A 71,126-nucleotide genomic window follows, 5' to 3' on the forward strand; every position below is an offset into this window, starting at 1 on the left:
TCTCTTTCACTGTCCTGATTTCCTCAGTTACAGTTTTTGCAAAGGCAGTTCAGTGGGACGAGGTCTCCCACCCCTAGAGGACCACACCACGAGGGAGATGGATTATCATTCAATTCAGTCTCCTCCACGGCTTGTAGGTTAGGTTGAGTCTCCCACGCCTACAGCACCCTGCAGCTCCTGGTGTCCTGGTCGTAACAGGAAGAGCCATCCCAGCTCAGCAGAGCCACTAACTCCCTCTGTTGAAACCCAGGGTGTCTGGGAGGTGATGTCGCTGATGCAAGTCCCATAGTTATTGATCTCAAAACTGCAGAAGGGTTCCCACTCAGCCCTCAGCTTTTCATTATGTGCCCCAAACTTGTTCCTGACCTTGATCCTACATGTCATGCCAGGTTTCAGCATAACAGAGACCTTTTCTGACCAGACAATAAAAACAAATGACTTTATTTTGGAGAGCTCAGAGCTGCTCTGTTAAAAATTAAACTTTTTTTTTTTTTTTGAGACAAAGTCTCACTCTGTCACTCAGTCTCGAGTACAGTGATGGAGTTTCGCTCTTGTTGCCCAGGCTGGAGTATGATGGCACGATCTTGGCTCATCACAACCTCCACCTCCCAGGTTCAAGTGATGCTCTTGCCTCAGCCTCCCAAGTAGCTGGGATTGCAGGCAGGCACCACCACACCTGGCTAATTTCATATTTTTAGTAGAAATGGGGTTTCACCATGTTGGTCAAGCTTGTCTCAAACTCCCCACCTTAGGTGATCCACCTGCCTCAGCCTCTCAAAGTGCTGGGATTACAGGTGTGAGCCACCATGCCCGGATCCCCCACCATTTTTTTTTTTTTTGAGACAGGGTCTCACTGTGTTGCCCAGGCTAGAGTGCTGTTAGATATAGTAAACTCTGTTTCTTGTCAAAGAATCAGTATGTTAGTACGTTCAGCTCTCTTATTCTTTAATTCTTCATTTTAAAGTTTAACCTCCTGGTTCTCTGCATCCCCTTGCCTCTAGTTTCAGTAAACAACTTTCCTGCCTGTTCTAATCAGTAGTTCACATCTGTTCCCCTTGTCACCTGCTTTGACCTGAGTCAACCCTGGTCACCTGTTCTGACCTGTTCCATAACTATCCTTCCTGCCAAACTACCCACCCCACCACTCCAGCTTGTACCCCTGCTCTCTTTAAAATAGCTCATCGGAATTAGCATAGACTGTGTGGTCTAACCCTAGCCAATAGGGGAATGACACAGCAGTAGGGGCAACCTACATCAGAAATAAGAACACCTTCCCCTCCCTTGTCCAGATATGTGTTTGCCGTTGCTCCGCCCATGAGATGCACCCTTCTATGGAAGTAAATTGCCTTGCCGAGAAAAATTATATTCAAGTGCTACTTCTTTTGTGGCACTGAAAATTTACATATAACAGTGCAGTGGTGTGATTTCAGCTCACAGGTATGCACCACCATGCCCATCTTAGTTTTGTATTTTTTTTTTAGTAGAGATGAGTTTTCCTCATGTTACCCAGGCTGCTCTTGAACTCCTGGGCTCTAGTGATCTGCCCACCTCAGCCTCCTAAAGTGCTGGATTAAAGCATTAACCGTCGAGCTTGGCCTGAAAAGCAGCTTCTTGCATGACTCGGCTTTTCTTTTTTTTTTTTTTTTTTTGAAACGGAGTTTTGCTCTCGTTACCCAGGCTGGAGTGCAATGGCGCGATCTCGGCTCACCACAACCTCTGCCTCCTGGGCTCAGGCAATTCTCCTGCCTCAGCCTCCTAAGTAGCTGGGATTACAGGCACGTGCCACCACGCCCAGCTAGTTTTTTGTATTTTTAGTAGAGACGGGGTTTCACTATGTTGACCAAGATGGTCTCGATCTCTCGACCTCGTGATCCACCCGCCTCGGCCTCCCAAAGTGCTGGGATTACAGGCTTGAGCCACCGCGCCCGGCCATGACTCAGCTTTTCACTTAATTTTTTTCTTCTAGCAAAGTGAATTGGGGTCCCAAGTGTTTACTTTCCTTTCACAATACTTTATTTTGTTTTATCCTTGTAACAAACTATGGGAGGTAGGAATTATTATCCCTGTTTTCCAGACATGGAAATTGAGGCTCAGGATATAGATTTAACAAGCAGCCTGATGATGATGCAATGATCTGTGTTGCTTTGCTTATTGGGAAATAATGCTCTGAGCAGTGAATACAAGTTTCCCATCTATTCTATATTATTCATTGAATATAAAGAAAGTAGTATTCTGAATTTTCATATAACAGATTCTTGAAAGACTGGTCTGAGAAAGTTTCTGGAGCTAGTTTCATCAATCCAGTTTACAAGGCAGGACATGGTAGCACCAAGGCCCCGATTCCAATTCTGTCCCACCTCTCCAGTCAAAGGGCAGCAGGCCTGGGAGAAGCACCTGAATACACATTGAAGCTGGACTGTGCTTGAGAGCATCAAGGGCACAGAATAGTGATCTTTGAGGGCCGGCAATGGCATTGATTACTCCCACTGCTTCTGTTAAATGATTCAGGATAACAAAATTCTGATAAGAGGCCTGGTTTTAAACTGAACAAGAAGAGCATCTTTTGATCATCCAGACAGCGTGGACGTCTCTCACTTCTCTGAGAACCTTACTCTTCCTTTCCTTAATTGCTTACCACAAAACTCCATTCCTCAGCCCATCATCTGTTTTTTTGATCCTGCTTCTTATGTCATCCAAATCGGAGCTCCAGCGTCATCTTTAACCCATCATATCTCTCACCTCCATCCACAAGTACTAGCATGTTTCCCTCCTCAAAACCTCCCACACCCAAAATGTGTTCGCTCCCACACATCCTTTGAGCGGGCCTTACGTTAGGCCATTCTTGCATTGCTATTAAAAAAACATACTTGGGCCGGGCGCGGTGGCTCAAGCCTGTAATCCCAGCACTTTGGGAGGCCGAGGCGGGTGGATCACGAGGTCGAGAGATCGAGACCATCCTGGTCAACATGGTGAAACCCCGTCTCTACTTAAAGTGCAAAACATTAGCTGGGCATGGTGGCGCGTGCCTGTAATCCCAGCTACTCAGGAGGCTGAGGCAGGAGAATTGCCTGAACCCAGGAGGCGGAGGTTGCGGTGAGCCGAGATCGCGCCATTGCACTCCAGCCTGGGTAACAAGGGCGAAACTCCGTCTCAAAAAAAAAAAAAAATAAAATAAAAAAACATACTTGGGCCAGGCACAGTGGCTCATACCTGCAATCCCAGCATTTTGGGAGGCCGAGGTGAGTGGATCATCTGAGATCAGAAGTTCAAGACAAGCCTGGCCAACGTGGAGAAACCCCATCTCTACTAAAAAAAACATAAAAAAGTAGCCAGGTGTGGTGGCTCACACCTGTAACAGCTACTCAGAAGGCTGAGGCAGGAGAATCACTTGAACCCAAGAGGTGGAGGTTGCAGTGAGCTGAGATCGTGCCACTGAACTTCAGCCTGGGCAACAGAGTGAAACTCTGTCTCATAAAAAAAACAAACAGCAAGGCGCAGTGGCTCAAGCCTGTAATCCCAGCACTTTGGGAGGCCGAGGCGGGTGGATCACGAGGTCGAGAGAGCGAGACCATCTTGGTCAACATGGTGAAACCCCGTCTCTACTAAAAATACAAAAAACTAGCTGGGCATGGTGGTGTGTGCCTATAATCCCAGCTACTTAGGAGGCTGAGGCAGGAGAATCGCCTGAGCCCAGGAGGCAGAGGTTGCGGTGAGCCGAGATCGCGCCATTGCACTCCAGCCTGGGTAACAAGAGCGAAACTCCGTCTCAAAAAAAAAAAAAAAAAACGCTGAGACTGGGAAATTTATTAAGAAAGAGATTTGTGGCCGGGCATGGTGGCTTACACCTGTAATCACAACACTATGGGAGGCCGAGGCAGCTAATCACTTAAGGTCAGGAGTTCAAGACTAGCCTGGCCAACATGGCGAAACTCTGTCTCTACTAAAATACAAAAATCAGCCGGGCATGCTGGTACATACTTGTAATCCCAGCTACTCAGGAGGCTGAGGCAGGAGAATTGCTTGAATTGGGGAGGTGGAGGTTGCAGTGAGCCAAAATCACACCACTGCACTACAGCCTAGGCAACAGAGCAAGACTCTGTCTCAAAGAAAAAAAAAAAAAAGAAAGAGGTTTGTTTGGCTCCTAGTTCTTCAGGCTGTACAAGGAGGGCTACCACATGTGTGTCTGGTGAGAGCCTCAGGAAGTTTACAATGATGGCGGAAGGCAAAGGGAGAGCAGGCAATCTGACCTGGCGAGAGTGGAAACAAGAGAGAGAGGTGGGAGGTGCCAGGCACCTTAAACAAAGTACACAGCTCTCCCATGAACTCACTCATCATCACCAAGAGGATGGTGCTGAGCTATTCATGAGGAGTTCATCCCCATGAGCCAACACCTCCCAGCAGGCCCCACCTCCAACACTGAGGATTACATTTCAACATGAGATATGGAGAGGACGAACATTCTGGTTAACTCCTTGCTAGACTGCTTGTAAAAATCGTCCCGATTATTCCCCTCTCTGTATCCAGGCTCCTTTGTGAGGTGCCTCTGCAGCTTCCGTCATCAAGAGATGGAGTCGATCATCACATCTGCCAAATCTGGACTGGGCTGGGATTTGCTTTTGACCAATAGAATGTGCTTGAAGTACGTTCTGAGCCTGCGCCTCAAGAGGCCCGCAGTGACTACGGGATCTCTTAGATCCTTATCCAATCACCGTGTCAACTAGAACTTCATTTTTAGATATAAATAAAATGACATAATATGAGATTTGGGATGTGATCTCCTGGGCAGCCTCTGAGGAGGGCCTGGATGGAATAAACCGGGGGTCCCAGGGCATTCACCACCCATTGTGAACCTTGACAGTCGGGAATGGGAAACAGGTGGGACCCAGACAGATACTTTCCCTCCTTGCTGGCTCCGTGGACTGCTCTGCTCCTCCTCGCAGCCCTCTCTGTGGGTGGACGCATGCATACCTGCTGAGCAACATGCTGCATCTTCTCATAGCTCACAGTAAAGCCACGGCCAGGAAGTATCCTTACAGCAAAGTTAGCCTCTTTCTCTGCTTCACTTCTTCTTTTCTCTCACCCTCTCCATCCCCGGCTTGCACCCCTAAATCCAGTTGTTCAGGTCCTGCTTCCCAGAAGACAAGGCCAGGGCAGCAGCCGACACGCATCGTGTCTAATTCAGATGCTTCGCTTCCCCCTCCTCAGAAGCCAAGAAATCCCGGAAAGGACATTCATGTTCTGTGGCCACTGTAACAAGTCGTCGCAAACTTAGTGGCTTAAAACAGCCCAAGTGGCCGGACCCAGTGCCTCATACCTGTAATCCCAGCACTTTGGGAGGCTGAGGCAGGCGGGTCATGAGGTCAAGAGTTCAAGACCAGCCTGGCCAATACGGTGAAATCCTGTTTCTACTAAAAATACAGAAATTAGCCAGGTGTGGTGGTGTGCACGTGTAGTTCCAGATACTCAGGACGCTGAGGCAGGAGAATCACTTGAACCCAGGAGCAGAGGTTGCAATGAGCCAAGATTGTGCCATTGCACTCCAGCCTGGGCAACAGACCGAGACTCCATCTCAAACAAACAAACTCCTCCAGCTCAGGAGGTCAGAAGTCTGAAATCAGTTTCTTTGATTCAAAATCAAGGTGCTGGCAGGGCCAGTTCCTTCCGGAGGCTCTGAGAGGAGAATCCATTTCTTTGCCTTTTTCAGCTTCTGGTGATGTCCCTATTCCTTGGCTGTGGGCTCCTTCCATTTTCAAAGTATGTCACTCTGATCTCTGCGTCCATTGTCACACTGTCATCTCCTCTTCTACAGGTAAACCTCCCCTGCCTGCCTCTCCTAAGGACTCCTGTGATGACATCTGCAGCCTACCCATGTAACCAGGATAACCTCCTCATCTCAAGATCCTTTACTTAATTTCATCTGCGAAGTGTCTTTCACTACATGGGTTAACACTCACAGGTTCCGGGCATTAGCACCTGGGCATCTCTGGAGCCGTTATCCAGCCTCCCACAGTCCATATAGTCTTCTTGCACCCATACATTCACACCCAAGTGTAACGATCCAGTTCTCTCTCAAGGAGTTCCCTGGAGTGGGTTTCTACCATAGGTAGTATCAGGCACTTATGTAAAAATGAAAGGCTGGGTTTACCACATAATTCACAGTTAATTTGAATAAACATTCTATCTCATGCTCTCATTGTTTAAATAAATGAAACCTCTGAGAATTAAGTTGTCTCTGGTCATCACAACATAAAACAAAGATCTGGCAATTACCTAGAGAATTCCATCAATGTGGACATCAGATCACCCGATTTTATCTGGCGAGGCTGTTTATTTTACCCAAGCTTTTTCTCCTTTACTGCTGGCGGGGGCCAACTGGCCCTGAGACAATAACTTTTCATGGTTTCTAATTAGAAATTAGAGCTTAATGCACTAAATTGATATCATACATAATCTCCTTTATGACCCAATTTTAAGACTTACAGGAAATTCACTAGGCACCAAAAAGAAATTGAATGCAGATCAGCAGATTACCCAGTTGTCTAGATCTCATTTTCTCGATTCTTTACTCTCAAAAAAATCTTATTCTTGATTTAGGCAATTTAAGTATGTAGAACACGGGGGGAGAATTGTGATGACAGCCTAGTTTTAGGGCATTGATTTGATTGTGTTATAAAAGATATATCTTTTCAGAATGCGTTTGTTCTTTCATTCAGTCAATATATATTTATTAATTTTATTGCTATGCCAGTGTAGTCCATTCCTGTTGCTATAAAGGAATACCTGAGGCCAGGGCAGTGCCACGTTGGCTAGAGTGGTGCCATATTTTCTGGGCTACCACCATGCTGGCTAGGGTGGTGCCATGTTGGCTGAGGTGGCGCCATTTGGCTGGAATGAGCAGAGAAAGGCATGTCTGAGAGGCGACTGAATGAATGAGAACACAAGCTTGTACCCATCTGGGATAAGACCAAAGAGACCTAAGGATAGAGCTGCGGGCACCAGGAAACACAACAGCCCTGAGGCAACTGTGCTTAGATTTGAGGAGCTGTAGGCTGGGTACAGTGGCTCATGCCTGTAATCTCAACACTTTCGGAGGCCGAGGTGAGTGGATAACTTGAGGTCAGGAGTTTGAGACCAGCCTGGCCAACATGGTGAAATCCTGTCTCTACTAAAAATACAAATATTAACTGGGTGTGGTGGTGCACACCTGTAGTCCCAGCTACTCAGAAGGCTGAGACACAAGAATCACTTGAACCTGGGAGGCAGAGGTTGCAGTCAGCTGAGATCAAGCCACCGCACTCCAGCCTGGGTGACAGAGTGAGAGTCGGCCTCAAAAAAAAAAAAAAGATTTGAGGAGCCACAAGGAGGCCAGTGTGTCTGGAACTGGAGTGATGGGAGAAGCTCATGTACCGTTTTTATATCCTTGCCTAATGCCATCCTATGCTCTCTCAGTTTAAAATTATTTTAGTGTGCCCAGATTTTTTTTTTTTTTTTTTTTTTTAGACAGAGTATCGCTCTGTCACCCAGGCTGTAGTGCAGTGGCATAATCTTGGCTCACTGCAACCTCTACCTCCAGAGGAGTTCAAGGAAGTCTCATGCCTCAGCCTCCCAATTAGCTCTGATAACAGGCACCTGCCACCACGCTTTGCTAACTTTTTGTATTTTTAGTAGGGCATCCCCATCACCTGGCACCAGGCCTGCCCAGGCTCAGCCTCCATGCAGTCGTTGGACTAGAAGGTGACATAGGGTACTCAATTCCTCCCAGTCACCTGTCTTCATGAACCAAATGGCAGTGCAGAAAGGGAATGTCTGCAGTTTCAGAGGGTCTTTCTGAGGGCACTGCAGGGCACACCTCCCCAGTCAGGCCCTTGGTGGATAGAGGAGTGGGAGGTGCAGAATGGGGTCTCTTCAGAAGCCACATCCAGCAGCCTGTACCACCAAGGGTGGTTCTGAAGGTCTGGTTTTCAATGAGTCCACTAGGGAAGTGCATGTATGACTGACTCGACAGTGATGTTTCTACGTTGGCAACTTTCCATCTGACTGTCTCAGACCGAATAGTAGGCTGCTCCATAAGCCAAATAAATTTTCTGCTCATTATAAATTACTCAGTCTGGCTGGGCATGGTGGCTCATGCCGTAATCCCAGCACTTTGGGAGGCCAAGGTGGGCAGATCATGAGATCAAGAGATCGAGACCACCCCGGCCAACATGGTGAAACCCTGTCTCTACTAAAAATACAAAAATTAGCTGGGTGTGGTGGCACATGCCTGTAGTCCCAGCTGCTTGGGAGGCTAAGGAAGAAAAATCACTTGAACTTGGGAGGTGGAGGTTGCAGTGAGCCAAGATCTCACCACTGCACTCCAGCCTGCCGAGAGAGGGAAACTGTCTCAAAAAAAATTAGTCTGCAGTCTTCTGTCAAAGTAGCATAAAACAGACTAAGACACCATTCCAGAATTCCCTGGGGAAGGAAATGTCTGGCAAACACCTGTATAGCCTATTTGATTCTGGAAAAAAGCCCAATGGCTACAAGTTAGAAAAAAAGAACTAGCCGGGCGCGGTGGCTCAAGCCTGTAATCCCAGCACTTTGGGAGGCCGAGGCAGGTGGATCACGAGATCGAGAGATCGAGACTATCCTGGTCAACATGGTGAAACCCCGTCTCTACTAAAAATACAAAAAACTAGTTGGGCATGGTGACACGTGCCTGTAATCTCAGCTACTCAGGAGGCTGAGGCAGGAGAATTGCCTGAACCCAGGAGGCGGAGGTTGCGGTGAGCCGAGATCGCGCCATTGCACTCCAGCCTGGGTAACAAGAGTGAAACTCCGTCTCAAAAAAAAAAAAAAAAAAAAGAAAGAAAGAAAAGAAAGAAAGAACTAGAGGCCAGGTGCGGTGGCTCACACCTGTAATCCCAGCACTTTGGCAGGCTGAGGTGGGCAGATCACGACATCAGGAGTTCAAGACTAGCCTGGCCAACATGATGAAACCCCATTTCTACAAAAAACACAAAAATTAGCTGGGCATGGTGGCATGCGCCTGTGATCCCAGCTACTCAGGATGTGGGAAAGTGAGTGGCATGGATGCAGGCAAGGGAGGAGCAGGGCTAGAAGGAAATGGAGATGGGGGCCACCATTCAGCCTGCCCTTGCTCAGTGCCTCCTGTGTGAAATGAGTTAAATGGCACCTACCTCTTAAAGTTATGCAGCTATTTTCTATATCACCCCATCTTCCAGTCCTCTCTGCCTCTGTGACATTTGTCCCAAGGACAGGGAAAGTAGCTCCCTGTGTTCAGTGAAGCCTAGGCAGGGCCTGACAGCAGCTTGACCAACCTATAGCTGCTGTCTCCAGATGCAGCCTTCCAGCTCTCCTTCCAGCTCTCTGAACACACCAAACTCACTCCTTGGGGCCGTTGATGGTTTGCTTTTTCCTCCGCCCAAGAAGCCTTCCTCCCAGATTTTGGTTCGGTCAGAGCTTTTTCACTGTCCAAATCACTGCTCAAATGTCACCACCCTGGAGAGGACGTCGGACCCACCAACCTCAGTTCCCTGTTCCCAGCCACTTTCTATCACATTCCTGCATTCTGGTTTCCCCAACGCTCTTATCTCTATGGGAAATTATCTTGTGTGTTTGTGATTGTCAGCACCTCTCCATCAGAAGGCATGTTTGCTCACTGCTATATCCCCTGTGCCTACACCCTAGGATCACAGATCACTGTAAAATAATAGTCATTCAATTAGCCAAAATGGTAATTCCAAATTTTCTTTCTTTCTTTCTTTCTTTTTTTGAGAGAGATGGGATTGGGCTCTGTTGCCCAGGCTGGAGTGCAGTGACTTGATCTCAGCTCACTGCAGCCTCTACCTCCCAAGCTCAAGTGTTTCTTGTGTCTCGGCTGCCTGAGTAGCTGGGATTACAGGTGCATCACACACATGGCCAATTTCTGTATTTTTAGTAGGGACACGGTTTCACCATGTTGGCCAGGCTGGTCTTGAACTCCTGGCCTCAGCTGATCCTCCTGCCTTGGCCTCCCAAAATGCTGGGACTACAAGCCTGAGCCACAGGGCCTGATCTAGCTCCATCTTTATTATTAGCTCCATTTTACAAGTTGTGGTGGGGGTAGTACACAGAAAGATCGCGCAGCTAAAAAGCAACAGGGTTAGGAGTGGATAGCAGGTTTGTGTCCTCCTCTCTCCTTCGGCTCCCCAGTCGCCTTGAGTTCCCACCAATGCACCCCAAGCCTCCTGGTCATCAAAATCAACGGGAAAACATCAAGAGGGTCCAGGGCTCGCCCAATTCCTATTGAACCAGAATATTTGAGAGTGCCGCCCAGAAATCCATGTTTCTCAAAAGCTCTCCAGATCCCCATACTCAGCGGGGACTTGGAAACCATGCACTTTACTGTGGGGAACACTCCCGTGTGAGACCCCTAAAAGGCGTGAGTCTCACTATACGGTGAGTTTGATCCCAAACAGTTTCCTACTGGAGGCAGTCGAGCTATCCGGAATATAGGAACTGAAAGATGAATGATCAGTTTCTAATATCAACCACAATATCGTTTGGGCCTAAAACTATGCGTTGCTGCTAGACCGAGTGACCCCCTGCCGGCAACCGGTTCCTGCTTTTAACCTTTTTATGACTTTAAGAATAATCCTTAAACCTTACTTTCCAGACTGCCTTGTACCTTAGATAATGGTTTAACTGTCGATATTTACAAAGCAAATACCACCATAAGGGATGGCTTTGATTCCTGACTCAGAGATTCCTGAATGAGGAAATTGAGTTGAGTTAGGAGTAGACAAAGGAGAATCCGGTTAAGAGATATTCTGATAAGCAAAACCAGAGACACCTGCAGCCAGGAGGAATAATGTCTGGATGCAAACAAGCTTTGTGATTACAGGAAATTCTGTTACCTTTTACAACCACTGATTGTGTATCTGTAAGGCCATGTAAGGTATACATTTACATTTCGTCTTGCAACCATTGTGTATCTGATTTCTCTATTGTATAGGCCATGTGAGGCATACATTTACATTCCTCTTACTATGACGTAAACCAGAGCCAAGAAAGTGTATTTATTCCTGGCCTTTGAAAAATAAAATTTGCTGTTTAGGCACAGCCTATCAGCCCTCCAGACGCCTCGCTTTCTCTCTCTCTGTCTTTATTATTTTCTCAGGCGCACTCCCTCTTCCAGGTATTGGGACCCTCTTGCAGGTCGAGAGACCCCCGGGCAGACGTGCCTACCCGTCCGGACGGTCCACGACACTTTACCAGGCCGTGAAGCCACCTAGCAGCTGGAAAGCGTCCTAGGAATGCGCTATGCCTCTGACTGCGGTCGTGGGAACGTCATTCGGCAATCCCCTGCCCGCCTGCTGTAGCAGCGTGTCCGCAGCACCCTCTGCCGGACACTCGGAGAAACTGCAACTGCAGCCAATCCCCTCTGCGGGGTGTGTAGGGGCATCAAGCCGTGCTCCCCAGGGCCCCTTGTCACTCGGGAGAATGCAATGCAGCTCTCCCACCGCCATGTGGAGGTGCGTACTAAATACCCGCTGACTGAGAAAGTGCAAGGCCATCCGATTCCATTAATGGGCCAGGCGCCGTGGCTCATGCTGGTAATCCCAACACTTTGGGAAGCCCATGCGGGAGGATCCCTGGAGCCCGAGTTTGAGACCAGCCTAGGCAAGTTAATGAGATCCCTGTCTCTATCTTATAGATAAACATTAAAAAAAAAAAAAAAAAATGCAGGGGAGGTGATAGCATTGCTTTCATGTAAATTATGTAATGCAACATTTTTAAATCTTCACCTGAATACTTTTTATTTTTGTTTTATTTTGAATGATCAGCCTTCGTGCCTCTCTCCCTTCCCCCCCCACCCCCAACTTGAGATGTATGAAGTCTTTTAGTCTCCCTGGGAGTGGGTGGAAGCAGCCAGGGCTTACCTGTACACTGACTTGAGACCAGTTGAATAAAAGTGCACACCTTAAAAAATAAATAATAATAGGCCAGGTGCGGTGGCTCATGTCTGTTAGACTAACACTTTGGGAGGCAGAGGTGGATGGATCACCTGAGGTCAGGAGTCCAAGACCAGCCCCAACATGATGAAACCCCATCTTTAAAAAATTAATTAACTGATTAATAATAAAAGGCCTGGCACAGTGGCATGCCTGTAATCCCAGCACTTTAGGAGGCCGAGATAGGTGGATCACTTGAGGTCAGAAGTTCAAGACCAGCCAGCCTGGGCAACAGGACGAAACTCTGTCTCTACTAAAAATACAAACAATTAGCTGGACATGGTGGCAGGTGCCTGTAATCCCAGCTATTCCAGAGGCTGAGGCAGGAGAATTGCTTGAACCTGGGAGGCAGAGGCTGCAATGAGCCTAGATTGTGCCACTGCACTCCAGCCTGGGCAACAGGCAGACTGGCTCAAAAAAATAAATAAATTATATTAATAACAAACAAGAATTTACTTCTAGTTAGAACACCGCATACTAGCAAAACACACATAGGGAAAAACCGATGGGTACACAGGTTGTTTAATCAGCAGCTTTGGCCACTGGGTAGAGAGATGCTTCCTCAGGAGTTTCCCACACTTCATGTATTCATTTAATCATTCTTTTCTTCCCCAACAACTATTTATTGAATGCTTAGTAAATACCAAGCATTTTTTTTTTTTTTTTGGCAGTGAACCAAAACAAAAAATTCTCCCCTCCCGAAGTTTATAGCCTAGCAATAGAGACACATAGTAAACAGATAAATACCTACTTACAATTGGAGGCAAGTGCTGTGAAGGAAAAGAGCTAGGTTTTGAGAGCTCTATTTTAGGAAGATGGGCAAGGATGGCCTCCTTGGAGCTGACCCAAAGCAAAGATCTGAAATTGAGATGGAATGAGCCAGGCAAAGCAGAGGGATTCCAGGTGCCTTCGTGAGTTCTCAGGCGAGGGCCTGGAAGGAAGGCGGTGTGTGGAGCTCAGGAGTGGTGGGGTGTGAACTGTGGCGAGGTTAAGGAGGCAGGGGTGGGCAATAAGAACGTGGGATGTGACAGGCACCGCCCACTTGCCTCACAGACATGATCCCATTTGGTCCGAGAAGTAGATAATAGGGTCATTGGTTGAATTTTATAGATGAGAGAATTGAGACACAGTATTTGCCAGAAGTTCTGGTAAATAGTAGGTCACAGGGCCGGGCACAGTGGCTCAGGCCTGTAATCCCAGCACTTTGGGAAGCCGAGGTCGGTGGATCACGAGGTCAGGAGTTTGAGACCAGCCTGGCCAATATGGTGAAACCCTGTCTCTACTAAAAATACAAAAATTAGCTGGGCATGGTGGTGCACGCCTGTAATCCCACCTACTTGGGAGGCTGAGGCAGGAGAATCACTTGAACCCGAGAGGCAGAGGTTGTGGTGAGCCGAGATTGCACCACTGCACTCCAGGCTGGGCAACAGAACAAGACTCCGTCTCAAACAAACAAACAAACAAACAAACAAACAAAATCCATACGTGACAGGACTGGTGACAGATCAGGTGAGGCAGTGTGGGAGAGGAAGGTGTCAAGGAAGGCACTTAGCTCAGGAAACTGGGTTCTGGTGGTACCACTGGCTGAGATGGAGCAGGGAGCAAGTTTAGGAGAGTGAGTAGAACTCAGGTGTACAAACATTGAGTTCAATGAGATGCCGGTGATACAGCTAAGTGAAAAACCAAGAAGGCTGTTGGATAAATGTGGGGGGTAGAAAAATTCCTTTTTAAAGTTTCCTTTCTTGTTAAAGAATAAGTGTGCTGATAACTTTGTTATGCCCTGCCCTATGTAGCTGTTAGACATGTCATGCTTACAGGCACATAGCACATTCTATGTTCTTTTACTTTAACCAAGATATCTGTGCTGGACGTGCTCACAGGCATGGCCCAGCTCTCCATTGCTTTTACCTGTTTAGATAGGTTTTAAGTTGTTAGCCAATTGGGTCTTAGCTTAGATTGTGAGGTCTGGCTCCAGCCAAGGGAGATCAGACACAGCAGTAAGGATGACCCCAAATGTGTAAGGGATACATTTGCGTGTTTTCCTTTTTTCATTGTACTCTTGTGGCATGATGGCTGGTGAGGGTACCCTTCCTGCAGTCCAGGAAGTAAAAATTGCATTGCTGAAAGAGCCTTTAAAGTCTCAGTACTAATTTTTCTTTGCAGCACCAAGCAACTATTTCCAACAATAAATCACCAGCATTTCAAACTTAAGGTGTAAAAAGGTGAATTCTTCATTTACCTTATTCTGAAATTCAGAGACATCTAGGCTAGAAACGGAAATGTATTTTTTTTTTTTTTTAGCATTATGAGTGCTATTTAAGTCACTTATAGATGATACTATCTAGGGAGAACACGTAAACAGAGAAGAGTCCCAAGAACCAAACCCTAAGGAAGTCCAACATTGGGACGGTGGATCTAGAAAGGAAAGGCAGGAGCCAGATGCGGTGGCTCACGCCTGTATTCTCAGCACTTTGGGAGGCGAAGGCCAAGGCAGGAGGTCAGGAGTTCAAGACCAGCCTGGCCAATATGGTGAAACTCCATCTCTACTAAAAACACAAAAATTAGCCAGGCGTGGTGGCATGCTCCTGTAGTCCCAGTTACTCAGCAGACTGAGGCAGAAGAATTGCTTCAAGCCAGGATGTGGAGGTTGAAGTGAGCCAAGATTGTGCCACTGCACTTCAGCCTGGGTGACAGAGTGGGACTCTGTCTCAAAAAAAAAAAAAAAAAAGGAAAAATAAAGAAAGAGAAGGCAAGAGAGAGAAGAGAGTGCCAGTCCCTGAGGGGAGCCAGAAAGGAAGGATTCACAGGACAAACACAGCCTAGAACTGTGCTTACATTGTGCTCCAGAAAAGACACAGACACCAGATTCCTGCTTCCTGTTTCTTTATGTGAACCCAAAGTGTCTGAGACAGGTCTCAATTTAGAAAGTTGATTTTGCCAAAGTTGAAGACACGTGCCGGTGACACGGCCTCAGGAAGTTCTGATGATATGGGTCCTAAGTGGTGAGGGCACAGCTTGGTTTTATACGTTTTACGGAGACACAAGGCATCAATCAGTATGTGTAAGATGAACATTGGTTCGGTCCAGAAAGGCAAGACAACTCGAGGGAGGGGGCTTCCAGGTCATAGGTGGATAAGATCTAATAGTTGCATTCTTTTAAGCTTCTGATTAGCTCTCCCTTGTGGAATTAGGAATTTCCTCATGGGCAAATTATGAGAAAGTTAGGTGGCTTCTTTTTTTTCTTTTTTTGAGACGGAGTTTCAGTCTTGTTGCCAGGCTGGAATGCAATGGCGCGAACTCAGCTCACCATAACCTCCACCTCCCGGGTTCAAGCAATTCTCCTGCCTCAGCCTCCCAGTAGCTGGGATTACAGGCACGCGCCACCATGCCCAGCTAATTTTGTATTTTTAGTAGAGACAGAGTTTCTCCATGTTGGTCAGGTTAGTCAAACTCCCAACTTCAGGTGATCCGCCTGCTTCAGCCTCCCAAAGTGCTGGGATTACAGGCATGAGCCACCGTGCCTGGCTGCTTTTTTTAAGTTCTTTGTAGCTATCTTATTTAGGAAATAAAATGGGAGGCAGGTTTGCCTGAGAGTTCTCAGCTTGACTTTTCCTTTGGCTTAGTGATTTTGGGGTCCCATGATTTATTTTCCTTTCACACTTGTGGAAGGAAGCGGCCCAGACTTGTGGAGTCTTGGTGTCAAAGTCTAGGCTGCTATTAGAGGAAGCCCGTGTGCTTGTCTAAGTTTACTCATTTCTCTACACTAGCAGGTGGCGGGTGGCTGGGCGTGGTGGCTCACACCTGTAATCTCAGCACTTTGGGAGACTGAGGCAGGTGGATTGTGAGGTCAGGAGTTCAAGATCAGCCTGGCCAGCATGGTGAAACCCCGTTTCTACTAAAAATACAAAAATCAGCCACACGTGGTGACAGGCACCTGTAATCCCAGTTACTTGGGAAGGCGGGGCAGGAGAATTGCTTGAACCTGGGAGGCGGAGGTTGCAGTAAGCTGAGATTGTGCCACGGCACTCCAGCCTGGGCAACAGAACAAGACTCCACCTCAAAATAAATAAATAAAAATAAACAAACGACATATCTGGCAGCAATTTTCAAGCACTCAAAAGAGATGTGAAAGAAAAAACTTTAAATCAGTATATTAATTGATGAGGACATTTTATTATCATGGGATTATGGAGACAAATGATTGCTAAAATCATAAGAGAGATCAAAGACAGCTGATCACCAGCAGCTCAGGATTGTAGCTCCCAGTGAAAGCGCAGAGAGAGAGGACGCCACACTTTCAGACGAATTCTTGTTGCTCACGGACCAGGAGATTCCCAGCGGAGGAGCCCCACGGGTCGCCAGCGTGACTCTTGTGGCCGGCGCGGTGGTTTTGCCGGTGCCCCAGAGTGGCAGTTCTTGGTGCAGAGTAAATGGGACTGGGTCCCTTTTGGTTCGACGTTTGGAGCTCTGGGAAGGCAGGGTCGTCTATTTAGCTGATTGAAAAAGGGACTCAAGAAGGAAGCCAGACCAGAGATTCCCGAGCAGAAAAGCACCGTGAATCTTAACGCTGTTTAGGCCAGCACAGTGGGTTGCTCAGATTTCGGCGCTGGGAATCAACAAGTTGGACGTCCACTCAGAGACCTAATTTGAAAGTCGGTAATTACAAAGACGACAGGTGGATAAATTTACAATGATGGGAAGAAACAAGCGTAAAAAGGCTGAGAATACCTAAGATCAAAATTTCTCTCCCTCTACAGGGAAACACAGTTCCTCATCAACAAGGAAACAAGGCCTGATGGAGAACGAGTGTGTTCCATTAACAGATTTAGGCTTCAGAAGGTGGATAATAAGAAACTTCTCTGAGTTAAAAGAACATGTTCTGGCCCAATGTAAAGAAACTAAGAACCTTGAAAAAAGGTTTGACGAAATCCTAAAGAGAATTTAGAGAGGAATATAAGTGAATTAATTAAACTGAAGAATATAATACGAGAACTCTGAGAAGTATGCACAGGTTTTAACAGTCAAATTGATCAAGCAGAAGAAAGGATATCAGAGGTCGAAGACCAACTCAATGAAATGAAACGAGAAGACAAGAGTAGAGAAGAAAGAGTAAAAAGGAATGAGCAAAGTCTCCAAGAAATATGGGACTATGTGAAAAGACCTAATTTACATTTGATAGGTGTACTTGAATGTCATGAAGAGAATGAATCCAAGCGGGAAAATATTCTTCAGGATATTATTCAGGAAAACTTTCCTAACCCAGTAAGGCAGGAAAATACTAAACTTCAGGTAATACAGAGAACACCACAAAGATATTCCTCAAGTAGAGCAACCCCAAGACCCATAATTGTTAGGTTCACCAGGGTTAAAATAAAGGAGAAAATTCTAAGGGCAGCTAGAGAGAAAGGTCAGGTTACCCATAAAGGGAAACCTATTAGACTCACAGCAGATCTCTCAGCAGAAACCCTACAAACTAGAAGAGAGTGGGGGTCAATATTCAATATCCTTAAAGAAAAGAATTTTTAACCCAGAATCTCATATCCAGCCAAATTAAGCTTTATAAATGAAGGAAAAATAAAATTTTTCATGAACAAGCAAGCACTCAAGAGATTTCGTCACCACTAGGCCTGCTTTACGAGAGCTTCTGAAAGAACCACTACACACAGAAAGGAACAACCAGTATCAGTCATCCCAAAAACTTACCAAAAGGTAAAGAGTATCTTCTTAATGAAGAATCTATATCAACTAATGGGCAAAATAGTCAGCTAGCATTAAATGACAATATTAAAGTCACAAATATCAATATTAATCCTAAATTTAAATGGATTAAATGCCCCAATCAAAGACACAGACAGGCAAATTGAATAAAAAGTCAAAACCCATCAGTTCGCTGTATCTATAAGCAGGGACACACAAAGACTCAAAGGGTTAGTGGAAGACTTACCAAACAAAGAGAGAGTTTTAAAAAAAAAGAAAAGAAAAGAAAACAGGATTGTAACTTTCGTCTCTGACAAAATAGACTTTAATAGTAACAAAGACGGACATTACATAATGGTAAAAGGATCAATGCAACAACAGGAGTCAATGATCATAAATATATACGCACCCAATATAGGAACACCCAGATACATAAGACAAGTTCTTAATGACTTATAAAGAGACTTGGACTCCCGCACAATAATAGCGGGAGACTTTGACGCCACATTGTTAATATTCGACGGATCGACGAGACAGAAAATTAACAGGGACATCTATGATTTGAACTCAGACCTGGAACAAGTAAACTCAGTGAATATCTATAGAATTCTTCACCCCAGGTCCACAGAACATACATTTGTTTCAGTATCACATTACAACTATTTTGAAAGTGACCACATAATTGGAAGTAAATCACTCTTCAGCATTTGCACAGCATTTCACAAACTTAAATAAAATATTGGTTGGCTGTTTATTTTCTTCCCTTATTCCTTCCTGTTTCCACTGTTAAGCACAATTATCAGCATAAAAGAGGTTTTTAATACCTATTTTTAGATTGCATTCCAGCCTGGGCAATAGGGCAAAACTCCTGTTCTCTCTCCCTCTTTCTTTTTCTTTCTTAAAACAAACAAAAAAAATCATAATGCTTTCTGGGGGGAAGATAATAAGGTAGAAAGAGAAGAAATGGGTGAGATCAAGAGAAACAGCAGAGAGAGATTTTTTAAAAAATCACAGCAGGAAATGAGAATTAAGAATATGACTAACAATGCCTGAGCCCCCCCACCCCTCCTGAGTGGCCTCCCTCTGTCAAAGGCTTCTGGGCATCTGCCCACGAGCTGACTCACCCTGTTCAGTCATCACGGATCACTGCAGTCTCATGCTGTCTCGACCTCCCTGGCTCAGGTGATCCTTTCTCATCAGACTCTCAAGTAGCTGGGACTACAGGCATGAGCCAACACACCTGGCTACATTTTTTTTTTTCTTTTTTCTTTTTTTGAGACAGAGTCTTACTCTGTCACCCAGGCTGGCGTGCAGTGGCACGATCTAGGCTCATTGCAATCTCTGCCTTCCAGGTTCAAGCAATTATCTCCCTCAGCCTCCTGAGTAGCTGGAATTACAGGCACCTGCCACCACGCCCGGTTAATTTTTTGGTTTTTTTCCTTGTTTGTCTTTTAGATGGAGTTTTGCTCTTGTTGCCCAGGCTGTTTGTTTTTTGAGACAGATTATCATGCTTTAGCTCAGCCTGGAGTGCAGTGGCACTATCTCGACTCAACAATCTCCACCTCCTAGGTTCAAGCGATTCTCCCGTCTAAGCCTCCCGAATAGCTGGAATTACAGGCGCACGCTCCTACACCCAGCTAACTTTTGTATTTTTAGTAAAGATGGGGTTTCACCATGTTGGCCAGGTTGTTGTCGAACTCTTAACCTCCAGTGAGCCATCTGCCTCAGCCTCCCAAAGTGCTGGGATTACAGGGGTGAGCTGCCGCACCCAGCCTGCTGCCGGATATGTTTAAGAGGATTTAGTCTCTATGGTGGGGAGAAGGGAAGAGGAATCCTCACCCTAATGCCCAGTAGTAGTTCAAGGAGGTACAATTCTATGCAGAATGGTCTCTGGCGCCTAGCCCGACAGGCCAGAAATACAGGTAGCTGACTCATTGGGGAAGTCCTACTATTTAAAAGAAACTCTCTTTTTCTTAATTATAAAACTGTATTTAATGTACTTAATTTATTTATTTTTGAGATGGAGTTTTGCTCTTGTTGCCCAGACTGGAATGCAGCGGCACAACTTCAGCTCACTGCAACCTCCGCCTCCCAGGTTCAAGCAATTCTCCTGCCTCAGCCTCCCGAGTAGCTGGGATTACAGGCATGCGTTACCATGTCCAGCTAATCTTTTTGTATTTTTAGTAGAGATGGGCTTTCTCCATGTTGGTCAGGCTGATCTCAAACTCCCGACCTCAGGTGATGCACTCGCCTCAGCCTCTCAAAGTGCTGGGACTACAGGTGTGAACCACCGCGCCCGGCCATAAAAATATATTTCATTGTAGAATTGGGCTCCTGAAACTTGAATCAACATGTGACTCCCCTGGGAGGCTTGTGAGGTGGCGGTGTCTGACTGAGGAGGGCTGCGATGGGGCTGGGATGCCGAATTTCTAACAAGCTCCCTGGTGGTGCTGAGATCACTGGGGGACAAACCACACTTCAACTATCAGAGATTTAACAAACAAACAAAAAACAGCTAGATTACCGAAGCCGGCTGTAAATCTGCCTCCTCAAATGGGACATTGCTTTCCATTCCTCTCTCCATGCCGGACTAGCTCAGGGCTCCGGGTTTCCCCCTCCAAATCACCCAGAGCATCTAGAAAGAGAGCAGATGGAGAAGAGGTTGTAGAGTCGCTGGGGAGGCCAGAGGTTTGGAACGAGTGAAACAACAAACCATACAGAAGACTCAAGTGGAAAGATCAGGATAAAAAAATGTAAGATTGACATACAGAACAGAATTCCTGGAATAGACTGACTCAGCCAAGAAAAGAATTAGCAAAAATGAAAGATCAATTTGAGAACTTCTGATAGGAAGGAAAGGATATTAAAAAAAAAAAAAGAAATATTTTGAAAAGTTAGAATCATGAAGGACAGACACAGAAGTGTTAATATCCAGGTAATAGGAGTTGCAAAAGGAAAGGGAAAATATGGAGGGAAGGTGATATTCAAAGACAGAATGGAGGTTAGTTTCCCAGAATTAAAGAGAGATGAAAGACCTCAGGCTGAGAGAACCCATAGAGGCGGCAGGGGAGAGATGAGGAAAAACTGACATCTACGCAAAGCATTGTGAATCACAGAATGTCAAAGACAAAGTCATTAAAGTATTCAGAGAAAAGGAGCAGCTCTGACAAAGACACCCCGCGACACACAGCTTACTACGTGAACAAATCAGAGGGTCCTTACACAGATGGGGGCAGGGAGAGAGGACAGCAGCAGGTGGGAGGGCTGAGGGGGCTCCCAAGAAACCCCTGCTTGCTGGCGCCACGAGCAGACCCCAGGATACAGGAAGGGCCACCTCCTTACAGACCAAGACTGCGCTCTTGGCTATTCCTGACATCAGTACCTCCTGGGAAGGAAGGATGAGCACTTATCTTTTCGAAGTTAGGGCGTGCCCATGTGGAAATGTCTCAGACAGAAGCTGTTGGCTGCTCAGGGTTACCACTGACAGGAAGCTGGTCCTCAGCTTTGCGAGTCAGGGCCCTGAGAGAGGGTCCACCTCTGAGCGACTGGCACTTACTCAAAGGAGCTGGGGATGGGCTTGCCTCTGCAGACCCGCCTTCTGCTGGTGGCCAGGGACACATTTGGCTTCCTTCTCCCACAGCTCCTAGCCTTTACTGATTGGGGTGGGGACAGAGGGATGGAAAATGGACACTTGACCCAAGTGAAGTGGGTTTTCCCTTCCTGGGACATGGAGAGTTGCGTCCGTGGATGCTTTGAGCTGAGCAGAACACGAGAAATGGGACCAAGATGGCGCCATGGCAAACCAAACACTGAGGAAGCCAAGAAACAGAAAGGACAGTGGAGCAGAAGCATGGAGGGAAAAATAAAAGGGAAGAGTTCCTCTAGCCCCGAGGCGGACAGAGAGCATTCTCAGAGTCTCACTCTGCTTTGCTCACCCATTTCCTCACCACGTGCCATGTGGCAGGCACTGTTCTAGGCTCTGAAAATGCAGCATGGAACCAGAAGGCCAGAACCTCTGCCTTCTAGTGGAGGCAGAAAAGAGAGAAATATACAAGCAAACCTACAAGAGCATGCCAGCCTGTAATAGCAGGGGCTGTGGAGCAGCCACTGCAGAGGGGATGGTCAGAGAAGCCTCTCTCTAGAGGGAGGAGGAGGATGGACTCTAGAGCAGTAGGAGCAGAAACAGGAAGAGCTGTTAGGACAGATGTCCAGAGAGCAGTGGTGACAGCTTCAACCAGAAGGTGCAGCCAAGCCGGCAGGAAGAGGATGGATTTTAAATATGTGCGAATGGTCTCAGCGACAGGACTTGCTGAAAGCTCAACTGAGGAGCCAAGAAAGAAGGTCTATTCAACGATGACTCCTAGGTTTGAAGCCTATGCAATCAGAAGGAATATAACGTATTTACTGAGATGGGAAAGTTTGGAGCAGGGGAGAGGATCAAGAGTTGACTTTTGAGATGCCTGTTTGACATCCACGAAGGGACATCAAGTAAGCAGGCAAGTATGTGAATCTGGAGCACTTGGAAGAAACCAGGGCTGGAGGTGGGAATCTGGGTGTCGCCAGCACAGTGACTCACCCTGAAACCCTAGGGCCAGATGATGTCACTTAGGAAGGGTGTGGCATAAAAGACTCCCCACACAGAGGTCTGGGACATTTCAAGGCACCTGGAGTAGAGCTGGCAGAAGAGTCTGAGAGAAGAGGCCAGCGAGGGAGGAGGGAAACCAGAGGATGTATTTTCAAAGGAAGAAGAAAGTGCCTTAAGCAAAAGAGTGTGGCCCAGGCACGGGAGCTCACACCTGCAATCCCAGAACTTTGGGAGACCAAGGCTGATGGATCACTTGAGGCCAGGAGTTCAAGACTAGCCTGACCAACATGGCAAAACCCCATCTCTACTAAAAATACAAAAATTAGGCCGGGTGCGGTGGCTCAAGCCTGTAATCCCAGCACTTTGGGAGGCCAAGGCAGGTGGATCACGAGGTCAAGAGATCGAGACCATCCTGGTCAACATGGTGAAAACCCGTCTCTACTAAAAATACAAAAAAATTAGCTGGGCATGGTGGCACGTGCCTGTAATCCCAGCTACTCAGGAGGCTGAGGCAGGAGAATTGCCTGAACCCAGGAGGCAGAGGTTGCGGTGAGCCGAGATCGCGCCATTGCACTCCAGCCTGGGTAACGAGCGAAACTCCGTCTCAAAAAAAAAAAAAAAAAAAAAAAATTAGCCAATCATGGTGGTGTACACCTGTAATCCCAGCTACCTGGGAGGCTGAGGCAGGAGAATCACTTGAACCCGAGAGGTGGAGGTTGCAGTGAGCTGAGATTGTGTCACTGTCCTATAGCCTGGGTGGCAGAGTAAGAGTCTATCTCAAAAAACAAAAAGAAGGGGAGGAGAGGGGGACAGGGAGGAGGAGCGGGGAGGGGAGGGGAAGGGAAGAAAAGGGAGTGGTTAACTTGCCTCATCCCCCTCATTAATCCATCAGCAAATCTGGCCCAGAGTCTCTACCTTCTAAATGCACCAGAAGGATCAGGTGTGGTGGCTCACACCTATAATCCCGTGGTTTGGGAGGTGCAGTGGGGAGGATGAGACCAGGAGTACAAGACCACCCCGGGCAACACAGCCAGACTCCCATCTCTGTTTTCATTTTATTTTAAAAATAGGCCAGGCGTGGTGGCTCACTCCTGTAACCCCAGCGCTTTGGAGGCCAAGGCGGGTGTAACATCTGAGGTCCGGAGATCAACATCAGCCTGACCGACATGGTGAAACCCCATCTACTAAAAATACAAAAATTAGTGGGGGGTGGTGGCCCATGCCTCTAGTCCCAGCTACTCCGGAGGCTGAGGCAAAAGAATCGCTTGAACCCAGGAGGCAGAGGTTGCAGTGAGCTGAGATCACACCATTGCACTCCAGCCTGGGCAACAAGAGTGAGACTCTATCTCAAAATAAATGAAAAATAAATAGGCTCGGCACAGTGGCTCATGCCTGTAATCCCAGCACTTTGGGAGGCCAAGAGAGTAGATTACCTGATGTCACCAGTTCGAGATCAGCCTGACCAACATGGCGAAACCCCGTCTCTACTAAAAAATACAAAAATTAGCTGGTTGTGGTGGTGCGTACCTGTAACTCCAGCTACTTGGGAGGCTGAGGCAGGAGAATCCCTTGAACCTGGGAGGCAGAGGTTGCAGTGAGCCGAGATCGCACCACTGCACTCCAGGCTGGGCAACAAAGTGAGACTCCATCTCAAAAAAATAATAATAAATATAATTAATTAATTAATTTAATTAGGTGGCGTGGCACACTCCTGTAGTCCTAGCTACTCCGGAGGCTGAGCTACTTGGGAGGCTGAGGTAGGAGGATGGCTTCAGCCTAGAAGTTAAGGCTGCAGTCCCACTGCACTGTGGCCTGGGCAACAGAGTGAGACCATGTCTCAAAAAAAGGCTGTCTTGGTTTGGCTTCCTAGCCTCAAAAGGTTTTTAAATCAGATTCCTATATGAGCACTGTAGGGAGAAAAAGTTGTTTCTAAGGAAAAACTCTAACACTCCAGTCATTAACTATAACCCTGTGCATTGTTTTAAAGTTTTTGTTATCTACCTGTAGACTAGGCTATTTCCTTAATTCCCTCCAATATTTGGCAACAACTCTCCAACTAAAAACAAAAGCTGCCCTGTTCATAAAGCCCTAGAAGCTGAAACTAGATGGATTTAAGGAACAAGCCTTGGCCAGGTGCAGTGGCTCACGCCTGTAATCCCAAAACACTTTGGGAGGCCAAGGCGGGTAGATCACTTGAGGTCAGGAGATCAAAACCAGCCTGGCCAACATGGTGAAACCCAGTCTCTACTAAAAGTACAAAAACTAGGCTGGGCTCGGTAGCTCACACCTGTAATCCCAACACTTTGGGAGGCTGAGGTGGGCGGATCACGAAGTCAGGAGATTGAGATCATCCTGGTCGAGATAGTGAAATCCCGTCTCTACTAAAAATACAAAAATTAGCTGGGTGTGGTAGTGCGTACCTGTAATCCCAGGAGAATCGTTTGAACCCAGGAGGCAGAGGTTGCAGTGAGCCGAGATTGCACCACTGCACTACAGTCTGGCAACAGAGCAAAACTCCATCTCAAAAAAAATAAAAATAAAAATAAAAAATTAGCCAGCCGTGGTGGCATGCACTTGTAATCCCAACTACCTGGGAGGCTGAAGCAGGAGAATTGCTTGAACTGGGGGGGTGGAGGCTGCAGTGGGCCGAGATCACACCACTGCACTCCAGCCTGGGCGACAGAGCAAGACTATCTCTCAAGAAAAATAAAAACAAGTAGAGGTGGGTCTTGCTACATTCTTGAAACCCTGGGCTCAAGCTATCTTCTTGCCTCAGCCTCCCAACAGGCCTGAGCCACTGCGCCGGGCCAATTTAGATGTGGCTCACCCTTTGCTTGTTTCGGGTATATATGCTTATTTCTTTAGTGCATTTTTCTTATGTATTGTCTATATATAATATAAATACTTCCCCATACTTTAGTTGCATTATTATGTTTGGTATCTATGAGAAAAAGAACATTTTGGATATTAAATGTGAAACGTTATTGGGGCAAATATGCAAGCATCGCAATTAATGCTATAGTTCCCTTTGACCACTCGCTTTTCCCCAGCTGCCTCCCAGAATTAGCCCGTTATTAGTTTGATACATAACCTTCTAGATTCTCATGTCTGCTTTTGTAAATATATACACATATCTAGAGCAGTATATTGATTTTTCCCATGTGTATCTGGGTGATAAATAAAGGAGTGCGGTACATGTTGTGCTGTTCTATAACTTGCTTTTTTAAATTTAACCATGTCTTAAGCCACTTTTCCTCCTCCCAGGGAAGACAGAGCTCTTTTCTATGTTTGTTTGTTTTTTGGGTTTTGGTAGTTTTTGTTTTGTTTTGTTTTGTTTTTGTTTGAGATGAAGACTCAGTCTGTTATCTAGGCTGGAGTGCAGTGGCATGATGTCAGCTCACTGCAACCTCTACTTCCTGGGTTCCAGCGATTCTCCTGCCTCAGCCTCCCGAGTAGCTGGGACTACAGGCACGCACCACCATGGCCGGCTAATTTTCATATTTTTAGTAGAGATGGGGTTTCACCATATTGGTCAGACTGGTCTTGAACTCCTGATCTCGTGATCTGCCCTCCTCAGCCTCCCAGAGTGCTGGGATTACTGGCGTGAACCACCATGCCTGGCCCTTTTTTTCTTTTTCTTTTTGAGACGAGTCTCACTCTGTCACCCAGGCTGGTACTGCAGTGGCATGATCTTGGTTCACTGCAACCTCCACTTACCAGGTTCAAGGATTCTTGTGCCTCAGCCTCCTGAATAGCTGGGATTACAGGCACATGCCTGCCACCAGGCTTGGCTAATTTTTTGTATTTTTAGTAGAGACTGGGTTTCGCCATGTTGGCCAGGCTGTTCTTGAACTCCTGATCTGAAGTGATTTGCCTACCCTGGCCTCCCAAAAAGTGCTGGGATTACAGGCATGAGCCACCGTACCTGGCCATGGGCACCGTATCATGCACTGGGAATACAACTGTGAGCAAAAAACCTCTCCCTACCTCCACGGCACTTATGTTGTCAGGAGGGGAGACAGAAAATAAAGTATAAGAAATAATATGTGGGTTAATGATTAGTCCCACAAAGAAAAATCAGGGAGAAAAGACGAGCCAGGCATGGTGGCTCATACCTGTCATTTCAGCACTTTCAGAGGCCAAGGTAGGCAGATCACTTGAGGCCAGGACTGCAAGACCAGCCTGGGCAACATGGTGAAACCCTGACTTTACTAAAAATAGAAAAATTAGCCAGGCATGTTGGCACATGTCTGTAGTCCCAGCTACTTGGGAGGCTGAGGAGGAAGGTGGAGGCTGCAGTGAGCTGTGATTGCAACATTTTGCAGCCTGGACAACAGAATAAGATCCCATCTCAACAGGAAAAAAAAAAAAAAAAAAAAAAAACAAACCCAGGGATTTCCAAGAGGCAAGGATTGTAATTTTAAACATGATGGTCAAAGATGGCCTGTGGAGAGGGTGGCAATTTGAGCTAAGTCTATGCCTTATATTTCTATAGACAGTAGTTTCGCTTTCAGAGGAGGAGAAAACAGGTGTTTTCAGTGACTTTCTTTTTTTTTTTTAAACAGAGTCTCACTCTGTTGCCCAGATTGGAATGCAGTGGCGTGATCTTGGCTCACTGCAACCTCTGCCTCCCGGGTTCAAGTGATTCTCCTGCCTCAGCAAATAGCTGGGATGATAGGTGCCCGCCACAACGCCCAGCTAACTTGTATTTTTAGTAAAGACGGGGTTTCACCATGTTGTCCAAGCTGATCTCGAACTCCTGACCTCAGGTGATCCACCTGCCTCAGCCTCCCAAAGTGCTGGGATTACAGGTGTGAGCCACTGCGCCCAGCCAACAATTTTTTTCCCATAGAGATGGGGGTCTCGCTGTGCTGCCCAGACTGGTCTCAAACTCTTGGCTTCAAGTGCGCCTCCCACCTTGGCTTCCCAAAGCATTGGGATTATAGGCATGAGCCACCGAACCTGGCTTTTTTTCCTTTTAACTACTCAAGGACAGTAGTGAAAAAGGAAAGGGAGAAAAATATATTTTCTGCAATTTCTTTCTTTCTTTCTTTCTTTTTTTTTTTTTTTTTTTTTTTTGAGACGGAGTTTCGCTCTTGTTACCCAGGCTGGAGTGCAATGGCGCGATCTCGGCTCACCGCAACCTCCGCCTCCTGGGTTCAGGCAATTCTCCTGCCTCAGCCTCCTGAGTAGCTGGGACTACAGGCACGCGCCACCATGCCCAGCTAATTTTTTGTATTTTTAGTAGAGACGGGGTTTCACCACGTTGACCAGGATGGTCTTGATCTCTTGACCCCGTGATCCACCCGCCTCAGCCTCCCAAAGTGCTGGGACTACAGGCTTGAGCCACCGCGCCCGGCTTTTTTTTTTTTTTTTTTTTTTTGAGATGGGAGTTTTGCTCTTGTTACCCAGGCTGGAGTGCAATGGCGCGATCTCGGCTCACCGCAACCTCCGCCTCCTGGGTTCAAGCAATTCTCCTGCCCCAGCCTCCTGAGTAGCTGGGATTACAGGCACGCACCACCATGCCCAGCTAATTTTTTGTATTTTTAGTAGAGACGGGGTTTCACCATGTTGACCAGGATGGTCTTGATCTCTCGACCTTGTGATCCACCCGCCTCGGCCTCCCAAAGTGCTGGGATTACAGGCTTGAGCCACCGCGCCCGGCTTTTTTTTTTTTTTTTTTTTTTTTAAGACAGAATCACTCTGTCACCCAAGCTGAAGTACAGTGGGACAATCTCGACTCACTGCAACCTCCACCTTCCAGGTTCAAGCAATTCTCAGTTCTCAACCACCGGAACAGCTGGGACTAGAGGCGCCTGCCACCATGCCTGGCGAATTTTATTATTTTTAGTAGAAATGAGGTTTCAACATGTTGGTCAGGCTGGTCTCAAACTCCTGACCTCAAGTGATCTGCCCACCTTCACCTCCCAAAGTGCTGGGATCACAGGTATAAGCCAGCTCGCCCAGGCTGTTTTCAGCAATTTCTTTCTAGCCATACGGCCCTCCTGCAGTTGCCTTGACTTACTTCCAAGACCTGACAGCCGATCAGTTTCCTGCTAATAGAGGGTCAGAATGATCATACTTCTCTAGGCCTTACACAGCATGCCAGATCTCCTCGGGCTGTTTTCTCTTCCTAGCAAAAATTGTTCAAATGAGCTAGAGTCAAATGTAAGTATTCACAAAATATTGGGGTCATTTAAAAAAATCATTTGCTGAAATTGAACAGTTTATGCTGCCAAGTAATATATTTGAAAAGAAAATTTGCCCAAGTCAACGGATTTCAAAATGCTTAACTTGGCTGGGCGTGGTGGCTCAAGCCTGTAATCCCAGCACTTTGGGAGGCCAAGGCAGGCAAATTGCCCGAGGTCAGGAATTCAAGACCAGTCCAGCCAACATGGTGAAACACCATCTCTACTAAAAATACAAAAAAAAAAAAAAAATACCCAGGCATGGTGGCGTGTGCCTGTAATCCCAGCTACTTGGGAGGCTGAGGCAAGGGAATTGCTTGAACCAGGGAGGTGGAGGTTGCAGTGAGCAAAGATGGCCCCACTGCACTTCAGCCTGGGCAACAGAGTGCGACTCAGTCTCAAAAAATAAAAAAAAATAATAAAACAAGTTTCACAAAATAATACTCACCTTTACTGTGATTCACCTTTATACATGATTCTTTTCTATTCTAGCTTATTTCATTTCAAATGAAGTTCTTCACTGTTCACTAAATTGTGTCTCAACTGTCTGTTTATTCTTGTGGGGTGAGCGTTCAAGATCTTTTATTTTCAGAGCCTGCAATTTTAGCAATAAAGTTTGTTGTTGTTGTTGTTGTTGTTGTTGTTGTTTGAGACAGAGTCTCACTCCCTTGCCCAAGTCTCACTCCCGTGCCACTCCAAGCAGGAGTGCAGTGGCATGATCTCAGTTCACTGCACCCTCTGCCTACAGGGTTCAAGTGATTCTCCCGCCTTAGCCACCCGAGTAGTTGGGATTACAGGTGCCTGCCACCAGGCTTGGCTAATATTTGTATTTTTAGCAGAGATGAAGTTTCACTTATTGGCCAGGCTGGTCTTGAACTCCTGACCTCAGGTGGCCCACCTGCCTCAGCCTCCCAAAGTGCTGGGATTACAGGTGTGAACCACCGCTCCTGGCCAAAGGCAAGATTTTTTTTTTTTTTTGAGACAGAGTGTCGCTCTTGTTACCCAGGCTGGAGTGCAATGGCACGATCTCGGCTCACCGCAACCTCCGCCTCCTGGGTTCAAGCAATTCTCCTGCCTCAGCCTCCTGAGTAGCTGGGACTACAGGCACGCGCCACCATGCCCAGCTAATTTTTTGTATTTTTAGTAGAGACAGGGTTTCACCATGTTGACCAGGATGGTCTCGATCTCTCGACCTCTTGATCCACCCGCCTCAGCCTCCCAAAGTGCTGGGATTACAGGCTTGAGCCACCGCGCCCGGCAACCAAAGGCAAGATTTTAATCTAAGGTGCCTTGACTCTAACTTCAGTACATTTTTTCACCACAACTATATTTTTATAAAACTTGGGAGCAGTGTGAAGAAGAAGAGGCAAGAACGACCCCCGGACCGACCAAAGCCCACGCACCACTGTATCCCGCGCCCAGTGCCTACGTCCCGCTGCCGTCGCCACCATGCCCAAGAGAAAGGCTGAAGGGGATGCTAAAGGAGATAAATCCAAGGTGAAGGACGAACCACAGAGAAGATCTACCAGGTTGTCTGCTAACCCTGCTCCTCCAAAGTCAGAGCCCAAGCATAAAAAGGCCCCTGCAAAGAAGGGAGAGAAGGTACCCAAAGGGAAAAAGGGAAAAGGTGATGCTGGCAAGGAAGGGAATAACCCTGCAGAAAATGGAAATGCCAAAACAGACCAGCACAGAAAGCCGAAGGTGCTGGAGATGCCAAGTGAAGTGTGTGCATTTTTGATAGCTGTGTACTTCTGGTGACTGTACAGTTTGAAATACTGTTTTTTAATCAAGTTTTATAAAAATGCAGAATTTTGTTTTACTTTCTGTTTTTTTTTTTTTTTAAGCTATGTTGTTAGCACACAGAACACTTCATTGTTGTTTTGGGGGAAGGGGCAGATGTCACTAATAGAGTGTCTCCAAAGCTGGATTGATGTGGGGAAACGCCTTACCCTTCTAGTTTTGAGAGACTTCCTCTTGGCTCCCAGGAGGAGGGATTCCCTGACTTTGACACACATGGCCACCTTGGCACACAAAAGCCTTGTGGTATGGAAACACAAATTCGCTTTTATGTCCTATTCTCCCTTTCCGTCTTTCAGCATAGACTTAACTCCCTTAAGCCCAGGCATCTGTTGGGACCTGACCCCCAGTCATTGGTTACCAGTGTGTCAGGCAATCTGGACTTGCCAGTGATGCCACTGAGATGGCACCTGTCAAAAGAGCAGTGATTCCATTTCTAGATTGTGGATCTTCAGATGAATTCTGCCATTTTCATTTCACTTCCTGAAAGTCAGGGTCGGCTCGTGAAAAGTTGTTAAACAACATGCTAAATGTGAAATGTCAACCCTCACTCACTTTCCCTGTTCGGAGCATCAGATGAAGACTTCATTGGGTTTTACGGTGGCTTTCTGATTTTTGGTAGTCCATCAAAGAAGGGAGTTTGAAAGTTGTTGTATACTGTTAACGATTGTCTGCCCACGTCCTGGCTGAAATACCATGATTGTTTATGGAAATTATCTTTAATAACGCTGGATACAGTTTGGCTTGGAAAAAAAAAAACAAAACTTGAAGAAATGTTTTGACCTGAATATGAGACTGGATAGTTGAATGTAATGTTTGAGGGTACTGCATGGATCAATGACAGTATTTCTGAATAGTCTGGAAATATTAAAACTGAGGAAAATAGGCCGGGCGCGGTGGCTCAAGCCTGTAATCCCAGCACTTTGGGAGGCCGAGGCGGGTGGATCACGAGGTCGAGAGATCGAGACCATCCTGGTCAACATGGTGAAACCCCGTCTCTACTAAAAGTGCAAAAAATTAGCTGGGCATGGTGGCCCGTGCCTGTAATCCTAGCTACTCAGGAGGCTGAGGCAGGAGAATTGCCTGAGCCCAGGAGGCGGAGGTTGCGGTGAGCCGAGATCGCGCCATTGCACTCCAGCCTGGGTAACAAGAGTGAAACTCCGTCTCAAAAAAAAAAAAAAAAAAAAAAAAAAAAAAAAAAAAACTGAGGAAAATAATTATACTGTGCTACATCAGGAAAAAGATACGGTCACACAATATTAATGTGTGATAACCATCTCATTCATTCCAGAAATAAGAGGTTTCAGAGAGCCTTCACTGACCATGTGTCAGAAGATATCCATTTATTTTCAGATCCCATTTTTAGCTTCCTCCCAGTTGCCCAATGTCCTCTGAAGTTTTCCATCCAAGATCCCTATCTTAAGGAGGTCCATTTCTTGGCTCTTCCATTTGACTTCTCCATCATTCCAGTCGCCATCCTGCGTCCTGCTCTTTCCCAAGGGTTGTATTCTTACTCAGCTAAATGTTATATTATTGGCTTTATGAACAACTGTTGATGTATTATAATTGTCTGATGCTTTGAGTTTATTAGAACGAACACTTTGATGAGAGTAAGACTGGATCGAACTTGTTCACAATTGGGGCCTCCGTGCAAATCCTAGTTCTAAGGGATACAGAGCCCAAAATACCTGTGAAATGGAACAAGCTTTCACACTTCATACTGGCATACATCTTTGCCTTATGCCAAAGACGTGAGGATGCCACTAAATAAGGAAGTCATATTTTGTTTTTGAGCCAGTCTTGCTCTATCATCCAGGCTGGAGTGCAGTGGTGCAATCACAGCTCAGTGTAACCTCCAACTCCCAGGCTCAAGCGATCCTCCAAGCTCAGCCTTCCTAATAGCTGGCATTACAGGCAGGCACCACCGCACTCAGTTAATTTAAAAATTTTGTTTCTGTGTAGAGACAGAGTTTCGGTAGTTGCCTCCCAAAGTGCTGGGATTACAGGCATGAGCTACCATGCTGGGCCTGTTTTAATACTTAGTAATTGGGTGTAAACTACTTCGAAGAAAGGGGGGGCAGGTGAGAAACTCCCTTTGTTTGTTTGACCCTCTAGCGCCAGGGATAAAATTTCAACTTCATCTTAAAGTAACAACGTACTTTTCCAAGACCAAGTGCGAAACAGTAAAGGGAAGAGCTAGCTCTGTAGCTGTCCGCCACAGAATGCCACAAGCTTTCAACTGTGGGGCAAAATTGGAACACATGGAAACCTTGTGCAAACTCCCGTGACAGCTTCCCTTCTCCCCAAGTCCCCTCCCACAGACCCTGCGCCTCCACAATTATTCCCCCAGGGCCCGAGCGGGATGACTTGGGTCCCACTACCCGGAGTCAGATTTGCCCCAAGAAAGGCATCCGAAAACTCCAGCTGGGGCAGCCCCGGGGCAGATGTTGCAAAGTTCTCAGAGGCGCCGGGAAGCTCCGAGGTCTCCCCCAGGCCAGAGAGCATAACCCTCCCTAAATGAAATGTTCCCCTACATCTGTTGATACTCTGGTTCCCAGAAAACGGTGGAACCTAGGCTGAACGTGGCGTAGAAAGAAAGTTTAAAGAGATTTCATCTAAGCCCCGCTCAGCCCCCAGTACCTCTCCCGGTGGCCCAGACCCCGCTTCCCCTGCTCCGCCCACCTAGGGCTCGGGAGTGCCCCGAGAGCGCGCCTCCTCCCCGGCTGCGCGCGCACCTCCCCGCCCCCATACCCACCACCTCGCGTGACCAGTGGAACAGTCTTGTGTCTCCACCTCAAGTCCCCGGATGCTCGCTTCCCCAACTCGCCCCCTCCCCGCTGTGGCCCCGCCCCCGCGTGGCTCTGCGTGCCACGTCACCGCTGCGTCGCTTCCGGAGGCGCAGCGAACGATGACGTAAGAGACGTGCCCTCTATATGAGGTTGGGGAGCGGCTGAGTCGGCCTTTTCCGCCCGCTCCCCCCTCCCCCCTAGCGCCGCTCCGGCTGCACAGCGCTCGCTCCGAGCTTCGGGCTCCTGCTAAGCTAGCGCCGCCGTCCTCTCCCGTCAGCCGCCATCATGATTATCTACCGGGATCTCATCAGCCGTGAGTCCTCACTGCACTACCCTTACTGCCGCACACGGGGTCCTGGGGTGCGGGTGGGGGGTGGGAAAGGCGCAGCCGTCCGGGCCTAGGGGATGCCGGTGACCTTAACCGAGTGCGCAGGGATCGGTACCGGGGCTCGCGCTCGGCTCTGGAGCCCTCGCGAGGGGCTGACGCCGCGTGCGGCTGCCGGCGCGGGAAATGCGGGAAATGGCGGCGCCGGGTCGGGGCCTGCGGTGACGGGCGGTTCTGTGTATTCGGCAGACGATGAGATGTTCTCTGACATCTACAAGATCCGGGAGATCGCGGACGGGCTGTGCCTAGAGGTGGAGGGGAAGGTGAGTCGGTCGGGCCTGCGCGTGGGGGAGGTCGGGGCGGGCCGCGCCAGGCAGGCTCGGGTTTCCGCCGCTCCCCCGCCTGAGGTTGTGCAATCCTCCCCGCCGCCTCCTGGCGGAGGAGACGCTCTTTCCGGGCTCGGGTTTTTCTAGAAAACTGGAGGCGGAGCTGAGCCTGGAAATAGGCCCGCCGCCTCGGCGCCCATCCTCCTCCCGGGGTTGTCCGGGACACGCTGTCTCTGGTTTAGGAGCCCAATCCCTTTCGTGTTTACCCTGCCCCTACTTACCAACCCGAGGCACTCGATGTCAGCAACTGCAAACAACTTTTTAATGATCCTATTTTGTTCTGGCCAACGATGGACAACTCTTTTTTTAAGTTAGGTCGTTTCGGAAAATCCACAGGTCACACCTTGATTCCCATAATGGTGCTTTTTTGATTTTCATCAAGAACTAAGAATGTTTCTTAGCTGTTGGTGTGGAAGGTGCTTTGAAGATGCAACTATACTGCTTTTTGTTAACGCAGATGGTCAGTAGGACAGAAGGTAACATTGATGACTCGCTCATTGGTGGAAATGCCTCCGCTGAAGGCCCCGAGGGCGAAGGTACCGAAAGCACAGTAATCACTGGTGTCGATATTGTCATGAACCATCACCTGCAGGAAACAAGTTTCACAAAAGAAGCCTACAAGAAGTATATCAAAGATTACATGAAATCGTAAGTGATACTGGCAGCACTTAGCTGATGTCTAGAATCTTAAGGGATTTAAAGATGGGGTAACTTTTGAGTTTCTTTTGAGCATTGAATATACTTGCCTTTTTTATTAATGAGTTCACTGACAAGAGTGGTTTCTTTTTCTGTGAGCGTACTGAAGCCTGCAGTCTGGGTTCCGTTTAGAGTTAGAATAGTACTTTGAAAATAGTCAACAAGAAATGTCAGAAATACGAACATTCTTGAAAGATAACTTATGTGAACAGGTGGTGGGATTACAGCCGTGAGCCACCGCGCCCAGCTATTAATTAGTAATTTCTTAACAGCTGGTTGCCTTTTTCAATGTTCTTACTTTTTTTAAGCTTGGGTATTTTTTTACTTTAAAAATTGATTTTACTGAAAATTCAATAATTTAACCAGTTAATGAAATGTTGTTTTAGAATCAAAGGCAAACTTGAAGAACAGAGACCAGAAAGAGTAAAACCTTTTATGACAGGGGCTGCAGAACAAATCAAGCACATCCTTGCTAATTTCAAAAACTACCAGGTAAATGCCTTAAGTATTTGGATCAAAGGATTGTATAATTTTAACTGCAAGAGCAAAAATTAAGTTCATTCATCTTCAATTCTATACTAGTATTCCAGGTGTAGAAAGTAGCTTTCTCAGCGCTCAAGTGTTTTCAAATCCTGCCTTCTGATGGAAAACTTCTTTCCCAGATGACATTTCTTCAGTTTTTCTTCTCAAAAAATGCTTAACCTCCTAAGTGTTCAGCTTTCTGTTTACAATTCTAATGTGTCTTATTGCTACTGGTCCTCCTGATGTATCTGAACATGTTCTACTTCTGGAAAATGTCAGTGGCTTTCGTTACCTCTAATTATCCAACTTCATGCATCCCTTGGCCATAAGATACAAACTATGATATATTCTGTCACTGTCAGCCCTATGTTGCAATTGTGCTTGACTATATAAGCACACTTCAGGGTCTGAGAAAGTAAAGGTTTCCATAAAGCCTAGTGTTCTGTATTGCTCTGTATTCTTACTTAGGTGACTATTAAGGTGCCTAATTGAGTGAACAAATGATTATGGTGAGTGAGTATCAGAGCTTTTGGGTACTGGAATTCTCCTGATTTTGTACTGTAGTTAGTTTTGAATGGCATGTATTTGTATGTAATGGTCTAATTCTAGGTATTTTGTTTGCTTCCCAAGTTCTTTATTGGTGAAAACATGAATCCAGATGGCATGGTTGCTCTATTGGACTACCGTGAAGATGGTGTGACCCCATATATGATTTTCTTTAAGGATGGTTTAGAAATGGAAAAATGTGTAAGTACAAAGGAGTGGATTAAAATCAGTAATGTAAAAAATAGATATATTAGATGGGATTCCAGTTGTTTTGTGCCACTGGGATAGAATGTTTCACGTGTAAAAGATTCTTAGGGTATAAAAAGGCTTAGAATCTTATTTGTGGAAACACTTGAGTGCAGATGGGGCATCATAAAGTACAGTTTCGGCAGGGCGTGGTAGCTCACACCTCTAATCCCAGCACTTTGGGAGGGATTAGGGTGGATCACCTGAGGTCAGGAGTTGAGACCAGAAAAACAAAAAATTAGGCACGGTGGCAGGCATCTGTAATCCCAGCCACTCGGGAGGCTGAGGCAGGAGAACTTGGGAGGGTTGCAGTGAGCTGAGATCCCACCACTGCACTGGAGCCTGGGTGACAGAATGAGGTTCTGTCTCCAAAAAATACAGTTTAAATGCTGAGGAAGATGGAGAGCACCATTGATTTTCCTCTAGATAGACCTCACAGGTAGGCCTTACTTCACTTCATCATGTTTTGCTGTATACATAAGGATTAATTCATATCATTGTTTTTACTTTGGTTTACTGATCATTGGCAGCTGATGATTGAAAGCCTGCTGCCAGTACTGGCTTTTAGTAAACATGCTGACTGCTGAACTGGTGTGCAAATTGTGTTAGTAAATATAAGTAACTGAATGTCTGCTGTGCAGGGCTGGGAGCTGTACAGAAACTGAGGCATTCATTATTCTAGCTTTCATAGGTTTCTGTATAAATTAGGAAGAAGATAAACATAAGTCTATACTGAACAAGTGAGATTAGAGTCAACAATAGACAGAAATTACTTAGAACTGTATAAGATGACTTACCGCCGGGCACGGTGGCTCACGCCTGTAATCCCAGCACTTTGGGAGGCCGAGGCGGGTGGATCACGAGGTCAAGAGATCGAGACTGTCCTGGTCAACATGGTGAAACCCCGTCTCTACTAAAAATACAAAAAAATTAGCTGGGCATGGTGGTGCGTGCCTGTAATCCCAGCTACTCAGCAGGCTGAGGCAGGAGAATTGCCTGAACCCAGGAGGCGGAGGTTGCGGTGAGCCGAGATCACGCCATTGCACTTCAGCCTGGGTAACGAGCGAAACTCTGTCTCAAAAAAAAAAAAAAGATGACTTACCAAAGGGGTTATTCAGATGGTATCTGAGGTTTTTGTTGGTAGAGCAGGGGTGGGTGGCACATGCCACAGACTTCTGGAAAATGAGCTACTGCTGATTTGGTAACGGTCTCCTGCATCCACTGATAGACCTTGAACAATTGGCTGTTGTTCTTTTGGTTTGCACTAGGATGCAAAAGAAAGAAATCCCTGCGCTTTCTGTCTGTCTTTGTGGCGGCCCAGATTGAATTGGGGAATACATCTATAGCCTAGAAATGTAGGCTTACATGTTTATGGTAATGTAATTTTTGTTTTTACAGTAACAAATTTGGCAATTACTTTGGATCTATCACCTACCATCGTAACTGGCTTCTGCTTGTCATCCACACACCAGGACTTAAGACAAATGGGACTGATGTCACCTTGAGCTCTTCATGTATTTTGACCGTGATTTATTTGGAGTGGAGGCATTGTTTCTAAGAAAAACATGTCATGTAGGTTCTCTAAAAATAAAATGCATTTAAACTCATTTGAGAGAATGCCTTTTAGTTTAATACATATTTAAACTAAATTCGTCCTATAGTGTTCGTGGAGAAGCTAGAGCCTGGTTGTAAGCTACTGCTAGAAAGAATAAGACTCATCAATTAACTTCTACAGTGGAAACTACTTCTGGGACTGGAATATAAAAAAAAGAATCAAAGGTTTTGATTGTGAGTTGCAATAAAGGGAAAGACCATGCTCATAGCAGTGCCAACATCTGAAGTGGAGCCTTACCCATTTCATCATCTACAACGGAAGTAGTAACTGGAGGAGATTACCAAGAGAATAAAAAGAGACTAATTCAGTTGGAAGCAACTTTGTCTCAGCTTATTTAACGTAAAGAGAGCCAAGTCTCGGGATGAATGTTAAACTCCCTGGTAACTAGAACAGGGACTGGCAAACTAGCCTGTCCAGCCACCTGTTTTGTACTCTTCAAGGTGGTTGCATTTTTAAACGGTTGAGGGGAAAATATCTTGTGGGACGGAACTTATATTTGTGTCCAGTTATATTGGAACATGGCTATGCTCACTCATTTATGGATTGACCATGGCTGTTTTCACTGCACAGGCAGAGTTGTGTCGGACACTGAGGCCTGCAAGTTTGCCAGCCCGATTTAAAAGATGAAGTTACACAGAATGTGGGCTGGCTGGTGGGCAGAGGGGTGAAAGTGTTCTTTATATTGTATCTGAAAAGATGGTGTCAGAATGAATGTGAAAATGCATCTATTTGACAGACCTGGAGCAGTTGCTATCTGCTGCTAAGGTTTCCACTACAGATGCAAGAAAAACATGTCCTTGCGCTTTCCGTCTGTCTAATTGTGGCAGCTGAGATTGAATAGAGGAATACAGGGTAAAAACGGGAAGAGAATGCTTGACACAGCTTGCTTACCAGGCTTAGAGTGCATTGGCACAAGTGGCTCCCTGCATCTGCCTCCTGGGCTCAGGCCGTTTTCCCACAGCCTCACTAGTTGCTGGGACTACTGGCATACACCCCTATGGCCATCTTAATTTTTGTAGAGACCTGGTCTTGCTTATTTGTCCAGGCTGGTCCCAACTCCTGAGCTCAAGATCTGCCCACCTCAGCCTCCTAAAGTGCAAGCCCAGCCTGGGAGGAGAAATAGTTCCTACCACCCTTATCTCATTAATCACATTTGTTAAAGGTTAGAAGCAAGCCAGTGACTCTGGTCTGCTCGAACATGTGAATCTAGTGATTGAGCAATCTGGAGTTTGTCCTAGTGTCCAGAATCTGGGCCAGACACATTGTGTGAACGTTCCCTGAATCCCCATGATTTGAAATACATATTAAGAACTTCACACTTGATGACAATTTTAAGCATTCTGATAGTTGTTTTTTGTAGACACGGTCATCCCATGTTGCTCAGGCTGGTCTCGAACTCCTAACCTCATAATCCTCCAGCTTTAGCCTTCTAAAGTGTTAGGATTACAGGTGTGAGCCATTGCACCTGGCTCAGCATTCTGGTTTCGGACATTTTAATGAGAAAAGTATGAGTGATCTACATGGCCTTTTGTCCTCTGAAACACTAGCAGGAAGGGAATTTTCAGGCAGTGGTCAAAGCTGGGAAGATAAGGATAATGGAAAGGGGCTTGAGGTGAGACATGGAGGCTGATAGGTGAACTGGCCTTGGAAGTCTGAAACAGCAGACTAGCAGCAATTCAGAGGCTTTGTGGGCTCCATTGCTCCAACTTGTTTTGAAAATGGTCAGTTCTGTAGAAGAGGCCCTATTTTCTCTGTTGTCCTTGCAGTGCTCTTAGCTGTTTTCCCAACGTCCAGATCCAACCAAGATTGGGTTAGCTTTTTGTCGTGTCTTTAAGCCAGAGTGATGAACTCCAGCTGTTTACCTAATGATAAACCTTTGAAGATTTCAAATAGAACTTCTCAGACTTTGAAGACTGTCTCATATCTTTTTCTGGTTATTCTTAGAGTCAAGATGTTTGGGGCAAGAATAAGGATGTGCACATGAGAAAAGCTCATAACATTTTATCTTTGATGCTAAAGTGTAATACAAGCATGTTTTAGTAGCCTGCGGGCCCTAGGGTTTGTTAACGTGTGGAGAACAATTGAGTGGAGCAAGAGGACTTTTCTAGGAAGGTCCTTGTAATGTGACATTTTAAAACGAAGGTGTGGAAGCCATGTGGGTATCAGGACGGACCATTCCAGGCCAAGACAGCAGTCTTGGAATGTGATATGTACTGGGAACAGAGTGGCCCCTTTGCTAACCCAAGATGTAAGGGTTGTAGAGCAGTGTGAGTGCACAAGGAAGACCAGACCTCAAGAAAACCATTGGAGCTCTGAGCAGAAGAGATACATGATAGGAGTTAACATTTACAAGGCTCACTTTGGCTTTCAGGTAGCAGGGTAAAAGCATAGAGTAATTGTGTATGATATAGTGTTAAAGCAAAGATGATAGTGGCTTAGTCTAGGGTGGTAGACGGGTTAGGAAATGAAGATAGAGACGATATACTGATAGGTTGAGTGAGGATGGATTTAATGTCAAATATTTTGGTCTGAGCATCTGAAAGAAAGGAGTTGGCACTGAGATGGGAATTCAAGAATTTAGTTTTGGATGTGTTAAATTTGAGATGCTGATTCTTCAGAGAAGTCTAAGCTGGAGAACTCTACTAGACAGTGGGAAGATCTCAATAGATGACACAAGAAACTGATACTGGATAAGGTCATTTGGAGAGAGGATAGACTGCACTCCAACAGGAGATTGGTTGACAAGGAGAAGCCAACAAAGGTAATTAAGAGGAGCTCCCCCTGCCACCACTGCACTTGTACTCGGAAGGCTAAGGCAGGAGGATTGTTTGAGGCTAACCTGGTTACCATAGGTTTACCGTCTCTAAAATGTAGCCAGGTACCAGACTCATACCTGTAATCCCAGCACTTTGGGAGGTTGAGGAGGGAGGATCACTTGAGCTTAGGAATTTGAGGCCAGTGTGGGCAATGTAGCAAGACCTAAAAAAATTTGTTAGGCATCTGTAGTCCCAGCTACTCGGGAGACTGAGCTGAGAGGATGGCTTGAGCCCAAGAGGCTGAGGCTGCAGTGAGCTGTGATCACACCACTGCACTCCAGCCTGGGTGACAGCAAAACACTATCTCAAGAATAAAAGTTTAAAATTTTTAAAAAGGAACTGCCTGGAGGTAACCAAGGGAGAGCCTTCCAGAGGTCAGGTGGAAAAAGTTTTAGGAAGGAGGAAGTTGTCAACAGGGTTACCTGTTGCAAAAGGCTTAAGTAGTGTGAGGCCTGATGGTAAACTTGACTATTGTTGAATTTCACTAGTGGGGAAGAAAGCCTAATTAAAATGCACTCAAGAGACTAACAGTCACAGGCATGAAACATACAGGTATATGGTTTTTTATTATGTGTGTGTCTGCTTCAGCAATAGGTGTGAATTACTCATTTGGATCATCAGGAGTTTCAAAGTCTAGTTAAGTCAGTTAGATTTGTGTTGATGTAAATTCTATCATTCTGAACTACAAGGGATTGTCAGTAACTTACTGCAAACCAAACTGGTGGTGATTATGATAAAATTGCAAGACGAAATCTCACCAACTTGAAAAAACACTGATAACAAAGCATCCTTAAGGATGTATATGTGCGCACACAGGTGGGAGTGGAGTGACTGGCTGGCTGCCAGAATACTGAGTAAAACAGGACTAAAACCAGGAGGCTTTGAATTAATGGGATTGGCCGTGCGCGGTGGCTCAAGCCTGTAATCCCAGCACTTTGGGAGGCCGAGGCGGGTGGATCACGAGGTCAAGAGATCGAGACCATCCTGGTCAACATGGTGAAACCCCGTCTCTATTAAAAATACAAAAATAATTAGCTGGGCATGGTGGCGCATGCCTGTAATCCCAGCTACTCAGGAGGCTGAGGCAGGAGAATTGCCTGAACCCAGGAGGCGGAGGTTGCGGTGAGCCGAGATCGCGCCATTGCACTCCAGCCTGGGTAACAAGAGCGAAACTCCGTCTCAAAAAAAAAAAAAAAAAAGACTGAATTAATGGGATTAGTGATTTATAACTAGTGGGTTACTACTATACTCTGGCAATTGGCATGTGTTTCTAGACTATCCATAAGAACTGTGGGTGCAACTTGAGGATTCTAGAAACATTTAATATTTCATTCCAAAGGAAAAAACCTTGCTTAAAGTAGTTTTGTTGTTGTTGTTTTATTTATTTATTTAGAATTTCGCTCTTGTTGCCCAGGCTGGAGTGCAGTGGCGTGATCTCAGCATACCATACATAACCTCCACCTCCTTTGTTCAAGCAATTCTCCTGCCTCAGCCTCCTGAGTAGCTGGGATTACAGGCACTCACTACCACACCAAGCTATTTTTTTTTTTTTTTTTTTTTTTGTATTTTTAGTAGAGACAAAAGTTTCACCATGTTGGTCAGGCTGGTCTTGAACTCCTGACCTCATGATCCACCTGCCTCAGCCTCCCAAAGTGCTGGGATTACAGATGTGAGCCACCACACCCGGGCAAAGGATTTTTAACAAGCAAGTAAAGAAAAAGTTGCCATGGCTAGGCATGGTGGCTCATGCCTGTAATCCCAACTACTTGGGAGGCTGAGGAGTCCAGGAGTTTGAGATTCAGTGAGTTAATGTCTACAACACTGCCCTCCAGCCTGGGTGGTAGAGGGAGACCCTGGCTCTTAAAAGAGAGAAAGGTGCTGTGATAGAATATATTGTTTGCTGGGAAGAAAAAAAAAAAGAGGAAGGTGCCACATACCTTCCATTGAATAAAAGTTGGCTATTAGCTGGACTCTAAATGTGGAGTTTGCAGAGAAGTTAAAAATCATAATAGTGCTGACAGTTTCTATGTATCCCACTGAAATCCTCCAAGACTATCCCTTAATGATAAATCAGGCCCCTGTGCTGATCAGCAGTTCAAAACAGACTTTACTACTGTAAGGCATATTTTTAACTACCAGATCTTTCCACTTTATTTTTTTGGGAGCCTGTAGAGTGGTTACACATAACTTTCATATAATTGAGCCTGGAAGTTGTCATTTACCATTCTTCCATATGCAGGGCCATGAGAACCTTTGGGACTGGATGTGGTTTTAGCTGGAGTCGATAAAATTCCATGAGAAACATCAAATAGGAGTTTAAGGGAAGATTCTTTCCAAACTAATTTGGGTGGTGATGCTTCCCTCAATTACTTTCTCCTCCATTCATTTACATATGCATTCCACTCTTCTCTGAGTTCGCAGGTAGAGCAAAGAGCACAAGTTGGGAAGAAAACTGGTGATATTTTATGTGTGAGTCACAATCTTCAGACAAAGGGAAATTTAGACATCAAGGGACTCACTGGCGTGGTCCTCTGGGAGGGACACACAAGCTACAATTATTAGTTAAGTTATAATACAGTATTTTTAACAGTAGGACAGTAGAGCTACTAGCCACCATTTATTTACTCCTGAGTTTCTGGATTTCTTTTTTTTTTTAATCAGGGTCATGCTATGTTGCTGGAGCTGATCTCAAACTCTTGGCCTCAAGTCATCCTCCTGTGTTGGCCTCCCAAAGTGCTGGGATTACAGGTCTTAGCCACCACATCTGGCCAACAACTAGATTTCTAGTAACTAAATGTTAGAAAGGACTGGGCCGGGTGTGATGGCTCATGCCTGTAATCCCAGCACTTTGGAAGGCCGAGGCAGTCAGACCACTTGATCTCAGGAATTTGAGACTAGCCTGGACAACATGGTGAAATCCCATCTCTATAAAAAATAGAAAAAAAAAAACTACTTGTATACTTGTTGATTTTCTCCATGTGTAAAGAAAGCAGATAAGCCCTAGTTTATTATCAAATGTGGCTTGCCCATGACCTCATCTAGAGCACAGGGTTATCAAATTGGTAGAAATTTGGCAAATCAGAGAAAGTTGGTGTTTTCTGGACATCTATTCAAAACAGCTATACATGCAGTTTTCTTTTCCTTGAGTATATTTGGGAGTTGTCCTTAAGAACTACCAATTTATCATTTAAGTCAAACACCCAAACTAGGATTCAACCTGGGATGGTAGGGGGGAACCAGCAGTTAAAGGAAAATTGCTGCAAATAAAATTAAAAAGAAAAAATGAATACCTCTTGACTACTTCACTAAGGTGGAAGAATGTGCATCAACAGATGGCAAGTATAAAATTGGAAGCTCAGCAAACTCAGATCTTGGGCATGATGCACCGTAACCTTTTCTTCATTATGTTCCTAGCACTCTATTCTTCTATGCCTCTCCCACTGTTATTAGCTTGAAGGGACTCAATCCACAGCGGTGGGTTTTGTCAGATGGAACACAGGCTGTGTGTTAGAACCCTTGGTGATTGCCATTATATCAGCATGGTGGTAACACCAACTGCTGGCATCTATTAAAAGTAAAAGTGACTAAGCTTCTGAAATTTGGTTAAGTAATGTGCAACCTGTTCCTCTCTGTTCCATAGACCAGGGAGGAGGAGGAGGAGGACTGGGTGTTGAGTGTGAGAGCCACAGATATTTTCGTGTAAGGGAGGAAAGATTGCTTTCCACACCCATCACTACGTTCATGACTGGGGCCCCTATTACAAAAGACAGATAGACAAAAGCAAAACATACGCATTTCTAAAATATGTTTTCTTTGACATGGGAGCCTTCATAAGGAAAGGAGAATCCAAAGAAACTGGTGAGCTTGTGTATTTTTATGTTTTGGTTTCATGAAGAGTGGAGAGTTGTGCAGAAGTATTGGACAAAAAGTACAATCTAATGGTAAACTGGGGGAACTTGGCAAGGCCTGTTTGTTCAGATTCTTCTGTCTCTGTGTCTTCAGAGATGAGAATACTTATTTCCCCTGGGTATATGGAGGGTACCTCTCGAATGAGAGTTATTTATTTATTTGAGACGGGGTCTCACTGTATTGCCCAGGCTGAAGTGCAGTGGTGTGATCATAATTCACTGTAGTCTCAAACTCCTATGCTCAAGAGATCCTCCCACCTCAGCCTCCCAAAGTGTTACGATTGCAGGCATGGGCCACTGTTCCAAGCCTACACCACACCTATTGAATTAGAATATCCAGCATTTAACTTTTGAGGGTGTTTGTTAGTTTTTGTTTTTGAGATGGAGTCTCGATCTGTCGCCCAGGCTGGGGTGCAATGGCACAATCTCGGCTCTGTGCAACCTCCACCTCCCGGGTTCAAGCAATTCTCCTTCCTCAGCCTCCTGAGTAGATGGGATTACAGGCACGCACCACCACACCCAGCTAATTTTTTTGTATTTTTAGTAGAGACGGGTTTCATTATGTTGGCCAGGCTGGTCTCAAATGCCTGACCTCATGATCCACCTGCCTTGGCCGCCCAAAGTGTTGGGATTACAGGCACAAGCCACAGTACCCAGTCTTGTTTATTTTTTAGAGTCTCACTTTGTCACCCAGGCTAGAGTGCAGTAGTACAATCTCAGCTCACTACAACCTCTGCCTCCCGGGTACAAACGATTCTCCTGCCTCAGCCTCCTGAGTAACTGGGATTACAGGTGCCCACCACCATGCCTGGCTGCTTGTTTGCCTTTTTTTTTTTTTTTTTTTTTTTTTTTTTTGAGATGGAGTTTTGCTCTTGTCTCCCAGGCTGGAGTGCAATGGGACAATCTCGGCTCACTGCAACCTCCACCTCCCAGGTTCAAGCAATTCTCCTGCCTCTACCTCCCTGGTAGCTGGGATTACAGGCACCTGCCACCATGTGCCCTGCTAATTTTTGTATTTTTATTAGGGACGGGGTTTCACCATGTTGGCTAGGCTGGTCTCATACTCTTGATCTCAAGTGATCCACCCGCCTCGGCCTCCCAAAGTGTTGGGATTACAGGTGTGAGCCACCGTGCCCAGCCGCTTTTTTGTATTTTTAGTAGACATGGGGTTCATCATGTTGCCCAGGCTGGTCTTGTGATCTGTCTGCCTCAGCCTCCCAAAGTGCTAAGATTACAGGCATGAGCCACAACTCTCGGCCAGAATATCCAGCATTTTAAAAGCCCCTCTGAGATTTCAGCTCCCTGCTGAGGGTGGAGAAACCACTATTATAGCAGGAACCATGGGAAGGAAATGAGCTCATGAGATAAAGGAAAACAGCCCAGGCAGCTGGCTTGTGGTTACTGCCTTCTTGCTAAAGTAACATATAAAGTGCCAGAGTGGAAAGGAATCTGATGCGCCTATCCAGTGCTCAGGGCCCTTGACTTACATCCGTCTTTTTTTTTTTTTTTTTTTTTTTTTTTGAGGCGGAGTTTCGCTCTTGTTACCCAGGCTGGAGTGCAATGGCACGATCTCGGCTCACCGCAACCTCCACCTCCTGGGTTCAGGCAATTCTCCTGCCTCAGCCTCCTGAGTAGCTGGGATTACAGGCACGAGCCACCATGCCCAGCTAGTTTTTTGTATTTTTAGTAGAGACGGGGTTTCACCATGTTGACCAAGATGGTCTCGATCTCTCGACCTCGTGATCCACCCGCCTCGGCCTCCCAAAGTGCTGGGATTACAGGCTTGAGCCACCGCGCCCGGCGACTTACATCCGTCTTAACCACAGTGCCGAAAATGCCCTGCAGTGCCCGAGGTGTGGCTTGGCCTCATTTCCACATGCTCTGTTAATGCAATCATATTTTAACGCAGTCTAAACTGACATTTGCTTTTTTTGGGTAATATCAGACAGGAGACTTGTCTTGAGTTTCTGCCAGCTAAAACTTGTCTTCATGCTTGCTGCTGAAACCAGGTCTGCCCCATTCACACACTGGTGCAGTTGGATTTTGGACTCACACACAGGAGCTTACACTGTGATATCTTTCTCTCATTTTGCATACCAGATGTCTCAGCATCCGATTTGTACTTTAGATTATTTTTCTTCCTAATTCCTTTTTCTTTTTTAAAATTCTATTTTAGCTCAGCTAAAACAAATGAAAGATGATAACCATCTGCATCAATTTGGCAGACTTACAAGAAAAAAAGCATTCTTTCCATTTCGGCATGTGGAATTAGTACCATGCAGTGGTGGTGTTTTGAAATCCGGGTTCTAATAAAAGCCCCACCACTTGCTAGCTGGTGGTGAGAACTGCAGCATCTTAACCTCTCTAAACCTCAGTATCTCCATCTAGAAAACATTCTCATACTTACTTCATTGACTGATTTGGTAAGTAGAGGCTATCATAGGAGTGTCTTCACCGTGAGAAATTCTTACAGTATTGGTCTCTGCTGTGAATCAGTGGAAAATACAGGATGCCTGCTCACATTCTCTGACTTTTGTGTAGCCTTGGGAAACTGCAACAAGAATATGTTTTAGGGCAGGATGCGGTGGCTCATGCCTGTAATCCCAGCACTTTGGGAGGCTGAGGTGGGCGGATCACCTGGGGTCAGGAGTTCAAGACCAAAATGACCAACATGGAGAAAGCTCCATCTCTACTAATAAATAAATAAATAAATAAATAAATAAATAAATAACTGGGCGTGGTGGCATGTGCCTGTAATCCCAGCTATTCCAGAGGCTGAGGCAAGAGAATCACTTGAACCTGGAGGCAGAGGTTACAGTGAGCCTAGATCACGCCATTGCATTCCAGCCTGGGCAACAAGAGTAAAACTCCATCTTTAAAAAAAAAGAAAGAAAGGAGGCCGGGCGCGGTGGCTCACGCCTGTAATCCCAGCACTTTGGGAGGCCGAGGCAGGTGGATCACGAGGTCAAAAGATCGAGACCATCCTGGTCAACACGGTGAAACCCCGTCTCTACTAAAAATACAAAAAATTAGCTGGACATGGTGGCGCACGCCTGTAATCCCAGCTACTCAGGAGGCTGAGGCAGGAGAATTGCCTGAACCCAGGAGGCAGAGGCTGCGGTGAGCCGAGATCGCGCCATTGTACTCCAGCCTGGATAACAAGAGCGAAACTCCATCTCAAAAAAAAAAAAAAAGGAAAAAGGTTTAGATTTTAACCCTATGTCTTTTGACATAGATTCTTCTTCAGGGTTAACAAGCAGTTTTGTTTTGTTTTGTGATGGAGTCTTACTGGAGTGCAGTGGCGCGATCTTGGCTCACTGCATCCTCTGCCTCCTGGGTTCAAGCAATTCTCTGCCTCAACCTCCTGAGTAGCTGGGATTACAGGTGTCTGCCACCACACTGGGCTAATTTTCGTATTTTTAGTAGAGACAGGATTTTACCATCTTGGGCAGGCTGATCTTGAAGTCCTGACCTTGTGATCCACCCACCTCGGCCTCTCAAAGGGCTGGGATAACAGCCCTGATATCACTTTAAAATGGCGACTCATACCTTGCCTGTGTCCTGTGAAACTTTTCTCTGTGTGCCTATATTCTCTTTTTTTTTCCCGCAAACAGAACATTGCAGGGTGGATGCTAGTCTTGAAAGTTTGGTCCTTTCCTCTTGGCCACTTTCCGGAAGAAAATGCTTGTGAGGTGAGTGAGAGGCTGATACGTACTGCTGCAACTGGCCCTACCCTGGGGCTGCCGGATGACAGCACCACGGCCTTTTCCTTTTTTAAAAAAAAAATTTATTATTTATTTATTTTTTCCTTTTTCTTTCAAAACCACCATCAGAAGAAACCGCAGCATTTTCAATAGGTGGCCTGCCTGGGAGGAGGAGGGACAAATGTGCCACGGCCATCGTGGAGAACGAACACCTATGCAGTTGGAGAATGCTAAAGACACCCAAGGGTGTCGTCCTCGCCCTCCTGAAAGAAGCTAAAAAGTTCCAGGCTTAGAGCGCTACAGATATAGAGATTCTGGATAGAAAGAAAAAAAAAAAAAAAAAAAGGAACTCTCACCAGGGCTATCAGGTATTGATATGACTTATTTGCGGACACAGTTGTATAGAATTATTATGTGGCAAAGATGAAGATCATGCTGGAATGTCTTTCATGTATCCCTTGGTGGAGGCAGTGGGCAGTATGAAGGCACAAGATAGCTGGTGAAGTCTAACCTTGTGGCCTGGAGGCCACATGATAGGGTGGCAGTGTCTTGTTCTTCTCTACATGCTTGGGCCCTCATTCTGTTTTCTCACATTCACTCCATCCTAGTGTATTCTTGGATTGTCTCCTTCCCCTTGAGATTCTGCTTCTAACTAAAGCCAAATATCAGACCAACTTTACCTGTCTCATTATACCAATCACAGGCAGATTCTTTATCTTTCTTCTTCTTTTTAAGACAGAGCCTTGCTCTGCTGCCCAGGCTGGAGTGCAGTAGTACAATCACAGCTCACTGCTGCCTGAAACTCCTGGGCTCCAGCAATCCTCCCCGTTTGGCCTCCCAAGTAGCTGGTATTATAGGTACGCCACATTACGCCTTGCTTAATTTTCTAATTTTAGTAGAGACGAGGTCTGCCATGTTGCCCAAGCTAGTCTCCAACTTGAGGGCTCAAGTGATCCTCCTGCCTTGGCCTCCCAAAGTGCTGGGAATATAGGCATGAGCCACTGTATCTGTCCTACATTTTTTGTCCTACATTATCTGTCCTTTTATTTTTTTGAAATGGAGTCTTGCCCCTGTTGTACAGGCTGGAGTGCAGTGGCGCGATCTTGGCTCACTGCAACCTCCACCTCCCATGTCCAAGTGATTCTCCGCCCGAGTAGCTGGGATTACAGGCACACGCCACCATGCCTGGCTAATTTTTGTATTTTTAGTAGAGACGGAGTTTCGCCATGTTGGCCAGGCTGGTCTCGAACTCCTGACCTCAGGTCAGGAACTCCTGATCCACCTGCCTTGGCCTCCCAAAGTGCTATGATTACAGGTGTGAGCCACCGTACCCGGCCACCATTTTTTAGACAGGGTCTTGCTTTGTTACTCAGACTGGTGTTCAGTGGTGCAGTCTTGCAGCCTCGACCTCCTGGGCTCAAGTGATCCTCCCACCTCAGACCCCCAAGTAACTGGGACTACAGGCGTGCACCACCAGGCCCAGCTAATATATATTTTGTAGAGACAGGGTTTTGCCGTGATGCCCAGGCTGGTCTTGAACTCCTGAGCTCAGCAATCCACTCACTTTGTCCTCCCAAGGTGCTAGGATTACAGGCGCAAGTCACCCCTCCCAGCTACATTTCTTTTTAGAGAGAAAAGACGGTTCATTAAACTTCAATATAGCCAGGTTGAAAATGTTTCAGATGTGAGACATGCAATAAACTGGTTGCACTAATGGCCCAAACAGTCTCCTTGTATCCCTGCCCTTTGCAATGCGGCTCTGCAGCTACTCCCACCAAGGGGGAAATCTACTTCCCCCTCCTTCACCACCAGCTCTGCGACTTGCTTTGACCGTGAGAATGTGACAGAGTGTTGATGTGACAGTTCCAGGTCTAGGCTTCAAGAGGCCCTGAGCACTTCTTTCTCTCCAAACACTGCCTCTACTGGGAACACAGTCCTGGACCGGCTGCTGGAAATGGGAGACCGGGTGAAGCAGGGATGAATCATTCCAGCTAAGGCCATCCGAGAACAGCCAGCTGCCCTGACAGCTGACAGCAGAGGCACCAGAAAGCCTGCCCCAGATGACCCAAGACCAGAAGTTCCCAGCTAATTAAACTCTGCCTAAATTGCTGATCCCCAAAATCTTAAACTAAATCAATGGTGGTTGTTTTAAGCCACTAAGTTTTGGGGTGTGTTGGAAACAGATGCTTGGTGCTGCAAAGAAAAATTAGCACTCAGACAATAGATTTTTTTACTTCCTGGACTGCAGGAAGGGTACCCTTGCTAGCCATTTTGCCAGAGAGTACAATGAACAAAGGAAAAGCAGACATATTTATCCCTTGCGCATTTGGGGTTGTCCTTACTGCTGTGTCTGATCTCTGTTGGCTGGAGCCAGATCTTACAGTATAAACTAAAACCCGACTGGCTAACAACTTTTCTAAACAGGTAAAAGCAATGGAGAGCTGGGACATGCCTGTGAGCACGTCCAGCAGAGATACCTTGGCTAAAGTACAAAGACACAGAATGTACTACGTGCCAGTAAGCATGGTATGTTTAACAGCTACATAGGATAGGGCTTAACAAAGAGTTATTAGCACACTTATTATTTATTCTTTAACAAGAAAGGAAACTTTAAAGAGGAACTTTTCTACTCCCCACAGGGTGGGTTTATGTAGCATAATTCTGGTAGTAGGTAACTGTTTCAGGAGAAGACAGAAATGGTTCTGATAATTAGAACCACAATGACTCCCCTATTTATGTCACCAACCAAGACTTCTCCCTTGAATTCCAGACCCAAGTATCCAGCCACCAACCCAACATTTCTATAATCAGAACCAAGCTCTTGATAACACCTCAAAATTTACTCCTCCTATAGCCACAGCCTTTACTATCTTGATAAAATGGAGAACTTTCCATTTCCAGGTGCCCAGGCCTAATCCTTGCACCCTTCTTTAACATTTCTTTCTTTCACATTCCATGTCCAGTTTCTTAGCAAATCCTGTGGGCTCTACCTCCAAAATATATCCAGAATCTGCTCACTTTTCACCAACTCTATGGCTACTACTCTGACCCAAGCTCCCATCATATCTTAACTGATTGTTCCAGCAGCATCTTATTTTTTTTGTTTCCAAGTTAATTGGGCACCTTGTATGTTGCCTGGCAACCCTAACCAGGCATCTTCTATTTCACAGCCTCTGCATCTGCCCAAATCCTCTTCCCAGATAGCTGCATAGCCCACTCTCTGACCACCTTTAAATTTCTGTTCAGATGATATTTTGTCAATATCAAGAGATCTTCCTGGCCAGGGACGGCGGCTCACACCTGTAATCCCAGCACTCCATGAGGCCCAAGGTGGGTGGGGTCGGGAGTTTGAGACCAGCCTGGCAAACATGGTGAAAACACGTCTCTACTAAAATACAAAAATTAGCCAGGCATGGTGGCATGTGCCTGTAATCCCAGCTACTTGGGAGGCTGAGGCACAGAGAATCACTGGAACCTGGGAGGCAGAGGCTGCAGTGAGCCGAGGTCACACCACTGCACTCCAGCCTGGGGGAGAGAGTGACACTCTGTCTCAAAATAAATAAATAAATAAAAGGCCTTCCTGGACCACCACATTTCACATTGATTCATTCATTCATTCATTTGTTTAATTTTTTGAGACAGAGGATTGCTCTGTCACCCAGGCTAGAGTACAGTGGCATGATCTCGGCTCACTGCAACCTCTACCTTCTGGGTTCAAGTGATTCTTGTGCCTCGGCCTCCAGAGTAGCTGAGACTACAGGTGCACATCACCACACTCAGCCAATTTTTGTATTTTTAGTAGAAACAAGGTTTCACCACGTTGGCCATGCTGGTCTCAAACTCCTGACCTCAGGTGATCCTCCCGCCTCAGCCTCCCAAAGTGCTGGGATTGCAGGCGTGAGCCACCACACCCGGCTGACCACCACATTTAAACCTACCTTCCCACCATGGTATGCCCAACCCTCTTGTTTACTTTTTCTCCACGACACCTATTACCATGTAACATACTAAGTATTTTACTTACTTACTTGTCATCTGTGTCAACCCCAATCCCATGCAAGCTTCAAGAAGGCTTGGTTTTTCTTTGTTTTGGTTTGCTCGCTGCTGAATCCTCAGTGGTTGATTTTCTATGTCAACTTGACTGCACCAGAGGGTGCCCAGATTAAATACTGTTTCTGGGTGTGTCTGTGTGGGTGTTTCCAGATGAGATGAGCATTTCTGGCAGTGGAGTCAGTGAAGTAGATGGCAAGTGTGAGTAGACATCACCTAATCCATTGAGGGCCTGAATAGAACAAAAAAACAGGAAGGAGAAGTTCACTCCTATTGCTGCCCGCCTACCCGCTTGAGCTGGGACATTGATCTTCTCCTGCCTTTGCAATGGGATTTATACCATTGGCTTCCCTGGTTCCCAGGCCTTTGAGCTTGGACTGAATTACACCACTAGCTTTTCTGGGTCTCTAGCTTGTAGATGCCAGATCATGAGACTTCCTAGCACCCATAGATATGAGCCAATTTCTCACCTGAATACCACATCCCCTTTTTCCATCTTGGTGAAACAGCTTTCTAACAGTTTACTGAGAAGCTACGTTTTTTTTTAGCTGGGTGTGGTGGCACACATCTGTAGTTCTAGCTACTAGGGAGGCTGAGGCAGGAGAATCACTTGAACCCGGGAGGCGGAGGTTGCAGTGAGCCATGATCACGCCTCTGCACTCCAGCCTGGGCAACAGAGTAAGACTCCATTCCCCCACCCACAAAAAAGAAATACGTTTTTATATTAATTTATTTCATTTAACATGGGTCAGAATCTCAGCAGAGCTTCCTTAGCTGCCTCCATAGAATAGTGGCAGACTGGGAGACTTGAGTCTTAAGTTACCAGACCTGGAGAAGATAACCTGCTCCCTACATTAAAAGGACTGTGTTCTTACTGTCTTTTTGTCTTTGCTTTTATTTTTTATTTATTTATTTTTTAAGACGGGGTTTCACCATATTGGTCAGGCTGGTCTTGAACTCCCGACCTCTGGTGATTCACCCACCTTGGCCTCCAAAGTGCTTGGATTACAGGTGTGAGCCACCACGCACGGCCGTCTTTGTTTTTTACATGGAGTCTCGTTCTGTTGCACAGGCTGTAGTGCAGTGGCATAATCTAAGCTCACTGCAACCTCTGCCTCCTGGGTTCAAGCAATTCTCCCACCTCAGCCTCCTGAGTACCTGGGATTAAAGGTGCCCACAACCACATCTGGCTAATTTTTGCATTTTTAGTAGAGATGGGCCTTCACCATGTTGGCCAGGCTGGTCTTTGGACTCCTGACCTCAAATGATCTGCCCACCTCAGCCTCCCGAAGTGCTGGGATTACAGGCATGAGCCACCATGCCAAGCCTGTCTTTTTGTCTTCAGAGTATGTCTGCATTCCTATTTCTTGGTGCATTCTGCACTGTCACCAGAGGCACCAGTGCATCCTGCCCTGCTCATGCACCGCATGTATTGTAAAAGCGAGGCAGCAAGGCACAGAAGGAGGGTATGTGTTATTATATAATGTGATGCACTGTTGGGCACAAAGCCCAAACCCTGCCACCCAACCCAGATGGGAGTTATTACACAGTGACATTTCCCTGCAGTGTCTTGTAACATTAGACTTTCCTTTTCTTTCTTAGAATTCTTTAAAACACACTTCCCTTGAATATAAATAACTTCTTAAAATATTGGAAAGTAGCTATCCTGCCAGGTTATAGCAGGAGGTTAGCATAAAAAGAAAGCTTCAATTCCCCCCCACCATTATTTTGTTCTTCATTAATTTAATAGCAACCTAGACTTTAATCTGAATATAGTACGACACTGCAGGAGTCTGAAATCAATAGTGATGTCATTAAATTGCCACTTTAAATCTGCTCACCCTGGCTGCTGACACCACTTCCTCTCCCTGGGCAAACTACAGATTCTTAACAATCAACTCTTAGCATGCATGCTCTCTTTCTCTCTCTCTCTCTCTCTCTCTCTCTCTCTCTCTCTCTCTCTCTCAATCTAAACTATAAGAGAAAACTCTTGCTTTGCATTTTCTGACTCTCCAAAGTATCTGTGGTAAAGGATTGGTTTTCTTTCTTCTTTTCTTTTGAGACAGAGTCTTGTTCTGTCACCCAGGCTAGAGTACAGTGGGGCCATCTCAGCTCACTGCAACCTCAGCCTCCTAAGTTCAAACAGTTCTCCTATTTCAACTTCCTGAGTAGCTGAGATTATAGGCGCCCACCACCACAACCTGCTAATTTTTGTATTTTTAGTAGAGGTGGTGTTTCATCATGTTGGCCAGGCTAGTCTCAAACTCCCAACCTCAGGTGATCCACCTGCCTCCGCCTCCCAAAGTGCTGGGATTACAGGCATGAGCCACTGCACCTGGCCAGAAGACCCAGTTTTCAAAAACAAATAAATAAATAATAAAAATCAACATTATTGTGGTATAATTTATATACAGTAAACTGCATCCATTTACATTGTATACTTTGACGAGTTTTGATGGCTCTGTATGCCCATTAAATCACCACAATCAAGCTACAGAGCATTTCCATCATTCCCAAAAAGTTCCTACTGCCCCTAGTTCTAAGCAGCTACTTAGAACCACTTAGAAAGCTTTTGTCGGCCGGAGGTGATGGCTCATGCCTGTAATCCCAGCACTTTAGGAGGCTGAGGAGGGTGGATCATCTGAGGTCAGGAGTTCAAGACCAGGCTGGCCAACGTGGTGAAACCTCGTCTCTACTGAAAATACAAAAATTAGCCAGGCATGGCGGTGGGCACCTGTAATCCCAGCTACTCCGGAGGCTGATGCAGGAGAATCGCTTGAGCCTGGGAGGCAGATGTTGCAGTGAGCCGAGATGGTGCCATTGCACTCCAGCCGGGGCAAGAAGAGCAAAACTCCATCTCAAAAAAAAAAAAATGCTTTTGTTACTACAGATTAGTTTTTCATTTTCTTTTCATTCATTTTAATGATTTTGAGATTCATGTTGTTGAATATTTCAGTAATTTTTCTCTGTGTTACAGAGTAATATTCCAGTTGAATCCTGTTGATGTTTCTTAGTTTTTATGAATAAGGCTGCTATGAACACTTATGCATAAGCCTTTGCATGGAAATATATTTCATTTCTCTTGGGTAAATACCTAGGTGTAGAATGGCTGGGCTGAATCATAGATACGTGTTTAACTCCAAACCCATTTTTCCAACTCGGGTTCCCACGGTTCTTCTTACCCACCTTTGAGCCAAACTGAATTATTTACTTTTTCTCGGCTATGTCCTAGTATCTCCTGCCTCCTCACTTTCGTGGTATTCCTTTGGCTTAGAACATCCCTGTTCAGATCATTCCAGCTACATTAGCTTGGTTCAAGTACCATCGCCACAAAGGCCTCTTTCTTCCCCTCAGTTAATCATGACCAAGTTAAGCTACACCATTCTTTTTTTTTTTTGGACACGGAGTTTCGCCCCTGTTACCCAGGCTGGAGTGCAATGGCGCGATCTCGGCTCACCGCAACCTCCGCCTCCTGGGCTCAGGCAATTCTCCTGCCTCAGCCTCCTGAGTAGCTGGGATTACAGGCACGTGCCACCATGCCCAGCTAATTTTTTGCACTTTTAGTAGAGACGGGGTTTCACCATGTTGACCAGGATGGTCTCGATCTCTCGACCTCGTGATCCACCCGCCTTGGCCTCCCAAAGTGCTGGGATTACAGGCTTGAGCCACCGCGCCCAGCTTAAGCTACACCATTCTTTTGGAGATAATCTCTTTTAATTTTGGTTGAGTTCTTGTCTCTTCTTCTAGATCCTAATTATCTTTGATCATAGGATCTGTATCCAGTTCAGTTTGGTGGCTCCCACATGGCCTACCTTGTTAGGTTCTTTGCATAAGGCACTCAGTAAATTTTTTTTTTTTTTTTTTTTTTTTTTTTTTTTTTTTTTGAGACAGAGTCTTGCTCTGTCGCCCAGGATGGAGTATAGTGGCACGATCTCAGCTCACTGCAACCTTTGCCTCTCGGGTTCAAGAGATTCTTCTGCTTCAGTCTCCCAAGTAGCTGGGATTACAGGTGTGCACCACCACAGCTGGCTAATTTTTGTATTTTTAGTAGAGATGGAGTTTCGCCATGTTGGCCAGGCTGGTCTTGATCTCCTGACCTCAGGTGATCCACCCACCTCAGCCTCCCAAAGTGCCCAGCTGCCAATATATTCTAGATTAATAAGAGATTTAAAAGATCAACCAACCACAATGTACAGACCTTATTTGTGTTACCGGAAAGGGGTCCCAATCCAGACTCCAAGAGAGGGTTTGTGTATCTCGCAGAAGAGAATGCAGGGCAGTCTGTAAAGTAAAGTGAATGCAAGTTTATTAGGAAAGGAATAAGGAATGGCTACTCCATAGAGCAGTCCCAAGGGCTGCTGGTTGCCCAATTTTATGGTTATTTCTTGATTATTTGCTAAACAAGGGGCGGATTATTCATGCCTCCCCTTTGTAGACCCTACAGGGTAACTTCCTGATGTTACGTGGCATCTGTAAACTGTCATGGTGCTGGTGGGAGGGTAGCAGTGAGGATGACTGGATGTCACTCTCATTGCCATCTTGGTCCTAGTGGGTTTTGGCCGTCTTTACTGCAAGCTGTTTTATCAGCAAGGTCTTTATGATCTGTATCTTGTGTTGACCTCCTATCTCATCCTGCAACTAAGAATGCCTTAACCTCCTGGGAATGCAGCCCAGCAGGTTTTAGCCTTATTTTACGCAGTCTCTATTCAAGATGGAGATGCTGTGGTTCAAATACCTCTAACATTTGAATCCTGATTAAAACAAACTATAAAAAAAGAAATGTAAGACATTGATGATATTACAGTTATCTTTTCTAATCTTTTTTACCTTGAGTTTCTTTTTTTAACTTTTAGGTTCAGGGGTACATGTGCAGGTTTGTTATATAAGTAAACTCGTGTCACAGGGCTTTGTTGTATAGATTACTTTGTCACCCAGGTTTTAGGCCTAGTGCTCAATAGTTAATTTTTTCGGCTCTAAAGTCTTAATTTTTTTTGAAAACATTATCTCTTGAGATTTGTTTGAAAGCAATACAGCAAGGGAGAAAGTGAGTAGTGAGACAGAGGAAACCAAACTGGCCCTGGTTGATAACACTGGAGGGGGAGGACAGGCGCACGGGTTCATTACATTCTTGAAATTTTCCATAGAAAAGTTAAAATTAAAAAAATAAAACAGACTGCCCCTCAGCCAAGTCTTCCAGACTCCAAAGGGCCTTTTTAAAAAATGTTAGTCCTCGCAGTGGGTTAATATAGTAACAAATGATTAATCATTAACATTTTAGCCTGTGATGGTTTCCAACAGCGTCAGTGAAATGCCTGCCTCCCGCAGCAGCCCCGCCTTTCACCCTTCAGCTCACCTCTCCAGCTTCTCTCTCCCTGAGCCCTACAGCCCCAACATCCCCTCCACTTCCTGGCACCCATCCCCTTGCCACTGCTGCCATTTTGCTTGCTGGAATGCTCCCTCTGCCATCCCCCACCTGGCAGAACCTGCTTATGCTTACCAATCCAGATAAATGCTGCTTCCTCCGTGAGAGTGTCCTCCTCCTCCCGCCTCTCTCCATCTTCTTCCATCTCCTCCTCCCTCTCTTTCTCCTCCTCCTCCATCAGAATTCATCACTCCCCACAAAGAGCTCTGATTCTACTGCGCTTTCTATATACTTAGCACCTTATGTTACATGTTACATTTTTTCTTTTCTTTTCTTTTTTTTTTTTTGGGAGGAAGTCTCACTCTGTTGCCCAGGCTAGAGGGCAGTGTCTTGATCTCAACCTCTGCCTCCCGGGTTCAGTCTCCTGCTTCAGCTTCCCAAGTAGCTGGGACTACAGACAATGCCACCATGCCTGGCTAGTTTTTTGTATTTGTAATAGAGACAGGTTTTCATCATGTTGGCTAGGCTGAACTCCTGACCTCAAGTGATCCTCCTGCCTTGGCCTCCCAAAGTGCTGGGATTGCAGGCGTGAGTCACCACACCCAGCCTTTGTGTTATATTTTCATGTAATATTCTGAGGTTTTCATATAATATTTCAACTTAAATTAAGATGGTAGATTTTTGGCAGATTAGCTATTTGGGCTAATCTTTTTTATCTACTCTAACCTCAGTCAAGGCTGAACAACAACCTTCATTTAAAGGCACTTGGGCCTTTGGCTGGAGTTCAGCAGGCCACGCTCAGGCTGGATGGGCCGCAGGGCTGCAAACTTCAAACAGCTACAGGTGCCGACAGGCCGAGCAGCTGGGAGAGACTGGCACAAAGGAGTGCATATGCCCTGGCCCAGAGTGGCGCCCATCTCGCAGTGCCGGGCACGTGGACTAGATTAGGGATCCTTTAAATGTTCATTCTCGTACCTCACTTTGGATTCATTATTTTCTGTTCATTTTCTTAAACAGGACCTCTCCAATGGTATCAGCTTAGGCCGTAGAAAATTGGGCACCCTGGCTGTGCTTGTAATCTCAGCACTTTGGGAGGCCAAGGTGGGTGGATCACTTGAGCCCAGGAGTTTCAGACCAGCCTGGGCAACATGGTGAAATCCCATCTCTAACAAAAATACAAAAAAAAAAAAAAACTAGACATGGTGGCCATTGCCTGTAGTCCCAAATACTAGGGAGGCTGTAGAGAATCTCTTGAACCCAGGAAGTGGAGGTTGCCATGAGCCGAGATCACACCACTGCACCCCAGCATGGGTGATAAAGCAACACCCTGTCTCAAAAACAAAAAAAATACAAAAAAACTAACAAGAATGTTGACATCAGCAAAATGATTCATCTGAAAATAAGAAACTCTTGAGTATGGCTGGGTGGGGTGGCTCATGCCTATAATCCCAACACTTTGGGAGGCCAAGGTGGCAGATCACTTGAGATCAGGAGTTCGAGATCAGCCTGACCAACGTGGTGAAACCCTCGTCTTAACTAAAAATATTTTTTAAAATTAAAAAATTAGCGGGGCATAGTGGCGCCCCCTCTGTAATCCCAGCTACTCCCAGCTACTGGGGAGACTCAGACAGGAGAATCGCTTGAACCAAGGAGGTGGAGGTTATAGTGAGCCAAGATCATGCCACTGCACTCCAGCCTTGGAGAGTGAGACACTGAGTCAAAAATAAAAAAGAAATGGTGGGGAAAGGCCTAAAATCCGCAAATCTGCACTTCTGTAGGAGATTGTTGTTGTTACTGTTTTTGAGATGGGTCTCTGTCACCCAGGCTGGAGTGCAGTGGCACGATCTCGGCTCACTACAACCTCTGCCTCCCAGGTTCAAGGGATCCTCCCACCTCAGCCTCCCAAAGTGCTGGGTAGCTGGTACTATGCCCAGCTAGTTTTTTACGGGTGTTTTCAGTAGAGACAGGTTTGGGGTATGTTGGCCAAGCTAGTCTCGAACGTCTGATCTCAAGTCATCATGTTGCGCAGGCTGGTCTCAAACTTTTTTTTTTTTTTTTTTTAAAGATGGGGTTTCACCATGTTGGCCAGGCTGGTCTTGAACTCCTGACCTCGGGTGATCCACCCACCTTGGCCTCCCAAAGTGCTAGGATTACAGGCATGAGCCACCACGCCCAGCCTTGGTCTCAAACTCTTGAGCTCAAGAGATCCGCCCGTCTCAGCCTCCCAAAGTGCTGGGATTACAGGCGTGAGCCACCGTGCCCTGCCTGCAGGCAAAGTTTTTCAGCCTCCTCCAACGTTCTCAACAGGGTAAAAGGCCCCTGGGGACCATCCCATTGCTGGAGCCGCTGGGAGCCACTCATTTCAAGACGTTTGGCTGGAAAGATAACCGTTACTACGGAGATACTTCAAAGGTGTTTATCTGTGTGCTTTTTGGTGTAGTGTCAGATCGCCTGGTAAACATGCAATGGACACACACAGACTTTTGGAGCGGGAAGGACTTGTGGCTTGGCCCCCTCTGCGGATCACCCTAGAGAAAATTCAAACATCACCGTTTAGAGCCGCGCCCGCAGAGCTGGAAGAGATTTCGAGGTGAGGACCTGGCGGCGCTGGGCGGTGCTGCGGCCGGAGACCCCGGCCTTTGTCTCCTGGGGGCGCGGCCACCCTTCCCGCCCAGGACTCGCCCGTGCGCCCCCTCTGCGGGGCTGCGGAGAGCCCAGGGGGCCGGGGTTTGGCAGCAGGAACCCAAAGACTGCGAGCGCTCCCCAGGCGCTGAGGTCGCTCCGCGGGGCCTGGCCTCGCCCGAGGACCGCGGCTCGCTCCGTGCCCACACGGTTCGGCAGACGCCGCCTTCTTTCCAGCTTCTCCTCCACCGCCATGCAGAGCAGAATGTACCCAAACATGCCCTAATTTAAAAAAAAAAAAAAAAAAAAAAGTAACTCATCGGCGTTTCCCATTCCCTCCTCCTCCTCCACCGTGTCTTCCGGGGACCGTGACACAGGAGGCGGCACTTCCGGATGACGGTGTGGGCCACTGCAGTCGCAGCTATTTTATAGACCAAACGGCTGCTCGCTTTGGCCTGGGAACATAAAAAAAAGACCCCCAACCAAAAAAAAACAAAAAAGACGCTTTGTGGTTTGCTGCCCAGCGGAGAGGCCCTGCCGCTGTCCTCTGCCCGCGCGCTCGCAGCTGGGAGGTGCCGCCGGGAGGGGGCGCCCGCGGCCCTGAGACGCACTGAAGCGCCGACTTGTCTCTATGGGGAGCGGTTCAGGGAAGGAGAACGGACGGCAGGAAGCAACCACACAGAGCATCTCTGGGAACAGTCACGTGTTTTTCAGAGCTGGGAGAATGAGGCAGACATTTATACAGGTGTCGTCTAGCACGAGCCCCACACGTTGCTTAGTGACGGAAGCCAAAGTGTTAATAAAAACCGTTAGGATGAACACTTCGAATAAAAGGCAGGTGCTACACAGTCAGTGGATGCCGCCGCATCTCGTTATTGAAATGCTTGCTGGCAAAGTGGAAGGAGAGGCAGTCTTGCTTCCAAATGGGCCTCTGCAGAAAGATAACGAACATCCCCGCTGGGGATGGAAGTGGGGCTGTTGGTACATTAAGTCTGATGCTGTTACTATTGTGTAGGCATTCTAACATGGCCTAAGTGATTGGCATGTGTTTATGAACTCATTCTTTCAGCAGTTGAGTACGTAATGTGCAAAACACATGTGCATCGTCACAGCATTGTCTTTATTTAAAGTTTTTCATACATGCATCTGCAGCCACCCTTTTGTATCTTCTTGTGACTACTTTGCCCTATGACTGCCCTCTCCTGCCCAAAAGACAGACAAAAGGCAGGGAAGAGGATGGAATAGTGGATGCCAGGTGGGGAGGGTTGAACGGATAGGTCTTACCTGAAATCTTGCCCCAGGGGCTTCTGAAACCAGCAAACATGAAAATAGGAGTTGAGTCAAGAATTAATATTATAGCTCTCAAGCGAACTGTAACCAATTTTGCAGCCACTTCTCTAACGCTTCCCAAAATTAGACTGGGTGATGAAATTGTAATGATACTATTAAAATGTGTACAATGAATCAATAACCATAACCCATTAGTTGCACCCTGCTAAGGTATACAGAAAATAAATGCGGTAAAGAATGAAAAATATCCGGATCAGGGGCAGCGGCTCACTCCTATCCCAGCACTTTGAGAGGCCAAGCTGGGAGGATCGCTTGAGCTCAGAAGTTCGGACCAGCCTGTGCAACAAAGTGAGACCCCCATCTTTGTAAAAAAAAAAAAAAAAAATTCATACAGCCGGGCGCGGTGGCTCACGCCTCTAATCCCAGCACTTTGGGAGGCCGAGGCGGGTGGATCACGAGGTCAAGAGATCGAGACCATCCTGGTCAACATGGTGAAACCCCGTCTCTACTAAAAATACAAAAATCAGCTGGGCATGGTGGCGCACGCCTGTAATCCCAGCTACTCGGGAGGCTGAGGCAGGAGAATTGCTTGAACCCAGGAGACGGAGGTTGCGATGAGCCGAGATCGCGCTATTGCACTCCGGCCTGGGTAACAAGAGCGAAACTCCGTCTCAAAAAAAAAAAAAAAAAAAAAAAAATCATACAATAAATAAGTTAAAAATAAAAATATCTGCAACTGGCTAAGAAAAGTATGTAGGTACAGCTTTTCTTTTCAGAAACCAGCTGCCGCATCTACCGGTACGTACGGAAAAGGGCCTTCAATAATGTAACTCATATATGGCTAACCTATTTAAAATAAAGGGCCCTGTAACGTTTGGATGGTGTAGTTCATCAGAAGGTCACCAGAGGGCGCCCAAGTTTGCTTCCCACAGAACCCCAGGGCAATTTGCAGCTCAAAAGACTGTAGCACTCAGCCCAGCATGATTTCAACACCTGGAGGTCCCGTTGCTGGAAAGCATTGTGGAAACACAGGACTGATAACTTACGTCCCACGGGTATGAACTGGAAGATGGCTAGGCTAATGCTTACTTTCAGATTCGAAGTCTTGATTTTGTTTTCAGTTGTGTTTGGGGCTTAGTAGGAAGGTCCCTCTCCCCGCTCTCAGGTTGTCTCCTTCCCTGAGCATTTTTATAATGATCATGCACAATGACAATCCCTGAAATAGTGTAATTACAGTCCAGTGCATAGAGCGGTATGGATGAGGGCAATGTGTACATCCACAGAGAACAATTAGTGAAATCAGCCCTACCTAATCAACAGAACTTTGTCATATGTTCTAAAGGTTAAAAATTCTCAATACTGGCACTCCCTTTTCTCTCTCTCTCTTTTTTTTTTTTTTTTTTTTTGCGACGGAGTCTCACTCCGTTGCCCAGGCTGGAGTGCAGTGGTAGATCTCAGCTCACTGCAACCTCCGCCTCCCAGGTTCAAGCAATTCTCCTGCCCCAGCCTCCCAAGTAGCTGGGTTTACAGGCATGCACCACCATGCCTGGCTAATTTTGAATTTTTAATAGAGATAGGGTTTCTCCCTGCTGGTCAGGCTGGTCTCGAACTCCCGACCTCAGATGATTCGCCTGCCTCGGCCTCCCAAAGTGCTGGGATTATAGGCATGAGTCACTGCACCCATCTATTTTTTTTTTTTTTTTTTTTGAGATGGAGTTTCGCCCTTGTTACCCAGGCTGGAGTGCAATGGCGCGATCTCGGCTCACCGCAACCTCCGCCTCCTGGGCTCAGGCAATTCTCCTGCCTCAGCCTCCTGAGTAGCTGGGATTACAGGCACGTGCCACCATGCCCAGCTAATTTTTTGCACTTTTAGTAGAGACGGGGTTTCACCATGTTGACCAGGATGGTCTCGATCTCTCGACCTCGTGATCCACCCGCCTCAGCCTCCCAAAGTGCTGGGATTACAGGCTTGAGCCACCGCGCCCGGCGTACACCCATCTATTTTTAAATCCACATTTGAATCTCTTTCACCTTGTTTACTGTGAGTCACTGAATCAATTATCTACTGCTGTGTTACAAATAACCTCCAAATATCAAATATCGTATTTTAAAACAATAATAAATATATATTACCTTAAAGTTTCTGTAGGTCAAGAATTCAAAGCCTCTTGGTTAGATGGTACAAGCCTGGGTCTCTTTCATGATGCTACTGTGCAATGCTGGCTGGGTCTGCAGTCTGCAGTCATCTGAACACCTGACTGGGCTGGAGTATCCACTTCCAGGATGTTCACTCACATGGCTGCTGGAAGGAGGCCTCAATTCCTCACCCCCTGGTTCAGTCTCCCCCATGATACGGTAGCTGCTTCCTCCAGAGTGAGAACTCAAATAGAAATAAAGTGGAAGCCACAATATGGTTTATGATCTAGTTTTGGAAGTTGCACATTATTTCCTCAACGTCCTAATGGTTGCATGGTCAGCCCTCCTCAATGTGGGAAGGGACTGACTACCCAAAGGCATGAATACCATGTGCTGGGGATCATAGGAGACCCTCTTGGAAGCTGGCTGTCACTCACCTTGTTTTCCAAATGCATATTTAAGCCTCCCTTCACATGTACGGTTTACCTTATTTATTTATGTTTTGAGATGGAGTCTCACTTTGTTGCCAGGCTGGAGTGCAGTGGCACGATCTCAGCTCACTGCAGCCTTCACCTCCCAGGTGCAAGTGATCTCCTGCCACCATGCCCAGCTAATTTTTATATTCTTAATAGAGACGGTATTTCACCATGTTGGCCAGCCTAGTCTTGAACTCCTGACCTTAAGTGATCTGCCCGCCTCAGCCTCCCAAAGTGTTGGGATTACAGGCGTGAGCCACTTCGCCTGGCCCAATTTACCTTTTTTAATGTAATCATTCCTAAGAATGCATACACGAACCACTTTTTAAATGCATACCAGTTTATTTTCCTATGAGTACAAATGGCTCCCTCTTCTGTACATCAGAAGTAATTTCTCAAGAGGTGTATGCTGGGGATGGGGAGAATGTCCTATCTTTAATAATATATGTGTGTTGTTAAACATATCTCTCTCTCACAACTGTAAAATTTACGTGTTAAGGAGAAGTTTGCCACCTTCTGGTTGGGAATGTTTTCGTCATTTCTTTCTGCAAACACACTTGCTAGCAAGTGGCAAGTTATATTAAACAATAACAATCAATAAAAGTCATCAGGGAGTTACTGGATCACTTTGTTTTCAAATTAACAATCCCAAGCCCTTTTCTTGTATGACCTGACACTAGCCAGCTCTGAAAGGGAACTGTGATGATTCTTTTATTCATTCTTTTTTCAAAAGTAAGAGCTCCAAGGCAGAAAGCTTTTTTTTTTTTTTTTTTTTTTTGAGACCGAGTTTCGCTCTTGTTACCCAAGCTGGAGTGCAATGGCGCGATCTCGGCTCACCACAACCTCCGCCTCCTGTGTTCAGGCGATTCTCCTGCCTCAGCCTGCTGAGTAGCTGGGATTACAGGCACGCGCCACCATGCCCAGCTAATTTTTTTGTATTTTTAGTAGAGACGGGGTTTCACCATGTTGACCAGGATGGTCTCGATTTCTTGACCTTGTGATCCACCCGCCTCGGCCTCCCAAAGTGCTGGGATTACAGGCTTGAGCCACCGTGCCTGGCGAGAACTCAAAGTTCTAACCCGCTGAGTGAGCTTGGAGAAAGTTAAGAGAAGGGTTCTCACACGCACTCAGCAGCCTCCCTCCATTTCTGTCAACAGCAGAGGCAGTGCCCAGGCATCAAGCCATTTTCCCGCCTCAGCCTCCCAAGTAGCTGGGATTCATATGGCTTTTAGAATTAGAGAGATTTGAATTTAAATTCTCCCTTCATTCTCATTGGCTGTGTGAGCCTGGATGTTGTATTTAACCTCTCTCAGGCACAAATCACCCCTGTGGAATATAGGAATACTAGGTATTTACCTTCCTGGTTAGTTGGGAGGTGATCTGTGTAAAGTGTCTATCATAGTTCCTGACCCTACGAGGTGGTCAATATTTGGAGGCCGTTATGGAAGGGGGAAAGGAAGGAACACAGCACCACAGTGATGTGCAAAGGGCATCTACAGTCAGCCGTTTCTCTCCAGGTGAGATAATGTGAAACACTGACATTCCATAGTATTTTTCTCGTTAGAAAACTGAATAAACTCTCTGGGGAAAATCAGGGAAGTGAGAATGTGTGATGTCCCAAATTTAGGTCCTCCACATGCTGGCATTTCAGGATTCCCAGAATCATGGCCGGCTTCCCACCTGCTCACCCAAAGCAAAGTCTGTTGGTGACAGATCCTGCCCACACAGAGAACTCCTAATCAAACCATTCATTTCCTCATTTAAAAAATGTGAACAAATAAGCAAGAATCGCCAACAGAGCCTTCAGCACGAAAGACCAAGATGAACAAATAGAAAACAGATATAATGTAGGATAGAGAAGAGAACAACAAGGCCGGTAGCTAGTATTCTAGAAAAATCCACAACTGAGCAAACATGAGGCTATAAAAGAACAAAAGAACACATATAATTTTTATGTTTTATATAACAAATGGGATGCTATAAAAGAATAAAAGAACAAACATTACTGGCCAAGATGGTAAAACCCCATTTCTACTAAAAATATAAAAATTAGCTGGGCATGGTGGCACATGCCTGTAATACCAGCTACTCGGGAGGCTGAGGCAGGAAAATCACTTGAACCTGGGAGGCAGAGGTTGCCATGAGCTGAGATCTTGCTACTGCACTCCAGCCTGGGCAACAGAGCAAGACTCCATCTCAAAAACAAAACAAAAAAGACATTGTTTCTAGCCAAAAAAAAAAAAAAAAAAAGCTGGGCGCAGTGGCAGGCACCTGTAGTCCAACCTACGTGAGGGGCTGAGGTGCTACCTGAAAGGCTGAGGTGGGAGAATTACTTGAGCCTGGGAGGCAGAAGTTGCAGTAAGCTATGATCATGCCCTGCACTCCAATCTGGGTGATAGAGCAAGACCTTGTCCCAGAAAAAAAAAAAAAAGAGAGAGAGAGAAAGAAAGAAGCAGCAGTTAATTCCCTCATGCAGTAGTTGGTTCTAGAGCAAAACTGAAGAAAAAATATAAAAAACAGAGAGACTTTCAGCACATTTAAACTCTGAGAGAACTTATTTAAAAAGTAAACATCTGGTTTGGGCGTGCTGGCTCACGCCTGTAATCCCAGCACATTGGAAGGCTGAGGTGGGAGGATTGCTTGAGCCCAGAAGTTTGTGACCAGTTCAAGCAACATAGCAAGACCCTCCATCTCCAAAAGTAGAAAATAAAAACTTTTTTTTTTTTTTTTGAGACAAGGTCTTGCTCTGTCACCCAGGCTGGAGTGCATTGTCACAATCTCGGCTCGCTGCAGCCTTCACCTCCCAGGTACAGGCGATTCTCGTGCTTCAGCCTCCAGAGTAGCTAGAACTACAGGCATGCACCACCATGCCCTTTTAATTTTTGTATTTTTTGTAGAGACAGTGGGGGTGGGGTGTAGACTGTGCCCAGCCTAAAATTATTATTTTTTTATTTTTTATTATTTTTTTTTTGAGACGGAGTTTCGCTCTTGTTACCCAGGCTGGAGTGCAATGGCGCGATCTCGGCTCACCGCAACCTCCGCCTCCTGGGTTCAGGCAATTCTCCTGCCTCAGCCTCCTGAGTAGCTGGGATTACAGGCATGCGCCACCATGCCCAGCTGTAAAATTATTTTTAAAAAGTAAAAGTCTGACCTTGAATAGGTAGAAATAAACCTGTTTGGTGTCAGAAAATTTTCTTTAAGGGTAAAGAAAGTTCACGGCATAGATATCAGAGGTGAAAATTGCTTAAACAGAAGTCAAAGAGGTTAGTAATCTCTAGTGTTTATAGAAACTGGGTTCCTCAGAAATTTTGACAGCAGATCTGCAAATACCTTCGCTCCTAAAGCTTGAGTAGAATCAGGATAGACCCCTGGCCTAAACAAACACACCATGACTGAGACTGTCGGATGATGCTGGCCCCTCCCTCTGGGAATCCTAAAACGGGTGTGGCCATACAGGCACAGGGATCTATTGGCAGGGATGTTTCGTGTTGCACTGTTATAAAGTGAAGAACAGAACAAAACTCAAGTCTGGAAACAGCCTAAATGTGTATTAGGAGAACATTTAAATAAACTATGTTTTGTTCATATCATAAATCCTGTGATGGCTGCTAAAAACGGTAAGGCTGGCCGGGTGTGGTGGCTCACTCTTGTAATCCAGCACTTTGGGGGTGGATCGTTTGAGGTCAGAAGTTTGAGACCAGCCTGGCCAACATGGTGAAACCCCATCTCTACTAAAAATACAAAAAAAATATTAGCAGGGCATGGTGGTGCATGCCTGTAATCCCAGTGATTGGGGAGGCTAAGCTGGAAGGATCACCTGAGCCCAGGAGGTGGAGGCTGCAGTGAGCTGAGATTGTGTCGCTGCATTCCAGCCTGGGCCACAGAGTGAGGAGATCCTGTCTCCAAAAAAATCCTGTCTCCAATAAAATAAAATAAAAACAACATCATCACCAAGAACCAACATCTATTTGATGGTTTCTGTTTACTACCAATCTCACTCTTCTGACCCCTCTTCCCAATTTCAAGAACTTTTGTCACCTCCATCGCTAAGTACAGACCTCTAGTCCCACGTCTTCAACTTTAGTGACTGGACTTCAGTTTAAACTCATATGTGCAGATGGAAACCATCAGTGCTTCCCTGTATCAATCCATTGGAAAAAAATAAAAATCCATTTCATTTGGGATCTTTGTTCTCTATCACACATATGCATTAACAACTCTGGTCATTTCTTCCTTCAGAACATCTTTGTTCTTCCCTTGTCTATTTCTACCTTAGTTCACAACATTGCTATCAGTGTATTCACTTAGCAAGTATTTATTAAGCATCTCTTGTGTGCCAATCCCTGTGCTACCTAAAGGGGACAAACACTAATTCCAAGCTCTGTCTCAGTAGGAGGAGCTCACAGTTTAATGGGCCTCCCCACAGGGCAGCTCAGTGTCTCCCCTCCATCTTCCCGCCCCAGCGCCCCTGCTGACCTGCGAGGATAGGCCTGAGCCTTTAGGCAGTTCCAATCACACAATTCCCAAAAGCCTGTGAGTTTCAGCAGTGCCGCTATTTCATAATTCTCACATTTCCCCATAATCTGTTACTCTAGTGCCATTTCCTAAAGAAGGAAATTTAAAATATCCACAAGAAAAATTCTCACAAGTCTTCTTCCTACAGAGCATGTTTGCTAGCAGAGTGACACCACGGAGGAGGCAGGGCTCTTGAAGCATGGAGGATGCTAAGACTGGAGAAAGCCCGCGTAGGAGACATGCTGTCACCAGGCCTGCAAGCTCTCTAAGCTCAGTGCTTGCATCAAATCAGTCTGAATGGCTGGGCACAGTGGCTCACACCTGCAATCCCAGCACTTTGGGAGGCTGAGGCTAGAGTTTGATCACTTGAGGTCGGGAGTTTGAAAACAACCTGGCCAACATGGTGAAACCCCATCTCTACTAAAAATACGAAATTTAGCCAGGCGTGGTAGCAGGTGCCTGTAATCCCAGCTACTCTGGAGGCGGAGACAGGAGAATTGCTTGAACCCAGCAGGCAGAGGTTGCAGGGAGCTGAGATCGAGCCAATGCACTCCAGCCTGGGTGGCAGAAGGAGATCCATGTCTCAGAGAAAAGAAAAAAAAAAAAAAAGTCAGTCCCAAGATGTGCTGTTCTGGAAGCATAAGCTCAGTTCCTTATTGACAAGCCTTCATTAAGTTATAATGTAATAGAATCAATAGTCAACAAATGGGCCTATATACTATATCTTTGCATTATTTGTCCCTAATATTAAGGTTCATGGGGCAGATTTCTTCTATTTTTTGCTTAGGCCAGTCTGAGTTTCCATCGTTTGCAACTCAAGGGACCCACACTAATAAAAATAAATAACAACAGGTTTACCCTTACAGTATCTATGTACAGCTGGTACTTTGATTGTACGCTTTATAAGGAAGAAGAAACAAAAACTCAGAGAGAGAAGCTGTTCCCAAACAGCTCACATTTGAGCCAGTTTTCTTGCTCCAAAGCCTATGCCTTTTACTAGAAGTCCTTTCATCTGTATAGGAAGTTTTAAGTAATCTCAATTTTTTTTTTTTTCTGAGAATAGGTGTGGTTCACATTGTTTATACATGATAAACAGAAGTAGAGTGATTAGAACTAGTTATGTTTTCATTAAATTATTTCTAGTCTCTCTTTTTTAAGATCATTTTAATTTCTTTCAAATCACTGACATTGGGGCCTGAAAAAAACAATAATTTTGTAAGAAGCCCCCCATCTTCCCTTTACACAGTTAAAAACCTTACAGTAATCACTAATTATCAGCCCAGCCATCAATCCTTTCCTCTCCCCCAAATCTAGAGGGAGGATCTGTTTCTTCACCCATTATCAAGTCTCCCTGAAGCCAAGTGAGGGGATAGTGTCAGCTGTCAGAAAAACAAAATGAGGCTCCTGCAGATCTGACTGACAGTTTCTACCTTCCTTTGGCCAGATCCCAGAGAAAGATCTTAGAAAGAGAACCCCCAGGCTGACCCCGCTGCTTGCTCTCAACTGCATGTAATGCTAATTTTCACCATCCAAGCTCCAGGTCACTCAGAGCGATTTCAGCTCACCCGCTGGGATTGTATTCGGCCCAATTTAAATTAATTTGGCAAGCCAGTCTTCGTGCGCTGTGGCATCAACCACCCTCTCCAAGCCCAAAAGTAGATCCTGTGTAGGTGTAGCCTCCACTTTGGAAAATAACAGAGTTGTGCACTCATTTCAGCTGAGGAAGGAAGGCAGCAAACAGTTGTTTTCAAAATAAGGTTTATTCATTATTTTAAAAAATGATACAAGGCAAGACCTTGACTCAAAAAAAAAAAAAAAAAAAAAAAAGGAATACATTCTCATATCAAGTTTATTCAAGCTATGACTAACCAACTGTTACAGGGTAAATGTTTATGTCCCCTTTAAAATGCATGCTGAAATCCTCATCCCCAAGGTGATGGCATTAGGAGGTGGAGATTTGGGAGGTGATTCATCGTAAGGGTGGAGCTCTCATGAATAGGATTACTGCCTTATAAAAAAGACCCTAGACAGCTCCCTTGTCCTCTTCCCACCAAGTAAAGACACGAAGAAAAGGCAGTCTGTAACCCAGAAAGGGACCTTCACCAGAACTGACTTCCAGCCTCTGGAACTGGGAGAAAAATTTCTGTTTATAAACTGCTCAGTCTATGGCATTTTGTAAAAGCAGCTCAAATGGGTTGAAACAGCAGCTGCTGCAGCGAAAACAAAAACGTGCCAGATTTCTCATTATCCTACAAGTGAGGAGCTGCCAGTTCAGAGACTTCTCCTTGTGTGTCACAAATACTAAGGCACAAAACCGGTGAGAACCCTGAGCATGATCTACCTTTATTTTGTTGCCAAGATGCACCCTAAGGCGTACCTAACAGTGACTGAAGTGCCAGCCTTCCGGGGAGCCACCATGAAGAGGCACTTGCTCCAGCTACTCCCAGTGCTGTTACAGCCTCAGAAGTCAGACAACGAAGGGCAAGGAAATGATAGCAGACTCTGTGAGAGAAGGAACCAGGGGGCCTACAATTTTCAACTGATTAGACTGTTTCTTTTTTCTTTTTGCGATGGAATCTCACTCTGTCGCCCAGGCTGGAGTGCAGCATGGTGTAAACATTTTATCTTTCTGTGTCTGTACAATGGGGTAGAAACAGCTGTTATTCTTTGAAATGCTACAAGTGCTTTATCAGTGCACATAACAATACTTAAGTACAAATATCTCCTCTCAACCTTGTCAGAACTAAGTTTCATCCTTTTTTTTTTTTTTTTTTTCCTGAGACGGAGTTTTGCTCCTGCTGCCGGGCTGGACTGCAATGGCACGATCTTGGCTCACCAAAACCTTCGCCTCCTGGGTAC

General features: G+C 46.0%; 1 protein-coding gene, 2 non-coding genes and 1 pseudogene across 5 annotated transcripts; all 4 read left to right on the forward strand.

Annotated features, from left to right (window-relative positions):
- The first annotated feature begins 29,850 nt into the window (after positions 1 to 29,850).
- Positions 29,851 to 30,366, forward strand: LOC141581637 (non-histone chromosomal protein HMG-17 pseudogene; annotated as a pseudogene).
- Positions 30,367 to 33,194: 2,828 nt separating this feature from the next.
- On the forward strand, positions 33,195 to 47,984 carry TPT1 (tumor protein, translationally-controlled 1). Of its 3 annotated transcripts, XM_074387742.1 has the most exons (7): positions 33,200 to 33,365; positions 33,627 to 33,700; positions 34,221 to 34,411; positions 34,846 to 34,951; positions 35,612 to 35,728; positions 47,727 to 47,804; positions 47,946 to 47,984. In XM_074387742.1, exons 1-7 carry the CDS (start codon positions 33,338 to 33,340, stop codon positions 47,967 to 47,969), a joined length of 618 nt encoding a protein of 205 aa, XP_074243843.1. In that variant the 5' UTR covers positions 33,200 to 33,337; the 3' UTR covers positions 47,970 to 47,984. The 3 variants fall into 3 exon arrangements, with proteins under 3 accessions (XP_074243842.1, XP_074243843.1, XP_003934411.2); XM_074387741.1 differs by having other exon boundaries at positions 33,195 to 33,365; positions 47,727 to 47,984; XM_003934362.4 differs by lacking the exons at positions 47,727 to 47,804; positions 47,946 to 47,984 and adding an exon at positions 37,172 to 37,706 and having other exon boundaries at positions 33,206 to 33,365.
- Positions 36,986 to 37,115, forward strand: LOC120365834 (small nucleolar RNA SNORA31). The gene has a single exon (XR_005580677.1). It is a non-coding gene; the product is annotated as a small nucleolar RNA SNORA31 (small nucleolar RNA).
- LOC120365835 (small nucleolar RNA SNORA31) lies at positions 38,108 to 38,241 on the forward strand. Its single transcript, XR_005580678.1, has one exon. It is a non-coding gene; the product is annotated as a small nucleolar RNA SNORA31 (small nucleolar RNA).
- Positions 47,985 to 71,126: the final 23,142 nt, after the last annotated feature.

This window comes from Saimiri boliviensis, chromosome 16 (assembly GCF_048565385.1).
Source record: "Saimiri boliviensis isolate mSaiBol1 chromosome 16, mSaiBol1.pri, whole genome shotgun sequence".
In the NCBI taxonomy this organism is placed as follows: Eukaryota; Metazoa; Chordata; class Mammalia; order Primates; family Cebidae; genus Saimiri; species Saimiri boliviensis.

Coding starts and splice junctions, on each gene's coding strand:
- TPT1 (XM_074387741.1), top strand. CDS start 33,338: ATGATTATCTACCGGGATCTCATCAGCC. Junction 33,366..33,626: donor CTACCGGGATCTCATCAGCC/GTGAGTCCTCAC, acceptor TGTATTCGGCAG/ACGATGAGATGTTCTCTGAC. Junction 35,729..47,726: donor GTTTAGAAATGGAAAAATGT/GTAAGTACAAAG, acceptor TCCCGCAAACAG/AACATTGCAGGGTGGATGCT.